General features: G+C 37.9%; 1 protein-coding gene across 1 annotated transcript; it reads left to right on the top strand.

Moving 5' to 3' along the window:
- The first annotated feature begins 25204 nt into the window (after positions 1 to 25204).
- LOC110700067 (aspartic proteinase-like protein 2) lies at positions 25205 to 40958 on the top strand. Its single transcript, XM_021877567.1, has 10 exons — positions 25205 to 25621; positions 26267 to 26396; positions 27698 to 27945; positions 29422 to 29652; positions 32622 to 32784; positions 32860 to 32933; positions 34232 to 34319; positions 37042 to 37117; positions 38047 to 38118; positions 40558 to 40958. The coding sequence occupies exons 1-10, from the start codon at positions 25335 to 25337 to the stop codon at positions 40710 to 40712; spliced, it is 1524 nt and encodes a 507-aa protein (XP_021733259.1). The 5' UTR covers positions 25205 to 25334; the 3' UTR covers positions 40713 to 40958.
- Positions 40959 to 72089: the final 31131 nt, after the last annotated feature.

Below are 72089 nucleotides of genomic sequence, written 5' to 3'. Positions count from 1 at the left end.
CGAGGTAAAGACATCACTTGGATAGCCGGGCTGCATAGTAGCCCGCATGTGGCTGCCAAGGATGGTGCCCCATGCTTGCGCGCAAGCCTATGCGTGGCTGCTGCTTGCTGCCAGCAGCATGGCACGCCAGCAAGCACCAAGAAGCAGCACGGCGCAGCAGCAGCATGGTGCTGTGCACGCTGCCTGGCTTGGCTGGTCACAGCTGGTGCAAGCACGAGCACATTGGTGCATGGCTTGGGACTTAGTGCATGCGTCATGTAATTAGGGATATGCGTTGACGTTGCTTGCGAAGCAATGTAGTGCAATGAGTTCGTACAACATGGCCACCAAGGGCCACGTTATTGATGTGTGAAAGTTCGCTGATGTGGGTGGTGTAATGCTTAGCGACATCGGGCCTACTCCCATGTTCATTGAGCATCAAACGGTTGTGCGAAATGTGAGCACTCCATGTCTTAGTGCTAGCCACTTAGACATTTTGGACTACATAATTTTATCTTAAATTGTCGTTTTAATTATTTTATTAATCTAATTTGTTTTAATTATTTTAATAAATTTTGGAGGCTAGGCCTCAGTTTTGAGCGGCATTGGCAAAATTTAATTTTAACAAATTTTGGGTTTTACCGGCTTAATTAATTGGATTAATTATGTTGGATGCGGAATTTATTGGGAGCTTCAAATGTTAATTGCGCTTATTTACATAACCGGTTAAAACAACTTTGACTAGTTTTAATTAGGCGTGTTAATTGGATTAACCACCTAGATTAGTTACTAGTTCATGCGTGTTTATGCATTGTTACTTGTTTATCATTGTAAAATGTATGGGCCATTCACAAATAGTGAATGGATGATGGAATGTATATTCTCTCACAAGTTTTATGAAATGACAACTAGTGGGGCCCGATTAGGATAGAAAATACGGACTGCGATCTGTGATGTATTTTTGTAAATCTAAATACGGTCTGCGAACCATTGAGTATTTTTGTACCTTAATATTTAGATTAGTCCTAATCGTAGATACTAGTAGTTGCATTTAATTATGGTCAAGTCTTGAAGATGGAGGTTCTTGGAAGACGTAGCCATGAAGTTGCAAATGAAGACCTTTTGAAGATTTGAAGATCTCAAGGGGTCATGCTAGTTGCCAAATGCATCTATATTTATGTTTTTCGATATATATATATGTTTATGTATATGAATTATATGTTAGATGCATGTTTAGGATTTCGAATGTTGTGATGATTAATTAAGTTCACTTAAATCAACCAACATAGAAACCCTAGGTCCCTAAATATTGAGTAAAACTTGTCATTCCAAAACAACACTTACCAACTGAACGAGGGTAGTGGTGGGCTACGCCAAAGAGAGGCATCACTACCTCTCCTAGGAGCGTAAGGCATATCGGGTATGCAAGTTGGTTTTGGTTGTACTCAACGATATGAGTGATGGAGTCCTAACATGTCGTGGCAAAGTGAATAACTTGTTGAGAGAGCATTAGATGCGACGATTTATTCAACCAAGAGTGGCTTGGAGCCATTAGCAAAGCGTTGCTTACCTTAGGAGATTGAGTGTTAAGACAAGCCAAAGCATGCTTAACCACTGTTTGTTTCTTCGGATCTTGGAATCGACTTATTCTCACCCAAAATGGGGAAAACTTTAAATGTGTGAATAAGACGTTTTAAATAAGTTTGATTAAAAATGCATGAATTCAATCTTATTTAAATATCATGAATGGTTTTTCATTTCAAATTCTTTCAATTGTAGAATCATGTCTTCAAATAATTCAAACAGCCAATTCTCGTTACGCTTAATTCTCGACAAGGAGAAGTTGAGTGGGCCAAATTTTCTTGATTGGCAAAGAAATTTGTGAATTGTTCTCATGCAAGAGCAAAAGAAATATGTCCTTGATGAGGAAATGCCCGAGGCTCCCAATGAGGAGGTGACTCAAGCTGCCCTAAATCGATGGCAAAGTGCCAATCGACATGTCAAATGCATCATGTTGGCCACAATGTCTCCAGAGCTTCAAAAGACTTTCTTTGAGAAGGAGACAACTTTTGAGATCATTTCTGAACTACAGAATATGTTTCAAGAGCAGCCCGAACTGAAAGGTTTGAAACCCACAGGCAGATCCTTGAGAGCAAGCTCAAGAAAGGAGAACCAGTCAGCCCACATGTACTCAAAATGATAAAATTGTTTGAGAACATGGGAAGGCTTGATGCGGGGTATTCAACCGAGATGGCAATTGACATCATTCTCCACTCGTTGCACAAAGGCTATGATTAGTTCAAGATGAACTATAACATGCACAGCATGGAGAAAACCCTCACCGAGCTTCATGGTATGTTGAAGCAAGCAGAGAAAACGCTCAAGGATGAGGGGAAGCATGATATGCTCATGATTAAAAAGGGCAAGCCGTTCAAATTCTCGGGCAAGAAGAAGAAAGGCTTTAAGGGGAAGGGCAAGAAGAAAACCTTTCCGCCTAAGCCTAAAGATACCAAGGATAACAAAGAAAAGAAGGTAGCATCTTCTAAATCTGATTCCAAATGTTTCTACTGTAAGAAGAAGGGACATTGGAAGAGAGATTGCCTCAAGTTCAAGGTATATTCGTTATAGACTTTAACTTCACTAGCTTAGCATCATGGGTATTTGATACCGGATGTGGCTCACACCTTTGTTCCAATTATCAGGGACTAAGGAACGCTAGAAGGCTAGAGAAGGGAGAGGTTGAACTCCGGGTCGGCAATGGAGCCAGAATTAGTGCCGTATCCGTAGGAACTCTCAGTTTGTCTTTGCCCACCGGGCTATTTTTGGAACTAGTTAATGTTTATTATGTTCCTAACATTACCAAAAACATCATTTTAATTTCGGCGTTGGACGCCAAGGGTTTTGAATTTCGAGTAAAAGACAATGAATAATCGTTTTATCTCGATAATGTTTTATATGGTATTGCACATTCTGAAAATGGTCTTTATGTGCTTGATCTAGACAAACAAGTTTATAATGTGAATAATACTAACAAAAAGGCTAAGACCATGGAGTCAAACCAAACTTACTTGTGGCATTGTCGTCTTGGCCATATTAACATCAAACGCTTCAAGAGACTTCTATAGGAAGGTGTTCTTGACTCTTTCGATTTAGAATCGTTTGAGAATTGTGAGGGATGTTTATTAGACAAGATGATTAAGCAGCCATTCTCCAAGTTAGGAGAAAGGGCAGGAGACTTATTAGGTCTAATACACACTAATGTATGTGGACCAATGAGCTCCACCACAAGAAATGGACACCGATATTTTATCACCTTCACGGATGACTATAGTAGATATGGTTATACCTACCTAATGTCACATACATCTGAATCGTTTGAAAAGTTCAAAGAATTTAAGAGTGAAGTTGAAAATCAGCTTGGCAAGAAAATCAAAGCCCTTCCATCGGATCGAGGTGGTGAATACTTGAGCCAAGAATTCGATGACCATCTGAAAGAAAAGGGTATACTTTCACAATTGACACCTCCAGGAACTCCACAATGGAATGGAGTATACGAAAGGAGAAATCGGACCTTGTTAGACATGGTACGATCAACAATGGGTCTTAGTGATCTTTCTATCTCTTTCTAGGGACACACACTTCTAACTACGACACTAACACTGAACCGTGCACCATCAAAAGCTGTAGAAAAGGCTCCATATGAATTATGGACAAAGAAACCTCCTAGGTTGTCTTTTCTAAAGATATGGGGATGTGAATTATATGTCAAGAAATTGATTTTTGACAAACTTCATCCCAAATCTGACAAGGTTTACTTTGTGGGCTACCCAAAAGAGACCAAAGGGTATTACTTCTACAACAAATAGGAGAACAAAGTGTTTGTTGCTCGCGATGGTGTCTTTTTGGAGAAGGAAAACCTTTCCAAAATGACAAGTGGGAGGAAAATCGAACTCGACGAAGTTCGTGAGGATGAGAAACAAAATCAGAATGACAGTTAAAGTGCTCAAACAACATATGTTGACGCAGATCAAAATGATCAAAATGTGCAAAGTCAAACCGAGAATGAAAATGATCAATCCATTACCCTACGTAGGTCTCAGAGGCCGAGATCTCAACCTGATAGATATCTTGGTTTAGTATTAACCGAGATCTCAGAGGAAATCTTGATTATGGATGGAGATGAATCGGTAACCTACAAGCAAGCGATGGCAAGCACCGACTCTACTAAATGGCATGAGGCCATGAGATCTAAAATGGATTCCATGTTTGAAAATCAAGTATGTGACTTGGTTGACTTACCCAAAGGTTATACACCTATCAGTTATAAGTGGATTTTCAAGATGAAACCGACAAAGATGGAAATGTATTAATTTACAAAGCTAGATTGGTGGCAAAAGGTTACAGACAAGTTCATGGTATTGATTACGATGAAACCTTTTCACCAGTCGCAATGCTTAAATCCGTTTGGATCCTCCTATTGATTGCTACATATTACAGTTATGAAATATAGCAGATGGACGTCAAAACCGCCTTCCTTAATGGTATTTTGGAAGAAACTGTGTATATGACACAATCTGAAGGTTTTGTCGACCAAAACAATGCTGGAAAGATTTGTAAGCTCAAGAAGTGCATTTATGGACTAAAGCAAGCTAGCAGAAGTTGGAATTTGCGATTCGATGAAGCCATCGGGAAGTTTGGTTTTATCAAGAATCCAGATGAATCTTGTGTTTACAAGAAGGTCAGTGGGAGTGACATCTTCTTCTTAGTCTTATATGTCGATGACATATTGCTCATTGGAAACAACATTCCGTTGTTAGAGTTTGTAAAGGCCTGGCTTGGAAAATGCTTCTCAATGAAAGACTTAGGAGAGGCTCATTACATACTGGGCATGAAGATCTATAGGGATAGATCAAAAAGGATGATTGGATTGAGTTAAAGTACCTATATTGATAAGGTACTTGCTCGATTTGGCATGGAGGAGGCCAAGAGAGGTTACCTGCCAATGTCACATGGCATAACCCTAAGCAAGAAGCAGTGTCCACATACACCTGATGACCAGGAAAGAATGAATCTGATTCCATATGCTTCGCTTATTAGATCGATCATGTATGCCATAATATGTACTAGGCCAGATGTATCGTATGCATTGAGTGCTACGAGCCGTTACCAATCAAATCCAGGAGAGGCCCATTGGACTGCGACCAAGAATATCCTAAAGTACCTGAAAAGGAACAAGGATAAATTCCTGGTGTATGGTGGTTTAGAGGAATTAGTTGTTGAAGGTTATATCGACGCAAGCTTCCAGACAGACAGAGAAGATTTCAAATTGCAATCTAGATATGTGTTCTGTCTAAATGGAGGAGCGTTTAGTTGGAAGAGTGCCAAGAAGAGTACAACTACAGATTCTACAAATGAAGCCGAGTACTTAGCAGCTGCTGAAGCAGTCAAGGAGGTTGTTTGGATTCGTAAGTTCATTGGTGAACTTGATGTTGTACCCTCCATAAAGGGTCCAATAACCCTCTATTGTGACAATAATGGAGCTATTACTCAGGCCAGAGAGCCAAGGGAACATCAGAAAGTCAAACATGTCAAACGGCGGTTTCACATGATTCGAGAATGGAAATCAGAAGGTGAAATCAGAATTTGCAAGGTTGGAACGGATGACAATGTAGCAGATCCACTTACTAAACCTTTTCCTCAAGTGAAGCACAACAAGCACATTGAGGCAATGGGAATCAGCCATGTAGGAGACTGGCTTTGATTTCCTTGTTTAGTGTTTTAGTTAAATTTTGAACATTTAATGTAATATACTAAGAAAAATTATTCAAGTTTTGGAGTAATATAAATTTCATGCAATATTTTATCACTTCGTTTGCTATTTAATTTTGGTTTAGGATTAAGACCAGTCTTGGTAAGGAAACACCTATTAAGTGAACGTTGAATATTATAATAAAAAATTATCCCTAATTGAGGTCATTTAAACGATGAACGATTAATGACCAATTGAGATTAGTGTATAGTCTGATTTATAGCACCGTTTCTTATGCTACGAAGACATGATTGTCATAAATCATTTGCACAAGTATTGGTTTAGAACATACTGGATCGATCTATGAGAATACTTTAAGAAATTAAAACGTCATAAGTATACTTCTCATTATGGCTATCGGAACCTATTTCCTCGACCATGAGTATTGTGAGTTCTCTTGTTTGAGTACTAGTACGCTTTGATGTTGTCAAACGTCTGTCGTAATAGGGGATTATAATGGCAACACTCGGGCGGCTAAGTCCTCTCGGTAGGAAGAACTACATTACAAGACTGGGAATGTCCCCCTACTAAAATAGGGAAGATGTCTTTGTTGTATACAAGGCCTCTCGAAGAGCGAGACTGCAAAAATGCATGGCTGTGCTCGGATGGATTTTAGAAATCAACTGTTTATTGACAGACGGACTCGAAATCAAGAAACACTTCTGGACTAAATAAGGATGACAAAAAAAAATCTTACCTTATAGTTCATGAAGAGACATTAAGTGACATAGGAAAAAGGTTGTACACTAAATGCGCACTTGTCCGGAAGGACAAGTGGGAGATTGAAAGGAATGGTGTCCTTCAAACAAGTGTACTATTCTGTTAGTGGGTTGAGAATTATTAGAAAGCTAATATATTCAGTAAGGTCAAGTGATCGGAATGCCTGGGTGGAGGCCGCTTCCGATCAGTAATATTAATACATAATTAATATTACAACTTAATCTTGACTGAACCCTTCGGGTCACACCTAAGCAACTAACGAACCGAAGTGACTAATTAATTATGAATTAATTAATAAGTTAACCAAGTAATTAATATTTAGATGTCGGGAATTCGAGCTTAGAGCGTCGAAACCGAACGTCGGAAGTCGAATCGAAAAATAGTAAAAGACGAGACATGAAAATAATAATAAATCAACAAAGATCAAAATACCCCTAGCATCGGGATGCCCCGAGCAAACCGAGTGCTAGGGGCATATGACCTAGCATGGTGGCTAGCATGCGCACCAAGTCGAGCCTAGACTGGCTGGTGCGTGCTAGCGCACCAATGCTAGCATCGCAAGGCTAGCCGCGCCAACCGCAACAATGCTGGGCCAAGGCGCAAGGCCAGCAGCAGCCTGCATCGTTGGTGCGTGGCTCGCTGGCTGAGAGCACGAGCAGCCTGCACAAGCTGCTAGGCTTGCTGGCTGGCAGCGCTAGCAGCCCGCACGCTTGTGCTGGGCTTGTTGCGCAGCCGCGGCAAGGCAGCCCACCTTGGGTGTCTTGGTGCCCAAGTGTGGGTGCCATGTGGCGCGAATTGAGAGGAGGTTGAAAGGGTGTGTTGGCCGGTTTTTGGAGAGGGAGTGGGGAGCAAGTTTGGTCCCCCCTCCTCTAAATGGTCCTCACCTAACCTCTCACATGAGCTTGCCACTTGTTGATTTATTACTAGTTTGATTATTAATTTTATTTTAGCTTTAAAATAAAATGGAAAAATCAAATTCTCCCACATTGATGGGAGAGCTTTTCACTTTATTATTTTCCCTATAAATACCCAAGTTGGGGTATTGGGAAAATCACTTGAGTGAGAGTTGAAAAGCCATCACCATTGTGAAAACCTTTGAACTCATTAATCACTCGGGTTTTTGGTCGGGCCTTGCTAACTCCAAAGCATTGGACCATTTTCGATGGTCTGGTTGTGGGTGGACGATCGTAGGAGGTCGTCGTATTTTCGAGGCTTGCTTTCGAAGTAAGAGCCCGTTCCGTTGGGCGAAGCACGCTCCAAAGGTAATTATCTTGTCTTAATCTTGTGATTAATTTATTTATGCTTTATGGTTTTATTAATTGCGAGTAGTTCTTTGGGTCGGGGTTGTTTCCGCAGTAAGTTGGACTTAATAAACCCCAAAATTTCATGCTTGAGGTTTCTCACTCTTTTTTTAGCTCTTTTTTTTGCTTTATTTACTTTATTTTTATAAGTGTGGGCAATCCCGATCATGCGGTCTATCACTCACTTGGCATTCATGTTTGTCAGGCACGGTACCGAGCACTCGATAAGAAACGTAATCTGAGACGTGTTCATATCAAAGACATTTTCATGTTAAAGACATTGGAACACTTACCCTTTTGTACACTTTTATTATTATTTTTTTTGCTTATTTTTTTGTTATTTTAATCTTTTGAATTCACTCAAGCTTTTTATGTAACTGAAAATTGCAAAAGTTGCACACCATCCCATCCCAAGGTTAGGTAGATATGGGTTGAAAAGTAAAAGGTCTATCGTTAGACAAGGCTCAAAGTGGTTTATCAAAAAAGGATTGTATATTTGAAGGGTGAAAGGTAATATATGTGGCTACAAGGGGTGCCTCACTTCATTGGTATACCTCGTGCTTAGTTCAACATGGAATTTTTTATTTTTTTTAAAGCAATGTAATGAAATGATCATATGCAAGAAATAAAAGCTCATTTTTATTAAAGGAGAAGAAATAATGATCCTACAAAATCAATCTAAGAAAAAAAAATGGGTGTCTATGCTAAACTTATTGGGGAAAGGAAGAATAAAATAAATAGAAAAGAGGAGGTCACGAAATCTCGTCGTAGAGGCTCGCCTCTGTCTTGTGTCGTTTGCTTTATCATCACTCGCTCTTCTTGCTAGCTGGAGGCATGGGAAGCTTGTCATTATCGATCAAATGCTGGATAGCTTCCTTTAGCTTCTAACAGCTCTCAGTAGTATGACCCCTACCTTGATGATATTTGCAATGTTCATATGGATTCCAACTAGGCAATCTATTTTCAGGTGCGAGATCTTGAATAGGTCCAATGGGAATAATGAGTCCCTTAGCATGGAGTTTATCGAAGGCGGTATCGTAACTCATCCCAATGGGGGTGAAGTCTTTCCTTAGTTGCTTCTTAGACCCTTGGTTATCCATGGCTAAAACTTCATTGAGATCAAAGGTACTAACATTGTTACTAGAGTGGGCGTTTTCTGAAGAAGAAGGATTTTCGTTCTTCTTTCCTTTCCAGCCACTGTGGTTAGTATTGTTAGTAGCTTTTTGCTTTGCGAGGTCATCTTCGATCTCGATGCCTATGTCATAGACGGTTTTGAAAGTATTCAAGTTGTGTTGATATTTTAAGTGCTTTGAATACTTTTCTTGTAAATTTTTGATGAACATCCTCACAGATTCTTTTTCGGAGGGCACCTCAATCATTTTAGCGGGAGTTTCCCTCCAGTTATTGAAGAAAGAAGTAAAGCCTTCATTCTCTTTTTGTCTTAGCATCTCAATTTGTCTATAATTAGTTTCGACTTGAATATTGCATTTATACCTATCAATGAAAGTGTTTACTATCGATTCCCAGGTAGAGGTTTTCTCTTTGTCAAGGGAGAAGAACCATTGTTGGCAAACGATTTCAAGAGATAAGGAAAAAAAGGAATGAAAGACTTTCCTATCAATCCCTTTAATGTTCATTATAGTTTCAAAGGCTCTTAAGTGAAGATAAGGATTATTTGTTGCCTTGAATTTAGGGATGTCAGTGGCATTGAACTTCTGCGGAAGAAGCTCCTTGTCCACCGAGACCCCTTGTGAGCTAATGCCCCGGAATTTATAGTCATTGGATATCTTGCTCAAGCTCTCTTGCATGAGCTCCATTTGTTGTTGCTTTATAGGGTCATTGATTTGTAGGGTTAAAGCCTTCAACACCTCAGTCACATCAGCCATTTGCTTCTTAAGTTCATTGACTTCTTCTTGGCTTGCCATTATCTTCTTAGCTTTTCTTTTTTGACCAACCGATTTATCAAAAAGTTGTATTTGAATAAAGGTGTTATCCTTGATTAATCGCCCTTCTCTCCTTGACCAAGTGCTGTGGAAAGGGAAATTAGGGATATTCACTGTTAATTAATTGACTCAAACTCTATTCAACAAAGGAGGTTGGAAGAATAAAGGTTGTGATATGGAGAAAGCATGTGGAAAATGGAAAGATGATGTAGATGGAGGAATGTGAAAAAATTAGGAATATAGTGTACCCCCAATTCAAATGACGGAAAAACCGACTCATGCATGAACCTAAGACATGGTCATGGTGACATATACACAAAGTGTGTGCTACGACTAGTGAGTGTAAGTGATATGCTTTGACTCTTGTGTAAGACCATGTGGCTAGACTATGTGACTGGACTCAATTAAGGACTTAACAAAGGTACTGTTATTAACAAAATAATCGAACTGATTAGCAAAACTGTGGAGTTAGACTCGTCGTGTTGACTCGAGTAAAATGTTGAACTGTCGCCAAGGCAACAGGACTGTCGCTGCACTCTGCAGTGCAGCGCCAGACGACAGAGTTGTCGCCAAGCGTTGCACAACATAGTGTGGCGCTGCAGCCCAAATCGTAGCGCCATTACTGGAGCGTTAATCTGGGACTGTTTTCAGTATTTTAACTCTACGGGACATGCCTAAAGTCGTACTAAGTCAATTCTGATTAAATTATTAGACTTTAATTACTCAAATTATTAATCAGGTAAAGTCCTTTTAGTCATTAATCAGTTTATTTTTGTCTTAAACACAAGTCAAACAAACGGTTAGGAAAAACACATAGAGTATGCACAACAAATAATGCACAATTAGTCAAGTAGGCACAATATGATGCAATGAGTTTGCAGCCTAACCATGGCTCTAGTTCTCTAAAGTTCGGGATATGGGTTAGTCAAATAGGGTCCATGGTTACTTGTCCGGATGCACCGTGCGGAAGCCTTACCTTTTGAAGGGTTGGCGCGAGTGGATGGGACACCACGAGTTAAAAAAAACTCGCTTCCATGGTTTAGTGAATTCAACATTCTCGGATGTACCCTTTGTTGCACAGAGCGTTCAATCAGGTAGATGGAGCATGAATTCCCGGAGGGTTATGTCCATATGTAGAACACATATGGGTTTCAAAAAAGTGAGAAAACTCAATCAGGAAGTGGGATCGAGCAAACAGTGCTAAAAACTAGTCAAAATTAGAACGCATATTTCTGGCTCGGTATTGGAAGAACTTGGTGCCAGCGAACAGAGGTTGTCGCCGCAATATGGATCTGTCGCCTAGAGACAGAGTCATATCGTTGGCAACAAACTCTTTTTCTAGACGCCAGTTCCTACATGCCTCAGCAGCTTTCTGTGCTCGATAAAATTTTCCAGTTTCACGCAGCATTATTTCGATCCTAGTTGTGAAAGATATTCCGCAAATTTCCTACGTGTAAAAATCCTATGTTTTTAATTCATTACGAATGGTCTTTCTAATGAGATCTTTTTTATGCATATGACCATAATGTTAATCAAAATTACGCACATGAAATACTTAGAACTTTTCGAGTCTCATCCACTCATTCTAAATCATTGCCAAAATAAATTTTAGGAATTAAATAGAAATCCTCCCTAGTGGAGTCGCCAAAAACTATAGGGAATATTTCAAGCATTACCCCAAACTTGAACCCCACTGTGATCATACACCTAAGCATGGTGGCTTCCAAAGGGAAGGAAGCTAGAGCAAAAGAGTCGCCAACAAGTTTTAGGAACTTGTAAACCGTCCACAGGGTGAAGGTTACACCCCTTAACGATCTAGGAGATCGTTAACTCCAATAGGCCTGGAACCAAGACTGGAAGTTCGGGGATGAAGGTACAAATCCAACCTAAAAGAGATTGAACATGTCCTAATAATAGGCCTCTACTTTATTCTGATCGTATTCATGTGCGCTTTCTAACTAACATGCAATAAATAGGTTTACCCTAAACCTGTTATGTTGGTTGAATATTGATGCACAAATAAATTTATTATTGACGATCACTTGAATTATAATCAAATTAACCCTAAATAAGATTATTAATTATCTTATTAAGCGTGATTACAAGTACTAATTCCCTTTAAACATGCATAAAAGATGTGATCAAGCAATAACAATAAATATAATCAAGCAACATAATAATAACCATAATCATCATAATAAAAATAACCATAATCATAATCATAATCATAATTATAATCAATAATCATCATCATCATGTTAATTAAAGCATAATAATAGCAAGATCCTAGGCATGATACTAACAAGATTAATAACAAATCCTAGCATGTCACTAAACAATAAAAATCAAATATATAGCCCTAACATGATACTAACATGAATATTAAGAAATAAAATAGCAAGCATCGCAGGAATCATAATAAACATATTTGATATTATAACCTTTTCCCTAAACATGATACCGGGAAGATCAAAACACCATAACATGAATCATAATAACAACCTAGACATGATTTTTATATTCATAATAACAATTCAAACAATTAAAACACTTACTTGGATGCTTCGTACCTCTTTCTAATAAAAAAATACACACGTTAGTAAGTTCAAGGAAAATAATAAAATTAAAGAATTAAATTAAATAATTGAAACAGAGATTTGGGACCAAACCCTCATAAATTAAAACCTTTCACGTCTAGGGCGAAGGCAACTTCGAAACTTGGCTAGGTGTGTCTAGATCTTGTGAATGTTGAATTTTGTATGAGAAAAGCTAGTTTAGAATAAAAGAGAGAGTAATAAAGAGATTCTTGATGAGAGTTGGTGATTGAAAACGGAGGTTTTAGGGGGCTATTTATAGAGAAAATCAGTCGGATATGATAAAAAACAAATTAGAGTTTCGAAATGAATTTTTGCAGCGCCAAACACGCGCCTGTCACCAGACAACAGGTCTGTCGCCAGACGCCAGGTCTGTCGCCAGGCGACAGACTTGTCGTATGACGTTGCAAACAATTTTCCACGCATTTTCTTATTTTGATAAAATTTAGGCGTATGAAAGGATAAAACTGTATTTTTCTTAAAAACAATTCTTTTATTCTAATTAAAACTCTTAAAAGTCAATTAAAGTCAATTTATTAATGCTAATTAAATTGAGATTCAAAAGAACCTTCTAGAAGATTCTAGAAGACTATAATCAATCCTAATCGCATTAGGAATGATAAATCAATAATAGGCCCTCCTCTAGATCATTGGGCCACATATAAAGGTCAAATCGGGCCTAGTTTAGTAATTTGGTCATAACTTCCTCATTATTCATTGGAATTTGACTTATAATATATCTTTAGAAAGCTCTGTTTGAACCCGACCCAACTACACTATTATTGGACCATTTCCATGGACCAAACCAAACTGGATTGACTGTTTTCTTAAAATAGGTTTTTAAAAATAGAGAGAAAGAAAAGAAATAAAAACTAACCGCAACACTAGACTTTCCACACTTTCACTTCATTCGATTATGATTCGACGTGAAAGGTACTCATCACTGGTTGGTTTTGGGGAGACACAAATGGGTGTCTACAGATAATAACCTGATTAATAACAAATTCTAGCATGTCACTAGAAAGATTAGAGCTTTAGCCCTAACATGATACTAACATGATATAAGAAATAGGAAGCAAACTAAACATGATTCTAGAAACATGATATTAGACATATTAGTTAATACCCTAAACATGATACTAGGAATCATAAATATATCCCAACATGATACTAAGAATTAAAATAATCTAACCAAGATTCCTAAAGAAATAGAGTAATTAGATTACTCACTTTGTTGCCACGTATCTCTTTCTATCAAAAGAATACATACGTTAGTTAACTTCAATAAAATATTAAATCATACAATTAATTTTAATAATTGAAATAGGGATTTGGGACCAAACTCTTAGAAAATATCAACCTTTTCACGTCTAGGGTGAAGGCAACTTCGAGCTTGGTTAGGTGTCTAAGTCTCGTGAATGAGTTATTATGTATTTTGAAAAGGCTAGGCTTAGAAATCAAGAGAAAAACAAATAATAAGCTTTATCTTAATGAGAGAAGAGGGAAATAATGGTTTTTGGTGATCAAGCTTGTTAATGATTGTTGATGATGTGAAAACGGGGAATAACGACCCTATTTATAAAGAAAATTGACCGAAAACGACTAGAAAAGAGCTAGAATTAGAATCGTAATAAAACTGGTTCTGTTGAAGAAATGTCGCTACGCGAGAGAGCTATCGCGGCGCGATAAGAAAGTTTTTTGCGGATTTGTTTTTATCATATCTTTTGATCCGGGAGTCGAATAGGTCATATGATATGTCGTTGCAAAGCTCTTGAAGTCTACTTTCCAACCCAATTAGAATCAGATTAAAATCTTTATTAGATAATAATATATGGCCTAAATAGTGGAAGGGTATCATTTTTGGATAGAATTCCATATTTATTTCATATCTTTTTTCGTTATAGCTCGGAATTAATATTGTAATATCATTGGAAAGAAAATTTCAAGGGCTATCCAACCATCTAATATTTGAATAAAGATTATGAGGCACAAAAAGAATATCTGACTGTCTTTGAACATATATAAATTCGAATAAAATTAGGACTTAAAAAAGGAAAGTTTTATTCAACTTCAAACTATTTGATCTTTAAGTTTAAAAAATGGATAATTAAGATATTTTAGAAAATTAAAGATACTTCTAATTAATCCTAATTGGTTTAGGAATGAGATCAAGGCTTTGGACCCTCCACATGATCATTGGGTCGTAGCCTCGTAGGTAAGGCTCGGTTTGGGCCCAGTTTAGTATTTTGGCCATAATTTCCCCATTATTCATCGAAATTGGGCTTATAATATATCGTTGGAAATCTCTTTTCAATTTCAAGCCCTATCTAACTACACAATTATTGTATCCATGTCATGGAAAAAACTAAAATAGAATGGACATTTTTCATAAATAAGGTACGAAAAGAAAGAATTTGGAAACAAAAAGAAGTATTTTTTTTATTAAAAATAGAGAAATCACGAGACTCTTTCACATTTCACCTTGTTTGATAATCAATGATGTGAAATATATTCATCACTGGGTGTTGTTTTTGGGGAGACACAATCAGGTGTCTACAGAAGCCCCCACTTTGACTAAGTTTGGAGAAACGTAAGTTTCGATAACAAAAGTCAAAGTAGCGATAGGGACGGGGAATGATTCTGAACATTCGACGATCCTAAATCATTCTTGTAATGCCGATACCTACAAACTAGCGTTAGTTAAATAGATAAAATAGTTAAGAAACGCGTATCTTGCACTATCGAGTACACAACTCAGGGGTAATCCATTTTGTTGCTGCATTTTTTGTGACGGCCTTCCTCAAGGTTTGGGATATCGCTGAAGACTGCTCTTCTTGTAGTTGTCTTCAATTTTTTCTATGAAAATCTTCCACAAGATAGAGAACACCATCGAAGATTTCTCTGCTTGTAGCGATCTTCCGTTTTGTAGTGACAATCATTTGCAAGCTAGGGAACACTGTCGAAGGTGACTCTGCTTATAGTCATCTTCAATTGCGTGAATATCTTCCACATCCTAGGGGAACATCGTCGAAGATCATTCTGCTTGTAATGATCCTCAGTTTGCTGGCACTTTGCTTGAATGCTTGTTGTGTTGATGCTTTGCTATAGTTTTGTTGTGCCAGTACCTCGACGCATTTAGTGTAATGAGCCGATACTTTGGCGGTTGTGCTTGCTTGTGAACCAGTATCTTGGTGCTTGTTCTTGCTTTTGAACTAATATCTTGGTTCTTGCGATGATCTAATGTTTAGGCGCTTAAGTGAAGTGAGACAATCGTCGTCAGGTCAATCACTTACTGCGATTGTAATCGAGTCGACTACTAATCATGTCAATTTTCTTATAGGGGCTAACTAGCATACCAAGGAACCCAAAAATGCTGAACAAGGTCCACATAAACCAATATGGCCCATATAGTTCATCGCCGGCAGTGTATCGCGCAATTTATATCTTCATCGCGTCGCAATGGTTGTATCGCGTATTGATGTGAGCATCGCTTAGCAATAGTTTTGCATTTTACGGGTTTGAATCACTCTTTTTCCTTATTTGAAGCAATTTTTTTCAAATCCTTTTATCTTCGCTCCTTGGAAGCAATAGATTCTCATGCATTGGAATCCTGTTGTAAAACCTTATCCTTTAAGATTTTATCGAGCCCAAATTAATTTCTGTAAAGATCTGCCATCTCAGGAAATTCGTGATTATGACCAATCAATATTCAAATGATGTGCTTGATCAAAACCCAAATGTGTTCAATCAATCAATATGACTGTCGTCAATCAAATGTGATTGCAATTAGGCTGATTCAAGTTGTTTTGCTAAGTTGCTTGCGTCCTTCTGCTTCAAATCCTTTGTAAAGGTTACTCGTCCATTGGGGACTTAGTGAACCTGCATCTATATTTTGGACAATAGGACTTTGTTCATTTTTTTAGGGTTGACCTAAGGTTTGGTGTTCTTGTCTCATTGTGTGATTCAATGTGTTTTGACACGTGTGTATAGGGCGTTGACTTAACTCGACTCAAGGTGAAAACTCAACTCGATGATGACTCAATGTGTGTGACTCGTGTGTGTAGAGTGTTGACTCAACTCAATGTGATGACACGACATGACTCGACGTACATGACTCGTGTGTTCATTTGTATTGCAATGTGCTCGTGTAACTCGAAAATGCAGAAAAATAAAAAATTTCCGTCATTTTTGTGGAGGGTACCGACTTTCTCCCGAAAAAGAATCAAAGAAGTGAAGTGTTGAGTGTTTGCGGTGCATGTTGATTGAGCTTAATTAAATTTATACCTCGATGTTATATCTTAGGGTGCGAGGATTGTAACATCCTATGTTATCTCGATTGATGATTCTAGATTAAAGTATTTAGGTAACTCAAGCAAGGAGGCTAAGTACTTCATACTTTGTGATGTAATGATGATTATGATAATGAGTGATCTTGTTATGATAAGGCATGCTTCAACATTGTGTTAAGATTTCATGACAAAATGTTCCTAAGGTAAGGTTTATTTGGTTATGTATGTGTTGTGTGTGAAAGTGTCACTAAATTTACGCTATAAAGGCTAACAGTGTGGAAATATATATTTTTAGAAGAGTCAAAGTCAAACGATGGTGACTCTTGGGCTAGGTTGGCTAATGATGTAGGGATCAAGCCCCCAAGTCTAGCTCTAAATGGATAGGGATGAGCATTGGAGATCCTTGATATGATCATGTAAGAATGCAAATATAAATGTGAATAAATGCATTTTATTACGGCCGCACCCCAATGTGAGGTTGCCTACGTATCCGTTAGGAATCAGGCCTAACGTAGCACTAGCTGAACCTCGACTAAGTGTGTGTATACCTCAAATAGGTCTTTTAAGGGTTGTAAGGTGGTTAGGCTAAGAGTTGAAGTAGAAGGGGATAAAGGCTCAAGATCCTAGATAAGCTCACAAGGTGTTCAACATTGCTTTTAAAAATATTTGTATTTGTATGCTTGAGGTTTCCTCACTTTTAAACTCTCTTTTGTTTATTTTTTGCTCTCTTTTTGCTTTTACATTTTTCTATATTGATTTTTTTTATAAGTGTGGGCAATCTCGATCATGCGGTCTATCACTCACTTGACATTCATGTTTCTCAGGCACGATACCAAGCACTCGATAAGAGACGTAATCTGAGACGTGTTCATATCAAAGACATTGGAACACTTGCCCTTTAGCACACTTTATTGCTATTTGTTTTCTTGACCTTTTGAAATTTTTGTAATATTACTGAAGCTTTTGCATTTGGAAATTCCATAAGTTGCACACCATCCCATCTCAAGGTTAGTTAAATGCAGGTTGAAAAAAGAAAGGTTAATCGTTAGACGAAGCTCAAAGTGGTTCATCAAGAGAGGATTATAAATTTGAAGGGTGAAGATGATACAATATTGGGGAATGGTTTGAAAAAAGAAGAAGAAAGCATAAAATCTTTGTGAGAAGCTTGCATCGTGCTTTGTCTCATGATTCCTCTTTTTTTATTATTGTCAATCACATGACTCGAACTCGATTCAACATGCGTAGAATAAGGGGAATGATATGGAAGAAATTAGGAATAGAGTGGACCCCAACTTAAATGACGGAAAGGATGACTCATGCATAATGAACCTAACACATGGTCATGGTGTGAAAAGGTATGTACAACGTGCGTGAGGACTTGTGGGTGTAAGTGACATGTTAAGACTTGCATCTGAAAGGAATGGTGTCCTTCGAACAAGTATATTATTCCGGTAGAGGGTTCAGAATTATTAGAAAGCTAATTATTCAGTGAGGTCAAGTGATCGAAATGCCTGGGTGGAGGCCGCTTCCGATCAGTAATATTAATGTATAATTAATATTAAAATACATTAATATTACAGATTAATCTTGATTGAACCCTTCGGGTCACACCCACGCAACTGATGAACCGACGCGACGAATTAATTCGGAAGGAATTAATGAGTCGCCCGAGTAATTAATATTTAGATGTTGGAAAAGTCGAGTAGAAATTAATAAAATACGAGACGAAAAAATTACTAATAAATCAATAAAATTACCAAAATACCCCTAGCATAGGAATGCCCCGAGGAAATCGAGTGCTAGGGGCATATGGCCTAGCAAGGTGGCTAGCAAGCACACCAAGTCGAGCCTAGGCTGGCTGGTGCGTGCTAGCGCACCTTAGCTAGTAAGGCTAGCTAACACCCCGCACAAATGTGCGAGGCATACTAGCAGGCCAAGGCTAGCAACCTGCACAAATGTGCGAGGCATGCTAGCAGGCCACGGCTAGCAGCCCGCACAAATGTGCGAGGCATGCTAGCAAGCTGCAGCTAGCAGCCCACACATGGTGTGGCTTGCTAGCAGCAAACCTCGGCCAAGCAGCCCGCACATAGGTGCGTGGCCTGCTAGGCCGAAGGCATGGCAGTAGAAAGCAGCCCACACTTGGGTGCCTTGGTGCCCAAGTGTGGGGTGCCACGTGGTGCGCATTGATTGGGCTTGAGTGTTTTGTTGGCCAGCTTTGGGAGAGTAGTGGGGAGCAAGTTTGGTCCCCTCTTTTCCAAGTGAATATACTATAACCTAACCTCCCTTATGAATATACTACTTGTTGATTTATTAGTAGCTTGATTATTTATTTTATTTTTGATTCAAAATAAAATGGAAAAATCAATTCTCCCACATTGATGAAAGAGCAAATCTCACTCTTGCCTTTCCCTATAAATACCCAAGTTGAGGTATTGGGAAAGACACTTGATTAAGTGTTGAAAAAGGCATCTGCATTGTGAAAACCTTTTAACACAATTAATTACTCGGGTTTAGGTTGGGCTTAGCTAACTCCTAAGCATTGGACCATTTTCGGTGCTCAGGTTGCGAGTGGACTTCGCTGGAGGTCCTCGTGTGAGCGGGGCTCAAAGCTTTTGAATTAAGAGCTCTTTTAGTGAGCAAAGCATGCGCCTAAGGTATTAATCTCTTTCTTAATCTTGTTGTTTAAGTTAATTATAATTTATGGTTATAATTATTGTGAGTGTGGTCTTGGCTCGGGTTTTCTTCCGCGGTGAGTCGGACTCATCGAAACCCAATAGTATCATGACCATGTGACTAGATTATGTTATTAGACTCGAACAAAGACTAAGTTAAGACCTCATGTATATATAGTAAACTAGACATGAAGTAGTATTTCAGTCATAACTGGACAATCAGTAGTATTTTTTATTGGAATCAGACTAATGCCAAATTAAAGATAAAACTTGGGGCCACAGATCCATAGGTTGTGCGACTCATAATTATTTATAGAATTCCAAATATGATCAAAACAAGTCAATGCTTGTGCTGTACACGGGAATAAAAATCCGGGTTGACTCAAAGGAACTATGACTCGGTTTGAGACATATATATAAGTTCAAATAAATAAATTAATTAATTAAGAAAATTCCTTTAGTCATTAATTAGTTTCTTTAGACTTTAGGAATGAGATTAAGGCTTTGGGCCCTCCCCATGATTGTTGTGTTGTAGGTAAGCCTCGGTTTGGGCCTAATTTAGTATTTTGGCAATAATTTCCTCATTATTCATCGGAATTGAGCTTATAATATATCGTTGGAAATCTCTTTTCAAATCCTATCCAACTACACAATTATTGTTCCCATATCATGGACCAAACTAAACTGGACTGAACATTTTTCATAAATAGGGTACGTAAAGAAAGATTTTTTAAAACAGAAAGAAGTATTTTTTTTTATTAAAAACAGAGGAATCACGAGACTCTTTCACATTTCACCTTGTTTGATAATCAATGACGTGAAAGATATTAATCAATGGGTTTACTGAGAATCCAATATTTCATTTGAAGGCCTTTTCTGCAACCATGGCTCTCAAGAGTTTGGATGTAGCACTCTTCCCTATGATGTTCCCTCTCTCCTTAGAGCATGCTTGAAATTAATGGTTTTATTCTCTCGATGCCAAGCACACTGTAACTTGGAAATATGTTGAAATTTTTAGGAATTGTTACAAGTGTAACATTCAAGCTAGAACTTCTTATCGTGAACCCTCCATTCTCAAACAGAAAGAGAATGAAGGATTCACTTCTTATCTGAACAGGTGGAGGGAAACAGATGTACTCTCGGTAGATCCCCCCAAAGAAAAAGAGATGATTCGTCTCTTCATCCAGAATCAGACTCACAATTACTAGCAACATCTCAAAAATTTTCCATTGAACACTTTCAAAGTTGTATATGATATTGGCATCAATATTGAGGATGAGCTAATAAAGATCGCTGGTAGTAACAATAATAATAACACTTAGAAAAACAAGAAGAAGAACCTTCCTTATTCTTTGTCTTCTAAGCCTGAAAATACTACCAACAATGTAAGGTAAGTGGATCTCAATGAAGTTTTAGCTCTCGATGCTCTATTGCCCAAGAAAAGGAGAACTTATACTCCTTTAGGAATGACGTATGGCATTTCTTTTGATTGCCTCTACAGTAAAGGCTTGATCACACCTATTAGGCCATTTCCAGAGCCAAAATTGGAAGAAAAGAGCGCCAAGTGGAATCCCAATGCCCACTGCAAGTTCCATCAAGGAAGGGGCCACACAATTGAGCAATGCTGAAATTTAAAAGATGTCATTAAAGACTTAGTAGTTTCCAACAAACTTCTCGTCCCTCCAGGTGGTAAGAAGTGACAAGCAATAAGAAGACAAGGCGCATGGTGAGCCCTTCATGCAAGATTTCATGATTTATTTTTATTTTATTTTATTTTTTATACATTAATTTCCCTTTCCCCATTCATGTCTAGCATAGGTTTTCTACCCTAAATTTCTATATGTTTCTTATGTTTTGTTCACCTTTGTCATCAATAAAATGAGCATTCTTTTCCTTTTACATCTTGATCATTCGCAAAAATAATTAAAAAAAAATCAATTGCCGAACTGAACACAAGGTATACCAATGATTTGAGGCACCTTTGCAACCCATTCATTCCCCTTGAACCATTCATTCAATCACATTTCCATTTCATCATTATCCACTTTGAGCCTCGTCTAACGTTTGACCTTCATTTCTTCAACCCACATTCACTTAACCTTGGGATGGGAAGGTGTGCAATTTATGTAACATTCAAAAGCAAGTTAACTAAAATGATAAAAATAAAACAATGTCTAAGGGTAAAAGTTCCAATGTCTTTGATATGAACATGTATCGAATTTCGTCTCTCATTGAGTGCTTGGTATCGTGCCTGAGAAACATGAATGTTAAGTTAGTGATGGACCGCATGATCCGAGATTTCCCATATTGAATCAAAACAAAGAAAAAAAATCAAAGCAAAAAAAAATGTTGATAATAAACTGAAAAATTCAAATTTCAAAACACAATTGCATATCTTTGGGGGGCTTTTCTCGAGTCTTGAGCCCTTACCCTTTTCTTCTTTAAACCATTAGCTTAACCACATTATAACCCTTAAAATACTTTTTAAGGTGTACATAAACTTGTGTTAAGTTCGGTTAGAGCTACGTTCGCTCTGATTCCTAATTGATATGTAGGCAACCTCCGCTCACATCGAGGTGCGGCCACATTCATATGCATGATCGAGTCAAAGAATATCCAATGCTTATCCCTATCCATCTATAGCCAGACTTGGGGGCTTGAACTCACATCACTTAGCCTACCCAGCCTAAAGAGTCACCATCTCGACTCTTCTCACATTTCTTTCCATCACCATAACCTTCGCAGCAAACCTTAGTATCATATTCACACACTTCATTCACACACTCATAGCCATATCCTCCTTCCCTTAGAAACCCCGTATCATGAAATCTTGTTTCAAGACAACATTTATTAAAAGAAACATATTATATTTGCTTAGCTTCCTGACGTGAGCAATTTTCATTGTTTCACGTGTCGTATAATGTGCTTAGCAACATTTATCAAAGATATGTAATCATACAAAATCGTGCTTAGCTCCTTGACCTAAGCACCATTCACTATGCAATACTCAACAATCACATCATCTATATACGTGCTTAGCTTCCAGACCTAAGCAACGTTCATCAAGATTGTTTTACATACATTGTCAACAAAATACCGTGCTTAGCTTCACGGCCTAAGTGCATTCATTGATCGTGTCACATGATGTTATTGTCCTTAGCCTCCCGACCTTCAAACATTCATCATGCATACAATATTTTCAAGATGATCAATTCAATTTGACAAGAAGAAAATCCATGCGATTCATTTCTCTTTGCTCATCGATGGAAGTTCAAAATTTCTTCCCTTTTTCATGTCTTTTCTTTTGAGCAAGTTCAAAAACTTTTTCAAAATTTTCTCAGTGAGGAAGTTCAAAACTCCTTTCCTTTTTTCATCTTTCTTATTTTGGGGCAGTTCAAAAACTTTTTCAAAATCTTTATCGAGGAAAGTTCGAAAACTCTCACTTCATTTTTCACATCTTTCTTTTTTCGGAGAAAGTCAGTACCCTCCACTCATTATGACAAAAAATGACTCCATTTTTAAATTTTTGCTTTTGCTTTTGCCTTTTCATTTGCTTGTGACTGCACACACTCTCAAATCATACACATACACACACAATCACAAGTCATATACATGTCATGTCAATTCAAGCTAGGCCAAGTCAGTTGGTCAAGTCAATCACAGTTTGTGTGAGTCCTTTAGAAAATCCCATTTTGCGGGTCTCAGGTACAACCCATTTTTGGGGATAAGCGAACCATCAACAACCTACATTTGGGGATAAGCAAACCATTTTACAACCTACGTTCGGGGATAAGTGAACCATCTACAACCCACGTTCGGGGATAAACGAATCATCAACAACCCACGTTTGGGGATAAGCGAACCATCCATAGCCCACATTTAGGGATAAGAGAACCATCTATAGCCCACGTTTGGGGATAAGTGAACCATCTACAACCCACATTCGGGGATAAGCGAACCATCTACGGCACACGTTTGAGGATAAGCGAACCATCTACGACCCACGTTCGGGAATACTCAAGCCTTCTATGGCCGACGTTCGGGAATAATCGAACCATCATCATTTTGTAAATACTCAGTGATCATCATTCAGTAGGCTACTCAAGGCGTACGAGTCTACGTAGAAAACTACCAAACATATTTGTCATCGATACATCAGTGTTAGATACGTATTCAATGTAGGAGTTTATAAGTACGATATACGGAAAAAACATGAATCATATTCATAAGAACCTATCCCAAGATTGCATGCATAACACACAAGACACATAATCATACATTTGAACCGTGAATTCCACAAAACTAATCAGTTGGCAAATCAGGGAGAGAATAGAGCCTCAAGCGTTGCTCCTCTACTTAGCCCATGAGATTCGAACGAGCCATCCACCAATAGTAGATTGGTTAAGTAAAAGGGAAAACCACGATCACCACCTTTAATGGACTAAACCGACCACCACGAAACACCACCACCACAAACCACCATAACCGGAGCCGAGGGGAGGAGAGAGCCGTGAAAGAGAGTATGTGAGGGGTTAGGTTTCGTGTTTGCTAATTAGGATTTGATCTTACTAATCATTGAATTGCATCACCAAAACCCTAGGCACCTAGTCTATATATTATCCTATTAAATTAGACTAGGTTACAAAGTCCAAAACCTCCATACTACTTCATATGGCCGACCATCTTAGGGAATAAGGCCCATCATGGGCCTCGCCCTCTCGTGCTCGATCTAGGCCCTTTGTATGACCTTATAGGATCTATCCAATTGGGATTTGGCCTATTTTACTATTACATACTTTACAACCTAGTGATTGACAAACTGACATTAATTCGCTAAACATTTTCGATTCCTAGATTCAACCTGTTTGTAAAATATTTCCTTGACTTTTCATCTTAATACCGGCTACGAGTTCCGGGCCTCTTCACCACCTACTGGAGTGAAAATCCAGGGCCCTTCACTACTTACCCCAATTAATTTCCGGGGCCCTTTGCCACCTACGAGGTTATTTTCCGACGCCTTTACAGCGTATAACTTTCAAAGTTTAATGGCATGAACATCTGATGCTTGATGGTTTTTAGACATTTAACTTTGTTTTTCATCTTTATTATATTGTAGGATGATATGGTTGAATTAATTTAATTGTTTAAAATTTCCAACCTTAAAATCCAACAAAGAACACACACACACACCAATGGGTATTATTTATTCGTCTTCCCTTTCCTCTACCATAAAAAAAGTTTTGTTTTGCCTCTTCTATTTATCAAATTACCAAAAAGATGAAACTTTGAGAAAATGAGCCAGGGGAAGCTTTTAAGTTGTTCTTGGTTGTAGTATATTTTTTGTTTGACAGCTTGGTTATACTGTACTATGTACGATGGAGAGTAGGAGAAGAGGAGCAAACTCCTCGGTGATAGAGGGCGAATGAAATTAATTTGGGTTTATAATAAACGGTAATATAGTCTTTTGAATATTTAAAGGTTATTTTTAAAATCATTAGGTTATTTTATACTGCATTTAGGTCTTGTTCACTTCACCTTACAAAAATAATATTAAGTAAAAATAATTTCAGTTGAGCAAAAATAAGTTCAATTCGGTAAAATTAATTTCAGTTAGTAAAAATAATTTCAGTTCAGTAAAATTCAGTTTTCTTAAAGAAAAATTATAATATAACATCAGTAAAAATAATTTTATTTCAATTTCAACTCAGTAAAATTAATTTAAATTTAGTAAAAATAATTTAAGTTAAGTAAAAATAATTTTGTTTTACTAAAAATAATTTCATTTCAATAAAAATAAGGTATAAACGGAGCCTCAATACTTGCAATTTATATACTCCGTATAAAGGAAGTACATGAGAACAAAGTATAGAGTATTAGAGTATATCCAATTTTTATTTTCGGAAAGAAAGAAAAACAACCTTTCTAAAGGGAGGGAAGAAGGAAAGTAAAATACTTATAACAAGATTCCAAACACCAGGAGAGTCGTCGCACCAATCTCTCTCCTACCTTCCTCGCCTGCTGACAACCATGATCATCTCCAACACCTTCCATCTTCGCGCCGGAGGTACTGGTTCCAGAGGTCGAGGTTCTCCCATCATCATCTCTTTATCGCGCGCAATTCTAATCATTGCAACAATTGTGTTGATTACAATCTCTTCAACTGTATCTTCAAGTGCAATCTTCAGTTTAAAGTTCAGATATGCAGGAACTAATCGGTCTTTGAATTCTCTTAAACTTCATGATACTAATCGTCTTCAAATGCTTTCTAATGTTGACCTTCCTTTGGGTGGTAATGGTCGCCCTGATTCTTCTGGGTATCTTTCTAATCCTTTTCTTTTTGTTGTTCTTGTTTTTGACCTTTCGATTTCGAATTGTGCTGGGTTTTTATTTTATTTTTTATTTTTTATTGTTGTATGCTTTAATATTGATTGGGTTTTTTTTCACTTGATTAGGCATTATTTTTCTGGGGTTGTCTTAATGTTGTAAATATTGTGGTTATTTTAGCTATTTTGTATGATGGGTATTAATTTAATTGAGTATGTTCTAACTGTTATGTAATTTAAGTGATCAATAGGAGATCCAAACTTTCTATCCAGGCTGCCTTTGTATAAATGCTTGTTTTGTTAGACATTTATTGATATATTGTATCATATCGTGAACTTTTGCATCCCCAAATTCTAAGAAGCTCTAAACTCGGCGATTCAGTCGCGCTTGTGTTGGCCTTGACCCGCTCAGCTGTTAGCCCTGAAGGCCCGAACACCCTGGTTCTTGTCACTTAAGGCAAGAGTCCCTTGTCGAATAAGACCCTCATTTGTGTTGTGACATGCGCACAAGCCCCTTCTTCACTAGGCTAGCGCCCTTGCCATTGGATAAACAAGAGCGTGCTGCATGATTGTTAGATTGATTTTGTCTTGTGCTATCTTATTTGGTTTATTGGTTTCCTTTTCCTTGATTTGCAGGTTGTATTATGCAAAGATGGGTATTGGCACACCTCCAAAGAGCTTTTATATGCAAGTGGATACAGGGAGCGATATTACATGGGTGAATTGCATTGAATGTACTGAGTGTCCTAAAAGAGGCTATCATGGTGTAAGACTCATTTGCTCATGTCGTAGTCATACTATTTTTGCATAGCGTTTTTTCATTTTGTTTTTCCCTTTTTTTTTTTCCTACACATTACAGGAGTTTTGTTTTCTCATGCATTAGGACTGAATGGGTCCTTTTGTCCATGGAAGTGAGTTTGTAGATTTTAATTTATATATAATCTAATTGTTAACAACACTCCACCTTGTTTCAGTTGTTATAAAGAGTTCATAGATACTGCTAATTTGCTATGCATTTGATGAAAGCTGTCAACTTGCCATTGACATTTGGGAAATAACATCTGTTAAACCTTTTATCTTCTGGACTAGACTGTGTGTTTTGTTTTGGCCTTTGGGATGTGTTTAGTTTGTGTTATGTAACTTTCCATGCCCTTGATTTAAATTCCCTTCAAGGATGAATACATTGCTTATCCCGATCCATTCAAGAGAAAGAAAAATTTCATTATTTGCAGAAATGGTATAATGGCTGCCAATAATAATTAAAGACTTCTAACCTGTAACTTCCCTGAGTATAAAATGTTTGGGCTTTAGAGGGGTTTAGAGTGCATTAAATACAGTTGGAAGTAACATAATGTAATGGAACCGAATGTACGAGGGAATGGGTAACAATAACCATTGCTTTTATGGATCGTTTGGTATTACGGTTAATGGAATGGAAACAAATGACAGAGGAAAAAGGGACATGAGCAGGGTAAAATGATGTGTTACCATTGGGCAGGGGAGGGTAATCAGTGTGTGGTGTGAATTACCCTCAAGTAAGGGAAAATGTTAAGGCACCATTCAAACCAAACTACTTTCTATGATTAATATTTTTCTGATTCAGTTTCTAGCCAAAAAATGCATTATACTAAAGATGCTTTAATGTGCTGTTAGAAACAAAAAGGTAAAAAGAAAGAAAGAACAAGTGCGAGTCTGGTAATATTATCGAACTATTTTAATCATATCCTTGAGTGGTTGCTCCAAAAGTAAAATTATCTGTTTTGAACCTATAAAGTGGCCTGGTAGGCATACCATTTGAGCAAGAGCTGCTGATGGTATAATGATAGATTTACAAATTAACCTAATAAGACGATAGATCAGTTTGTTATAAATTGTTAGATGAAAATTTTTCAGACCAGGTATGGTGATGATAATTTGATTGCTATTAACATTATAATTGTATTAGATTTTGCTCAATTAAGTAGGTTATGGAAACAACCTCAGTCAAGAAACTTGTTATGCAATTAGGATCATCGTCTAAGCAAAACTAACTTATTGTTACTTTATAATGCTGATTTTTTCTGGCAGATAGAACTCACACTCTATGATCCAAAGGACTCTTCAACTGCTCAAAATGTCTCTTGTGATGAACCATTCTGTTTAGATGTAAATGGTGGTCCTTTTCAAGTATGCAGAGCCAATGAATCATGTTCATTTGCTGAGTTTTATGGGGATGGGAGTTCTAGCACTGGATACTTTATGGAAGATATTGTGCACTATGACCAAGTGTCAGGGGATCTCCAAACTACTACTGCAAATGGAAGTATCAGTTTCGGGTGAGATGTAAATCTATTTCTGGAAATGCAAACATGCAGTAGTTATATCTGGTTTTTACTATGCTTATAGTTTGACAATTGAAATAAAGAATTCTTTATCCTATGTTTCAAATTTGATACAGTTTTGTTTTTATTTTATTATTTTTATTTAAGCGTGACAGTTGTCTTTTATGGAGATTTCACATCAATTGCAACAATTCCCCTTTGGGAAACAATTTAAACCTGTAGAACAAATTTCCCTCAATTTCCATGCTTTTTCTCCTTTTGTATAATCTCATGGGTTGTTTTGACCACCCCATATCTCTTTTCCCTTTTCCTTAATCTTTGTGCCATACCCAATTGTAGCATGAATAAATAACGATACTAAAAGAATTATGTAGTGATGTTATGTTTGAATTGTTAACTGGAAGGACTGTTTAGGTACTACATGGGTTGGAAAACCATGATTACCATTTCATCAATTTAAGAAAGCAAGAGCTTTCTTAGTGTTGGTTTGTCCATCTTAGATTAATAGTCTAATCTCATCAAGGAATGTTACATGGGGAAATATGGTGTATAGCTCTAGGATATTTTGTTTAGATCTCTTAGCTTAGGTACTTGGACGCTTAGTTCCTTTGAATTGTGATATTTGTTTGAGGGTTCAGAAAAACTAGCTTGGATTATTGTCTGTAGGTTTTCATGACATGCCTTTCTTACTTTTGGTTTGTCCATCCCAAAATAATAGTCTAATCCCATCGAAATATGGTGTATAGTTCTAGGATAGTTTTTTTATGTTATTTTAAAAAAATTGTATCTTGTAAGTGAAAGGCATGAGGAAATTCATTTAGTTCATTGTATATGGAAACCAAACTGCAATTTAGGAGACGTGAAACACAGTATTGCCAAATTTTCTTCATTATTAGTCATTACCTCTAGTAGTACTTGCATATATTTTAAAGGATATTTTTTAAGGTAAATGCTATATGCATCCCTAAGAGTTGTATATAAGCAATAAATACACTTTCTAAAATTGTACAAATTTAGGAATTCATGACAAAAACATGCGTAGATCAGTGTAATTAATGCTTATTTTTTCTAGAAACTTGCGTAGATCTACATTGATTTACACATGTTTTTGTCATGGATTCCTAAATTTACACACTATTTTAGGAAGTGTAATTAATGCTTATATTAGCATTACCCTTATTTTAATATAACATTATAGACAGTAAATTATTGTCTCATTAGTGGTATTATGAGAGCAATTCAACATGCTTCATAATCCGGAGAATCTCTTCATTTTTGGATTTTTCAATTTTCTTTAGTGATCAATCATGGATATGACATGTATATGGTCAGTTTTATCTGTTTACCTATTGTTCTGTGACTCTTTTCTCTTTTATGATCAGATGAGAGCTTGCATCTTATAACCAAGAAAGCCTGCATGCATCTTGTTAATAAGGTGGTTCACAGTGTATATGATTCGTCTCTCAACAGGTGTAGCGCTGGACAATATGTGGACCGAGGTTCACCTAATGCTGATGAAGCCCTTGATGGTATTCTTGGATTTGGCAAGTCAAATTCATCTGTAATTGGACAACTAGCTTCATCAGGACAAGTGAAAAAGATGTTTGCCCATTGTCTAGATGGTGTAAATGGTGGGGGCATCTTTGCTATTGGAACTGTTGTGAAGCCGAGGGTTAACACAACTCCATTGATGCAAAATGAGTATGTAGTTCTTCTACCTAAATTTAGATGACTTAAAGATGTTGAACCTAGGATTTTCACATCATTTCAAGCTTTCTTGGCTTTAAATCTGTTAATTTGACATTTCATGCTCTTAGATTTCTGGCTCTCTGTAGTGGTTGCACTCTCTATTTTCTTATTTTTGTATGAAAGTGTGTATGGTACAAGCAGGTTAAAAAATATGCATCATTACGTATGTGAGTGATTTTGTAGACCAATGCCACTTGCAAGTTTCAATTGTCTATAAGGTTATGTTGTATTGTTGCCTGAACACACTTTAGATATTGGTTAGGTTATTAAAATTGAACATGGTGTGAGAATGCTAAAGTTTTTGATAGAAGATACTTGCTAATAAACAAACTGCTAGGTTTGTAGTTTATAGTGAAAGCTATGGTTAGTTTAGGATATCATAATATTAGTATATTTAGATCCTTCATGCTCACCTGCTACTAAGGTATGTGCGCAAAAAAAAAAAAGGGGGGGGGGGGTGTTGGATCAATCTTTCAAGTATGAAGACAAAGAGTTAGAATTTTTACCTAGGGCTGGAAAGATTAAACATTTACTTTTTCAGTGTGTTGGTTCTGCCGTCATGTTCAAATGGTTTTTGTTCTCCATGACTGCAAGGGGAGATATTGGTTGGTGGGTATCACTAGGAATTAATTTTATTGATTAGACCCCAGGAGTGTTTGAACTACTATTGTGTAGGTTTTGGAAATCATAAGAGTTTCTTAAAAAATTCATATTATGGTTATAATCATCATTTAACTGGGGTTTAGTGATAACTATTACAATGAAACTGTAACAGGAAAGTATATAATCTGTTAAAAGCTGGTAAAAGATAATGTGGCCTGTGAATGCCTCTCATGTGCTCCAAACCTCCCTATCAGAGGTGTACAAATAATGATAGATTGGCGTGAATGATTTAGGCAGTCTGGTCAATTTTAATACTAGGAAATTTTTGATAACAATGGAGAGAAAGTAGCATATAGGAGTGTCAAGAGGTGTAGAAGTTACAAAAGAATAGTCTGCAGGGAAAGCATTATTGGTAGACAACTAGCAGTTTCTGATATTGTTATAGGCCTATCGAGAGAAAAAGGCTTTACGAATGAAGCTAAAGGCTCGACCTCATATTGGCTGTTCCAAAGTTTATTAAAACTATCAAGGACTCTGAACCATGCCTAATCATCATACTAGAAAAGCTCCTGGCTCTAGAAAAGCTGTAAGACTGTCCACGTCTCTATCAAGTATCAACACTTCTGAATATCTCTTTTCTAGCGTCACAAGGCCCAAACCAAGGCTTAAAGATTCTCATTTACTTTAAATGAGGTTTGAAAAGGTGGCTTTAAGCTGCTATCATCAACTCACTTACCTACTGGCTATAGCACCCTAGATTAATTTTGTTTTTTATACATTACCTAAGGTGCATCAACAGATCCTATCATATGCTTTCTCAACCTTGAACTTAAAGCCAAACTAAATGAACTACGTATTTGTTATGTTTTCAAGAAGTCTCAACCAACTAATGTTTGGCTAAGTATAGAAGCATACTTGTTACTTTATACACTGTCACTTATTCAGAACAGTTGATCTGAGAGAGTTCTATTATTGATATGATCCTTTGGTTTCCAATATTATGTTTTGAAATATTGGAATAAAGGAAGTCATCAATCTCTTTTTTATTGTTGTTGGAACTTTGATTTAGCTCTTTTGCTGTTCAGCGCCTCAGCCGTTGGTAGTTTGTGTTGATAAATATTATGACTCATTAGCCACACAGTTTTTTCTTACAGCATTCTTTGCCTAGATATCTAAGCTTGGAGGTGAAATCGCTAAAGTGCCATAAGCAAGCCATGCAGTTTTGTTAAGATTCTGGAATGGCCAAGATTTTTCATGGCAGGCCCTTTTTAATTTATTTTATTTGTAGCCAGACTGCTATCTGTGATCAGACCATAATCTATTTGTTGCTTTAGCAATTCCAGTGTAAAGTTTGAGGAGCAGCAATTAGGGGTTGTAAGGTTTCATTTAGGAAAGAGAGAGAGACCTTAAAAGTGTCAACAAGTGGCATCTTCAATGTAATGGATAGTGTCGTTGTCCTATTCCATCAAAATAGTTAACATAAGTAATGAATTGTCACAAGCTATAGGAGCTCAGCAAGTGGCATATTCAACTGATTGGCCATTCTTTCAGAAGTTTATGTGACAAATAAAAAAAAAAGGATGAAAGGGTTGTATGGATGTACTTTGAATATGGCTGTGGTGGCTTTTGATAGTATGCCGCAAAAGAAAAAAAAAAGAAGCAGCTGTGGGTCATGCTTCAACTTAGGTTGTGAGCATAATGTACTCCGTATTTCTCATTCCCTCCTTTGTTCCTGGTTCAGACTGATTATTTATTTATTTATGTTATTACGCATCCCAATAAAAAGATTTCTCAGTAGCATCCCCTGCCTGCTGGATCTTTAGATGCTGCATTATAAGATGTTTTTCTTAATTACTACCTGCCTGCTGGATCTTTAGATGCTGCATTATAAGATGTTTTTCTTAATTACTACTATAAAGTGCTTGCTAAAGCATTTGCATTTTGTTGGCATTGCATTACTTTGTTGGTTCTTGCTATCTACTCTTTAATAAGATTAGATGAATACTCGATATCCTCTATTTGAGCAAAACATAATTACTGATAAAACTGAAGTAATTATCAAATGCGGTGCATTGACCATAGGGCGGGAATGTGGGTCTTTAGTTCTAATTGGCAGATTCCGGTGTAAAAATATTTCATGCTCATATGTAATTGTTAATGCCGGTGTGTTGTGTATTTTTCGTGTGTGTGTATTTTGGGGGTGTGTGGTGAGGAATATGTCTTGACTATCCATTTTGTTTCGTTATGGTCACTGTATTATGTCTCTAATCTTTTATGCAGATTCAGAGCTAATAGTAGTTTCTTACAAACATTTTCAGGCCACACTACAATGTGAACATGACTGGGGTAAAAGTTGGAAATTATACTTTGAATCTTCCATTGAATTTATATGAGTTAGGAGGCAAGAAAGGAGCCATAATTGATATTGGTACTACCCTTGCTTATCTTCCTGAGATTATTTACGAGCCACTTGTTATTCAGGTATTTATTGGCTTGCTCCTGTGAATTCATGTTATGCATTGGTGTTGAATGTTCATATATTTGAGAATGCTACAGATACTCTCGCGACAACCTAACGTGAAATTAGTTACTGTCCAAGACCTTTATACATGCTTCAAGTATTCTGAAAGGTATAATTTTTCTGATCAGATCATTTTAATGCTCTCTTCTTTTTTTCTTTTTCTTTTTCTTTTTTTTTTTTTTTTGCATGGGTGCTGATACCAATGTATAAAAAAGCTCATAGCGCACTAAAACAATAGACGTATTGTTACACCAAGTGCGCCTCATTTAAGTACGGAACACTATATAAACATTTAAAATTTATGATTGATGTGCACTTCAGATATGCCTCTGTATTTGGGGTACCTCACGCACCTTAGGTGCTCCTATATTAGAGCAAAAGAAGCTCTCTATCGTAATACGCCTCAGTGTGCCTCTTGCGCTTCTGGTGTACAACGCGCCTTGCCTAGAGTAAGACAAGTGTTCTGCCCCAATCGCCAAGTACAATGCGCCTTAGGCACTCTCTTTTACACACTTACTGATGTCACTTATGGTAGTAGTGAAATGGGTCGCTGTTTGTGAGAGGCAGTTCCCCTTCAGGCTGTTTGAGTGTTGTGCTGCAGCTGAAGGTAGTCTGTAGATTACTTTTGTAGTCAAGATTGTTTTGCTTTCTTTGTGAAAGATGCTTTTAGAGTGTATGAGGGTTTACAAAACTTTTTGGGTTAGCCACGAGGAAGGTATATATAGAGTGTTTGCTAACTAGTGAAAAACATGAGTTAACAGTGATGAGCATAAGATGTGAAGGGATAAAATTTGATCCTATAGCTTGTTCAAATTATTAGTCGAGAAAGATGATAATATAATGAAGCTTGTCATATCTTCTGATAGAGCTATTCTTACTATGTTGAATATCTTGATTAATTGTGAATATTTAGCTTTTTATAATCCCTGCCTCTGGAGAGTGAGTGGTTTGGTGGACGGTGGACCAAGAGTTCTGTATAACATATAATATACTTCCTCTATCTCATACAAGGGAATAATTGCTTTACCTGCTATATTAATTGTGTGATGCAAGAAGTTAAGCCAATTTCAATCGCATTTTGGGAGAACTCAAAATGTAATTTTACCTACTTTATGGAACAGAGTATTACCTTTCTGTGTCCTGGGTCTACTGAACAGAATGATTTGTCAGAGAATATGTTTGAGGTCTAAGTCATCCTTACTGTGTTTTTAGAAACTTGTTCAACTTGAGATACACTTTCATTTCTTAAGCCAACATCATATGATTTTGCAAGGAATCAACTGCAATGGTAATACTGTCACTTTTGACTTTTTGGTGGGGGGAGGGGTAATCGGAGGAAGAATATTGATATGCAATTTAAATACCTTTGACGGCTCTCTAATGCACTTTTTTTCTTGGTTTCTCCAGTGTTGATGATGGATTTCCACCTGTTACATTTTATTTTGGCGGTGAGCTCACGATGACAGTTTACCCCAATCAGTATTTTTTTCCGGTTGTAAGTATTTTCTTAAGCCATCGTTTATTGATAATCAATTCAATGCTACTCTTGAAGTGTGAATTTTTTTTCCTCATTTGATTTGTTAAATGTTTGCTTTTGTGCTACACTATGCTCACTTCTGAATTCTGTAGCTACTTATTCCAACTAAATTATTTATCGATCTTGATTTTTGTGCTATGTATGCTGCTTTGGAAATTAAAATATATGCCTTTAGTAAAGTATGTTATTCAGACTCTATTTTTCCTTAAGGACTCTGTCCATTACTTAGCACTCCAATAATTTGGACTAAATATGCAAAATTAAGATGTCTGAGTTTGACTTGTCAACATGTAGACATGTCTAACATGAGTACTTGAGTCTCAAAAGTCTGGGTAACATAGCTGGTAACTAGCCATGTTTTTTTCTGGTAGTGTAATTTTCTCTTGATGATGACTTGATTTCTAGATTTCTGTTGCCTGTTCCCAAAGACCTCCTAAGCCTTTTTATTTATTATTCCAAGTTGATTGTAGAAATTATTTTGTTTTTACACCATTGACAATATTAGTGTTCTTGTTTGTCACTGTACCATGCCTTTTGCCTTTTGTACAGCAACTTTGCTGGCTTTTGGCTGTCTTGACTCTTGAGATCTCATAAAAGTTATAAATCTTCTCTCCAGTTCGTTATAGTAAGATAAATTAGACCACACTTCATATTTTTACGTTTCAACTGGAGTTATGCACACGCATATGGAATTGCACCTCGATGATGGTCATTGCTAAATGGACTAATGATTTTTTGAAAACTGTAGAGCACTTCTGACTAAACTTTTTTGGCTTTGTTCTCCACTGGAGTGTGAAAACTTAAATCTATAGCCAGCAGGATATGTTAAGGGATACAATAATTTGAGATGTAGAAGTCAAGTTTCTGAAAGGATATATTTTTTCGAAATATGGGTAAATTAAATTAACAAAAATAGTTCAGCAAAGTGGGATCAGCCGTGGCAGAAACAATCTTATGTATAGTTTCACCGTCTTCCCAGAAATGTAGTGAAGAGGAGATATGAAAAATCATATATGAGGGAAAAAAGAAGAATTGCAGTCCATTTGATGGCATATTGTACTCCAAGCTTTAAGGGTTGTTCGGGTCCACTTTTGTGATGATAAAAAAAAAATAATTAAATGTAGTAGTCTAGTTTCCATTGTTTCCAGTTTGGTTGTTATTATTCATTTTCCTGGGGCATTGTGCAACCCATAGTTTAAATGGACAGCTAAACTATGTAAATTAATAAAATGTGATTATTAAAACAAAAAAAAAAAAGAAAAAAAAAGGGGAAATCACTGATGCAAAGCTATTGTTTATCCAAATTCCAAGTCTTAAGCTTCTCTGTCATCCTTATATTAACAATAGTCGGTCTGTGTGGTCTTGATAAGTAGTCTCTCAGTTGGATCTTATTTCTCTACTTTATTGCTCTTTTTTTCCCCCTCTTTTTTAATAAATTGTGGCCTTGTTGTCATGCCTTATGTGACTTTCAGTTGAATTTATTTCAGCGCTGGACATGTGAGATTGGAGAATTAATCAAAGTTTAGGGCTGTAATTGGAGGCTGAACAACTAATCTATATGCATAAAGTTACTTCCTTTTTTTCCCCGCGGGGGGGGGGGGGGGGAGAGAGATAAAGTTCCTCTTGGGATAATATTATGATATTATACTACCTAAATTTTTTTTGTCCGCCTCACTACTGTAGATATGTAGTTTAAGAAAAACTTAATGAAAAGATGATTTAGTGTAAGATAATAAAGTAAGAGAGTGTAAAAAGATGGGTGGGTGTAAAAAAACTAGTAATGGAGAGACTATGGAAAGTTGTTAATTTATTGGGGTAAGATGGAAAATGGAGCATGCAAAATATGAAATAATATCAAGTGAGTAGAACAACAAATAATAAGACAAACTTTAATGGAAAGTAAGTAGATAGAGAAAAATAGAGGTAGTAATTAAGTTCTTGAAGTACTCCGTATGCTTTTAACTACCCCCCTCCTCTTTTGTGGTCTTATATTTGGTATTCCCCAATATCAATCATTATCTTCCTTACAATGCTATATAACATCTGCATTGTGTAAGATATAGTCTTGTGAGGGAACTAGTGAGAAATTGATGTTAAAGCTTGTTGACAAAAATCTATTTGAAATGTCATGTTGTCATAAAGTTTATTGCTTGATGTGTTTCAAATAGTTTCTTTCCTTTGACTTTCATGCTTGCAATCTTATTTTTTACCATTAATATATATTTTTTAAATAATGATTAATAATTACATTTTTAAAATTTGATATTAATCATAATGCATTTTACATAATCACATTTGTTACTTATATACCTTCTCTGTTCCATATAATTGTCATAAGTTTTTTTTTTTTTTTTTTTTTTTTACGTGAATAATTGTTGCTATTTATATAACGGAGTATGTTCTAACTTTCACCACATTTTTTTTTAGTTTTAAATAAAAGTCTACGTAATTTAAATTTTTGTTTTTTAGATATCAATGATCAAAGTTGTTCATGGCATACGTAAACATCAAATTGTTGCAAATTATATGAAACAGAGGAAGTATTAGCATAAAAAATAAGGTCAAAATTTGCTCATGAATAGTGCAAAAGTCATAGTGTTGTTTTGACTGATAGTTATCTGTTTTGTGTGAAGTTATATCTTCATCATTAACTGTTTTTATTTTCCACAAAATTTTGTAGGATGATTTTTGGTGTATTGGTTGGCAAAATAGCGGAAGGTTGTCAAGGGACAAGAAGAATCTCACTCTTTTAGGAGGTACAGATAAATACTTGTGTTGGTCTGGAAATACTATCTGTGCAGCTTAAGAGGTTTTCTACTTTCATTTATTGATTATATTCAGTTAAGAACTTAAGATGGACTCTGGGTCATGCTCTTGTAGTTGGCTTCATAGGAAAGAATTGCTATATTTCAGTAACAACTCAATTTTTTTTTTTTTTTTGGTATACATTTGAAGTTTTACATATATGCACTTTTCTAGTGAGAGCAACTCATTTATACTTACTGATTTGATAAATTCCTCTATACTCCATCCATTTGTCCTAACTTTTATAATTTTGGGCTTATTACAAAGTACTTTTTCCTCTTCTGCATGGTCAAAAAACCACGACTATTCTTGTGATTTCTTTGAACTTCTCAGAATAATGTCAACATGCTGTCTCCAAAAAAAAAAAAAAAAAAAAAAAAAAACAGAAGACATAAAAGAAAAGAAAAGAGTAGTGTCAAATCTAGTTTTTTGATTGGACGATGTATATCCATTCTTTAATTTGAAGTATATACTACCTTTTGCCTATCTGGAAACATTTTCTTATAAATTACGGTAGTCTTTTTGGCTTTATCTACCACAGATTTCTGAAAATGTTGTAATTATTATATTTTTTCTTTAGCCTGCTAGTTTGAAATCTTTCTAATATAATTTTTTTTGTTATAAAAAAAAAAATTAGAAACAGCTTTCCTTTTCAATTGTACACTCATGCTCAGAGGATTTGGTGCAAGTGGCTTCAGTTTTAGATATGTGTGTGTGTGGTGACACAGTAGTCGAAGGCTATGAAAAGGAATAAGATACAGTAGCATAGATTTTATAATAATTTTTTAGTTTGTACATTTTTATTTTAGAATTTTTTTGACTTTTTCCTTTTCTCACTGTTGATACATGCTTTCTTTTCCCCCTTTTTCCACACTTGCAGATCTAATGCTTTCAAACAAGCTGGTTGTATATGATCTGGAGAACATGGTGATTGGATGGACAGACTATAACTGTGAGTATGATGACATATCATCCTTACCAATTCTTGATATTACTCACAGAGTTTATTGTCAGTGTCCAAATGCATGAGGGTAGCATTTCAGAATTATCTTCATAATTGATTTGAATGTCACGACTAGAGTAAATTGATGTGTGCTGCTCTTGCTTGCTTTAAAAGCTTTTCTTTTCCTTGTTTTTTCAATTTGGAGATGGTACATTGTGTCTTCTGCCCATTCTTAGGTTGAACTGTATCATTAACAGTTTGTTTGGATAGGCATATAGGAAGGAAATTGAGGGCCTGAGGGGTTGGAAGTTAAAGGAAGAGAAAAGAAAGTGAGGAGAGCAAAAAAAAAAAAAAAAAAAAAAAAAAACTATGTTTGGACTTTGGATACAAAGAGCATGAGGCAATTTAAGGGGAGGGAACATCGAATGAGTTTATTTTTCTTTCCATTTTGCTCCTGCTAATTCACACACAGTCAATGGGAAAAGTAGCCATTGTAAATTTGTGATAGAGCTTGAATGAACTGATCAATTTTACTTAGCACTCTAAATTCATCAATTGCTTGAATTTTTTTTTTTTCCTCCCTTCCATTTTTCCCCTGCCAATTCATGCACACCGTCTATGGTAGTCATTGAAATAGAGCTCGACATAGCTGACAAACAGCTTTAGCACTTTTAATGTCTTCAATGCCTTCAAATCTCCTTCCACCCCTCCAATTTCTTGCCATCGGTGATCGTTACAGATGTGAAGGCACCGACCTTTATCACCTCTGAGCACTTTCCAATGTATGGGTGATTGTGATTATTTCATTTAAGATTCCACCTACCTTAGTCGTTCTTGATGTTGGCATCGTGATTTTTTTTCATCAAAGATGAAATTAGAATCCTTATTTTAAATTGAGGAAAATAGTTTGGTATTTTCAGTTGTAGAGCAGAGGAGAGTTGAAGTGGCAGAGCATTTGCAAAAAGACGAAAAATGAGCGGACAAAATAGTGATGGACTGGAATGTGGGAAATGGCTGTAACTCTGTGTTTGGATAACAATAGTGAAGGGAAAAGGAGGGAAAGAAAAAAGAGGGAAGGGGAAGGGAGGTGAGGGTAGGGTAGGGTTGGCAATCCCTAACCGACCCGATAACTCGAACGAACCCGACCCAAAGTTACTGAGAGAAACCCGAACTGATCCGAACCCGAATAACCCGAATTCGACCCGATTTGACCAAAAATTCATATTTCGTAATAATATTAAGTTTTACACTATTTTTGATTGTTTCTAAGCATAACCCGAAATCAACCCGAAATCTGACCTGAACCCGACCCACTTACCCGAATTGCCACCCCTAGGGTAGGGACAAGGTGACCTTCCATTTTCTTTCCAATTCTCTCCAACAATTTGGTTTGTTAAAAGGGTAAGGAAAATGGATCCTCCCAATTCCCTCCCCTTCCCTCCTTGCATGAGGTATCCAAAAAAAGTATGGTGCATGCTTTCTTTTCTCTTCTTTTCCTTTCCCTCCATTCCTCTTTATCTAAACATAGTGTAAAGGAACATTAGAAATAATAAGGGCAAAAAAAAAAAAAGTTCCGTCATTATTGTTTGGCCTAATTTCAATTCATTCCATTTTTGGAGGGATATGTTTCTTAAAAAAATTAAGGTTTATAAATTCTCTACAACAAAGGAGAATGCATTCCTGCCCCTCCAAATATATCTATCCAAACAAGCTGTAGGTGTTAATTTTTTTTATTTTTTTTCTTGTATGTATGCATTTATCCAGGCAACTTTTAATCTGTTCTTTAAAAAAAAAAAAAACAAAAACAAAACAAAACTCCAGCATGAAGCTCTTCTCCTAGCATTAACTGGTGGAGATAATAGTCTTAATCTTTTCTTATGGCTATGTCTTTTCTACCATCTAATATATATGGAGTACACCCTTCACAATTGTAGTCAGTCAGTATTTTATTCCTGCAGGTGGCTATTGAATTATGGGTCTATTAGAAAACAGAAACTATTTATTTCACTTAAATAATTCATATATAGATTATAGATACATAAAACTGCACTATTGTTAAGGGCGTATATGCACTTCTGAGTTAATCAGTATGCTGAGTTTTTATCTCAGCTATGAGAACTCCATGTGTCTTAGACTTTTCATCTTCTTGATCAGCCAATGTTTCAAGTTCTTTGCGGTCTTGTGTAAATAGTCATATTGCAGAAGTAGATCTCAATCTTCGCCTGAAAACCATCAAATAAGATTTACTTTAGAAATAGTTTAGCCCTTTGGATGAAAGATATATTTTTGATTTGCTTGAACATTTCCTACCTAGTTCCTAAAAGTACACAGTGAAGACTTTTAGTTTACTACCTTAAAATTACAGTTGTAAACTTGTCAAACTGGTTATCAGAAACCTTGCATTAAGGTGGTTATTGGAGTCTAATGGGTTTATACTTGATGTCGCAGGCTCTACAAACATTCAGGTCAAGGATGAGCAAACGGGAACAGTTCATCTTGTAGGTCCCCATTTTATATCCTCTGCTCCCATTGTAGATATACAAACACCCTTAATTGTGCTGTGTATAAGCTTAGCTCTTCTATTTGCATCGTCATTAGTCTGAGCTGCTGATGTTGATAAACTGCATATAATATGACACAACATGAGCAGTTTCAGAAAGTTAATACAGATTACAGATATAGGAACTCGGTATAAAAATTCCTATGTAAATATTCCTAGTACTGATGCAAACCATTTTTGCACAAAAAGAATGCAAATCATATTTGCACCAAAAGAGTGCATATTGTAGCCTTCGTCCATTATGCAAATCATAATTTTCACCTCTTAGTTGTATGCGTACTTTTATTAACTTCCTATTTTCTTGTGCCTCTTGCTTGAAAGACGAGCAAATTGTTCTTTTGTCAACTAATTATTCTAGCTTGGCTAGAATTTATTTAATTACTTCCAAAGTATGGAGTAGGGGTGCTAATTGAGTTGAGCAACTCGTGAGCAACTCGTACTCAACTCGGTCAAAACTCGACTCGAATTCGACTCGACTCGAGATGTTAACGAACACGAGTTGAGCAAGCTTAAACTCGACTCGATAAGCTTCTGAGCAACTCGATAATATATTATTAATATAAAATTTACAAACAAAGTTAGTATGTTTAAGCAAATTTGACACTTATTAAGTCTTAATTTATATCATAAGAAAAGAAAGAGTAAATCTTTAATAATATCTGTATATAATAAGGAAAACAAAATAAATTGAACAAAAAATAAATAAAGACATAATAATAGAAGGACAAAAATTTTAACGAGCAGATCGTGAGCTACTCGACTCGATTCGAAACTTTAACGAGCACGAGTTGAGCAGGTTTTATTTGCTTGAAACTTTAGCGAGCACGAGTTGAGTACATGTAAAAAGTTTTCGAGTTGAGTCAAGCACCCTTCAGCTCGTGATTGACTCGCTCGATAAGCACCCCTAGTATGGAGGTTTGTTTTTATGTTAAACTAACAAGTAAAATTGAAATAAATTAATTTAATTATACTGAATTATTTACACTATTACATCTCTATACTAATGAAGCCATATTTTGGAATATTTTATTTTATTTATTTACTTATTTTTTTTGGAAAGGGACTGATTTTTCATGAAATTGAACTTTCTAGGAAATTCTAAAAATTATTTGGTAAACTAAGGGCAGTGGAAATTTTCTGGGAAGTTTCATTTACCTAGGTCCCCCTAGGAAATTAACTTCCCCCATTTTGTGGGAAATGGAAATTCATGGGAACTTCTACTTCCCATGAATTTGTTAACCAAACAACTTCAAAAAAATTTAATTCCTAGGATTTTCAAATTCCCATGTTTTTCTTTGGCAACTAAACAACCCCTTAATGTATTGTAGATTTACCATTTACATGACAAGGAAAATAAATAAATTAATGTAAGTTGGAATTTGCCATAACTTCTGCATGGAAAAGAGTTATGATTAAAATTATAGCTCAACAAAGTGGGAATTGAAGTTAAATAATCATTTTAACCACTTTTTACAACCTTTCAAAATCTATGCATTTTATGAAGATTGTTATTCTTCCAACAAAAAAAAAATAATCATGTTTTGACTTTTTTTTTTTTCTTTTTTTAAGGGTAAATTACAAGGAGAGTCCCATCCTATCACGGGAACGGGGGACTGTGACTCTGTGCGGAATCGAACCTCCATCACATGGAGGGAGAAAGAGGGACTACTATTCTTCATGACTCCATCCATTCATTCCTAAAAAGAAAATAGTGTATTAGTACGAGTACATGGCTACATTCTAGTTTTATGAGACTGGAAAAAAATAAAAGTTGTTAGTAAAAAAAAATAAAAAAAATTTGAAAACACCATTAAATTTTTATGATAAAACCATAAGAAAAATAGTTTATAATACCCCACCTTTTGTTTTTTGGTCAAAGTTCATCATTGGAAAGGTGCTGGAATTATAGTTTGTGTCTGCTCCCCATGTGACGAGCAGCAGTACCATTAGTGTTTTTCTTTTTTTTTTTTTTTTTTTAAAAACATTTAGTTTTTATTTAATTTTTTTTGATATTCTGGAGAGTAACATGTTACTCCATCCGTTTTTAAATACTTATTCAACTTTTCGTTTGACGTCGTTGTTAAATATTTGCTCCACTTTCCGTTTGCGGCCCTCTTTAAATATCTGCTTTATTTGGAAACTTTTATACGGAGTAATATTTAATTTATTTTTCTCAACTAATGAAGCCCAATTTTATTACTTTTAAATTCTCTCTCCTCCTATTTACCTTCCACTAACTTTATTATTTCTATATTTTATTACTTTTTCTAATTTTTTCTAAACTCCGCGATAAAGAAATAAAACTAGTATTTAAAAATGGAGGGATTATCGTATAAAATAAGACAGAACCATATATAAAGTTCACAAGGCAGCAAAAAAATACTTTATTTTCTGACATCCAATATTTTTATTTTGTTTTCATCTATAGAAGATCAACTATAAAATCTTGAAATATTTTCAAATTTTGAAGTCAACTGAATAATCTCGGTGCTATTTTTGCTTCTTTTGTATATTTATAAAATGACTTCTTCCATTGAATTAATTACCATAAGAATAATTAAAAATTCTACAATGTCATTCTTTAAAAATAACACCATAATTTGTAGATGTGGCAAAATATAATTGGCTTATATTTTGTATTTTTATTTTCATTTTGAATTATTTTTAATGTCCACAGTGTATTAAAATTGAATTATTTTTTGTATTATTTTTAATACATGTATGTTTTTAATGCATAATTATAAATTATTAAAATGTATTTTTATAATATAAATTAATTTTCAAATTTATAATTATAATTAGAAATCATCGTGATAAAATTGTTCATCATCATTATTGTTCGATCATCATCCTTCATCATTCATCATTGTTCTATCATCATCGTTCATCATCATTCGATCATATGGTTCATCATTGTTCGATCTTTGTTGGTCTGCGTTCATCATCATGGTTCATCAGTGTTCGATCGTCATCGTTCATCAATCATGTCATAGATTAGCCCCTATTCCCAAATTTAATGTTAGTTTGTTGATAAATTCGCAAATCCGAGCTAAAATCGTGATAAAAATTTGAAAATAAATTGTGTGTTTGCATTTACCTTTTGCAACTTTTGATTTTAAGTTTTCGTTCGTAAAAAAATCTCAATAACAATCTCATTTATAAGTATTTGCAAATGACAAATTCCGCTTTAAATGGTTTGAAAATATGATTCATGTGGACTCAAATTGTGCAATTTTGTCAAAGAACAAAGAGTATCAAGTTTGTAGAAGATGAAGTGGGTCGAATTTTTTTTACCTACCGCAACCTCTGTTTAATCTTATAAATGTAGTTAAGTTTTCTAGAATTTGTTTGAGGGTTAGGTAATGACTTAAACTATCTTTGGTCATTACATAGGATTTGATAAAGAACAATACTCCTTATATAGCTAATACGAAAAAAAGGTGAATAAAAGCTAATTAGGAATATCCCAATATTATAACCACTAATTTATATGCCCAAGATTTCAAAAATATTTTTTTTCCTAAAATATAATAAGATAATTATCCTATAAATATTTTTTACGTGATAAAAATTTCAAAAATATTTTTTTCCAAAATTTAATAAGATAATGATCCCCAAAACATTTTTTGCTAAAATTATATGACAAAATTTCATATATATATATATATATATATATATTATACGATTAGCGTACAAGTAGATTCCAACTACAAAATTAAAACTAACTTTTTTAAGGTAATGACCTAACTAAATAAAGGTGATTACCTAACCATAAACAAATTACAAAAATCGCAAAACAAGATTTCGGATCAAAGAGCAAACCCTCATTATCCATTCATTGTTTAAAAAAAATGAAAAATCTGCATTTTATATCATCATAATACAAGTTCCTAATGTTTTTTTCATTCTCAAAATCATCAAATAATGTGATTTTTACATTAATCAAAATTATCAATCGAAACCTAAAGCAAAATTTGTAAACGAATATGACGGGATTTTTGACGGAATTTTGGTTGGAATTTTGGTCGGAATGTTGGTATGCGTTGCGAATAGATTATACAAGATTATGAGGGTGGTTAATTACTACTCCATCCGTTTTTAAATACTTGCTCTATTTCTCTATGCGCTGAGTTCTAGGAGAAATTGGAGAAAGTAATAAAATATAGAGGTAGTAGGGTAGTTGAGAAAATAAAAAATTGTAAAAAGCAAAAGTAGTGGAAGAATAGGAGGAAAGAGAGTATTATGTTGGGTCCACTAAGTGTGAGAAATGAATTAAATATTGTAAAAGCTTTCCAAAAAAGGAAATGGAGCAAGTACTTAAAAACGACCGGAAAAGAAAAGTGGAACAAGTATTTAAAAACGGAGGGAGTATCATGAATGATTCTTCAAAAAAAAAAAATACTATCATGAATGAAAACCGATAATGAACAATGATGAATTTTTTATTTCTTAAATTTTAATTATTATTTAATTTTCGAAAATGATTTTAATAAGAAAAAAAATAGATTTTAAAAAGCTATAATTATGTATTCTTTAAAAAATACATGTATTTACAATTATACATACATGTATAGTATATTTAGGCTTTTAAAAATAAATAAAAAATAGACCAATCATAACATGACACACCATCATGTTATGGTGTCATTTTAGGAAGAATGACACAGTAGAAACATCCTACGAATAATGCATTATTATAATAAAAACAACGTAAACAAAAGCAAATTAATTTAGACAACAGGATTTCTCGGTTGACAAAATTACAAGCCGTTGAGTCTATGTTACTCGAACTCTTCATTTTATCTTGTGTATCTTTGTCGGACTCTCGAAACTCGAAAATGAGTATGATACTTGGACAATTCATTTTAGTTTTCACAAAATAATCGAGTCGAACACATACCCATGTTAGACATGGGTATTCGAGTCCGAGTCACATAATAGGTTAGAGCTTTGAATTACTTAGTAACTAATAATACAATTCTTCAATATGTCAGAAACAGCATAAACTTACAATTTGATAAATCAAATTACAATAATACACTCATATTTCAATATTTCATCATCATCTAAAAAACAATAAAGCAACATAATCATAAAATTCGCGGTCTTCGGATCAATCACTCACACTGAAAGTACCAAGTGTTGGGGTGCAAGGGATATTTAGTAGGATGAGAGTAATTAAAAGAGATAATCTGAAGTGGAAGCACTGGCATGCCATAATTAACAACACAATCATCAAACTTCAACACCTTAAAAAGCTTTGGATCAACTTGATTTTGTGAAAAATTGCCACATTTGATATGAACATCGATCACCGGACACGTTCCACAGTTGTTCTTCACATCGACTTGATACTTTCCTTTCCCTACTTGTGTCTGTTTGATACTTGGTACGTTTTTCTCGCACCTACTTATCGTGTCATCTTTACCTGTTACATAAAATCAAGATAGTTAAATTAGTTTTAACTCGACTCAAAGTTACAGAGAAACTCAAACTTGACCTAACAGAATTTAAAATAACAAATTGAAAATTGACCAATTGTATTATTTCACATCATATATATAATGTATGTTTCGGGTGAAAACAATGGGACCTTGTCGAAGGTCCGATGAAGTGGAGAAGACTGGATTCGGTCCAAGTGATGTTGGGCCGAAGGTTTCCTGCACAGTAAACACACGTAAACTAGCCTCGGGGGTGTTGCCGAGGAAGGCCCCTCCGATGCTAAAGTCAGTACAGTGTGTAGAAAGAGAATACTATGCAAGAGAATTAATTGGTTGAGGCTTTGCTTGAATGAATGTACAAATGTAATATTGATGGTTTTTATACCTTTGCATATATGGAGAAGTTGGGCCTTAGCCCAATTGGCTTGCCTTGAGGACTGATCTTTGACTTTAGCACAATTGGAGAGATGAACCTTGACCTTGGGCTTTTAATTGGATCATTTAATGCCTAGGCCCAATTGGACTAAATTGGACCCAAACAACTTGCCTCCCAGACCCGATTTGGAAGGATGACGGGTCGGGTTTGATTTAATCAGAAAAGGAGGGAAGTGAATGATTTAATAAACCAAAAATTTGAATTTAAACCGTAATTAATCCGTAATTAATGAGATAACAACAGTTAAGGCGGATAATTGTGGAAGTTGGACGGATAATGGGCAGTTTAATCGCAAGGTCGTGTGTTTAACGGCTACTTAGTGGGGTATTTAAGAGAAATTGAAACGCGGACTCCCCGTATTCCCATTTCTGGAGATATAATTAGAGGCGCGTCATCTCTCCTCACTTATTCACCAACACAAACCCAGAATTCTCGAGAGAACCCAAGAACCCGCATCAAAACTTCGCAAATTCCCCGAGCATTAAGCTTAGAAACTGAGACTCGCCGCTACCAATTCGTAAATCGGCAACTTTCACTTCAGATTAAGGTAAATTCCTTTGATTTTAGTTTATTTTTCTTCGAATTTGAACTCCTTCCCCTTTTTTTCGACTTTTTTCTTCAAAATTATCAATGGCGAGAGGAGTTAGGGGTAGAGCCCGTGCTCCAAGAAGAGCAAGGCCAATTCCCGATCCCAGGAACAGGATCGGGACCTGGAATGGACAAAGAGCAGAGTCTGACCCTGCTGAAGGGATTAGGGCGACTCCAATTTCCTCAGCTCCTCCTCAGAGAACGGAGGGGCCGAGCGCTTCTGGGCGGGACGATGAAGTTCCCGCTGTCCTTTGGGATATCCTTCCCGGGTTTTCAGAGTGGGAGAATGCCAAAGTAGCTTCGGCCATGATAAAGAACCGCCCCTACTCATGGTGGGTGGAGAATGCCGAACAGTATCGGTTTGCCGAACAAATTGAGTTGCATTACGGCATCCTTGAAGCTGATGGGTATTGGTGCCGAATGCCCGTGGCATCCGATAGAATCCATCGTCCACCCCCGGGGTATGTGGGGGTGTACACAAGACAACTTCAGTACGGGCTGAGGTTCCCTTTGGACGTATTCGTCCGAGACTTGCTGATCCATTACAATATTTCCCTATGTCAGCTAACTCCTATTAGCATCCGAAGGGTGATGACATACTTATGGGTCTGCAAGTTCTTCAGGTATGTGCCGAACCTGCACTGCTTCAAAAATCTTCATTGGCTAGTGCCAAATATTCAAAGTGGGCACGGAAGTCATGGTTCTGGGTGGTACCGGATTGAGTCTCGGTCCCAGTACCTAACCATGTGGCCGAACGACTCTTCAGACAAGGACTGGAGAGGTCAATGGATTTGGGTTAGGGCACCCACGGACCCGGGCCACCCTTGCGTCTTCAGCGCTCCCCGGTACCTTGCTGAGCCTGATCCCGACATGGGAAGTTTAGGTCCCCCTGCAGATAACGGCCCAGATCCGAACCTTAATCAACAGAATATCTTCGGCAAGCTGCCGAACCGGGGGGGCAGCGACCGAATGCAGCATATCCCGGAGACTTGGCTCCCCGATACGCATTATGTTTTCCAAGAGAACATGCTAGCAGCTGTCGGCCTCAGCCGAAAGTTTAAGGATGGTAAGCTTCTTCGGCTGGGGCCGAGGCCTTTTAATTATCTCTTTTTCTCCTCTTTCACTTCGCTTTTTTTATGCTGTGCCAACCTAACTGAACTGACCTTTCCCCTTTTCTTTTTCAGAGCGGGACGAGACCAACGTCGGCATTAACTACGCTCGTCTTGGCGTCAACCGAGAACGAGTTGTAACTGATCGGGCCCCCTCTATCACTGAACCGAGGCATAGAGAAGTCCATCTAGACTCTTCCCACTTCCAAATTGAGGTTGTTGCTCTGTATCAGAGGCAAAAGCCTTGGTGGAAGAAGAGAGATCCCTGGTTACAGCTGCTGGACGAAGAAGCTGAAGCTGCCCATACGGCCGAAGAGGTTGCACGGGTTATTGAAGCTGGTGAAGGAGGAGAAGGGTCCTCCAGGGCTGCTGAAGAAGAAGCTGCAGCTAGGGAAGCTGAAGAAGACGAGGCTTTGCTGAAGACCTCGGTGAGCTTTCAGACTTAATTTTGTCTGTTTCTTGTTTGTTGTTTTGTTGTTGTTTTTTTTTTACTCATATTCTTCCTCCCCCCTGTCTTTTACAGTCTGAAGAGAGTAATAGACACAGAGAAGGGAAAGCCCCTGTTCGTCCCGAAGACTAGATACAAGAAGAGTCCTCAAACTCAGACATGGACGAGCAGCCGCTTCAGAAAAGGCGCCGAAGAATGGCCATCATCGGCCCCCATGACTTTCAGCGGAGGCCGATGACCATCGGCGTCGAAATAAGGGAACCCAAGGAAGGCAATGGATCGCCGAGGGTTCCCCGGCCACCACCTCAATCACCTCCAAAGACCCCTCCGCCACCTCCCGAGATGGAGGTGGATCAGAAGACTCCCGAACCTAAGGGAGGGGTCCAAGAAGAAGTTCAAGAGAGTGCTGCTGAGCACAAGAATGAGGATGCCGTGATGCCTAGTGCTGAGGGTTTCACGGCAGACATTGCAAGAGAGGTTGAGGCCTTCGTCCTCACCCCTGAAGAAGAAGAAGTCATAATAATTGACTCTTCTGAGAAGGAGGATGCTGAGCCATCCAAAGTTAAAGAAGCTCCATCGTCATCCTTTCCTTCCTTCCAGACTCTGCAATATGGAGAAATGGGTTTCTCGGCCCCCCGAATTCCAATCCCAGATCACATCTGGGACCTCATATGGGGTCAGAACCGAGAAGGTGCTGCAGCCTACTTCGGCGATTTTGCTGGCATGTCCGAAGTAGATAGGGCAAGAATCTGGTCGCTGAAGGCCACTGCTGGGATGGGTGAATCCAGCAGATCAGTTCCTGACCCATCCAGGTCTAACCAACTGCTGATGATGCAGGTGATTTTCCTTGCCTTTATCTCCTTTAAAATTCAGCTCTTTAATTATCATTATTATTATTATTTTTTATTTTAACTTGTGCTCCTGTTTTCAGTTCGTGCACAATCAGACTCTCACTGTAGAGCTGATAGATACCCTACAAGATAGGGTGGACGCTGCCGAGCACGACAAAAAGGTAGCCGAAGAGGAGTTAAAGCTTGCTAAGCTGAAGCAAGCAGCAGCTGAAGAGAAGCAGCAGAAGGGTGAAGAATATGAGAAAAAAGCTGCTGAAGCCCTCAAAACCTTCTGCGATGCTATGGAGAAGGAAGTTTTTCCCCCACTGATGGAAGGGGAAAAATTCCTCCAAGAGCACATGGGAGTGGACATCTCTAAATTCAAGGCTACCTTTGAGAGCCGAATCCAGGAAGGAGCTGCTGTACAAGCTGAAGTGCAGCAACAACTATAAGCTCTTGAAGCCAGGAGAATGGTTGCTGAAGAGATGCTCCAAGCCAGGGATGTCCAACTCTCAGAGGCTGCTGCTGCTGCTGAAGCTCAGAGAGCTAAGCTCCAAGAAGCTGAGGATCAGCTGATGGCCAAAAAGGAAGAAGTGGCCTAGGCTCAGACAGAGGCTTCCCAAGTTCAGCAGGAGCTGAATGAGCTGAAAGGTTCTTCCTCCAAGCTCGCCGATGAGCTGAAGAAATCCAAGGAAGACTTGGAGGAGACAAAGAAGAAGTTGGTTGATGCTGAGGCTCTACTCAAAGTCCGTGTCTATACCCAGGAAGAATATGAAATGGGTTTCAGAAACGGGTTCAGAGTGTGCCGAAGAGTCTGCCTTCATGCTGAGCCGAAGTTGGACTGGTCCAAATGTGCTGAATGGGTCGAGGACCACGAAGACCCTCATATGAAGTATGCAACTCCAGTCGAAGCTGAAATCCTTAAGGCTGAGGAAGCCGAAGAAGAAGCTGAGAGAATGGAGTTGGAGGCTGAACAGAGGGAAAGGGAGGCTCGGCAGAGTGCAAAGCCTGCTTTTTCTGCTGCTGGGGCTGAGACCACCATGGGGCCCAACAATGCTGACCAGTCTGATCCTCGGGCTGAAGCATAGGAACTCAGGCAGTCGTCTTCAGAATCTTGCGGTTCATCATGCGCTCAACTTTAGACTTGCCGCTTTCTGAATTTTTGCCTTGTTTGTTTTTTGCTTCAGCTTGCCTTGTCGTACAAAACAGTTTATTTTTTTGCTTCTATACGTATTTCGGCAGCTGTTATTTTCCGCTTGTGAGCGGCTGCCGATATAGTTTTTTAACTTATCTGAACTTGTAGCTCAATTTCTGAGCATGAATTATTAATTTGATGTTTTTTACTTTAGCTGCTTTGTCTTTGAATGCTTTACTGTTTCTTCAATTCTGCTGAACATAAACTTGCACTAGTAGTGCTTCTTGCCCCCCCCCCAGAAATTGAAGTATGGCTTCAGCTGAATAAACAATTTCTTTATTTCTTAAAAATGGGTATTCGAAACACAGGGCCAACTGAAGGCAATGCTTCGGATAATGGCTTTTTGGGATACAAGGCTCAGTTAAGGCAATATCCCAGAATTGTCCATGGACTCATGCCTTTGGAGAACAAATCTTACTGAAGCTTGACTTCAGCTGAAAGACTAGAGTTCTTTAAAAAGACGAGTTTGTCAGCAATCTGAAACCCAGTTACCCGAAGGCGAAGGTTTCAGACGAGGCTGAATAAACAATTTCCAACAGTTGCTGTTATCCTTGATTTTCTGTCTATCATTGAAAAATGGATATCCGAAACACAGGGCCAACTGAAGGCAATGTTTCGGATAATGGCTTTTTGGGATACAAGGCTCAGTTAAGGCAATATCCCAGAATTGTCCATGGACTCATGTCTTTGGAGAACAAGTCTTACTAAAGTTTGACTTCAGCTGAAAGACCAGTGTTCTTTAAAAAGACGAGTTTTGTCAGCAATCTGAAACCCAGTTACCCGAAGGTGAAGGTTTCAGACGAGGCTGAATAAAAAACCCTTAAAGAGTAGATAAAACCAGGAAAACTTTGAAAGGATAAAAAGTTGCAAATATTTATATAAATGACGGCTCCAAGGCCTTTCATTAGTTCAAAATGTACTTACAAAGATTGTTCTGCCCCGAAGGGTTTACACATGATATTTTTTCAGTACATCAGCGTTCCAGTGATTTTTCAACTCAGTTCCATCCAACTGCCGAAGTCGGTATGTCCCTGGCTGAAGCTCATCACAGATTTCATAAGGCCCTTCCCATGCAGCTGAAAGTTTCCCATGGATTCGGCCTTTCTGAACTGCAGCAGCATTCCGAAGGACAAGGTCTCCAATTTTAAGAGGCCTTGCATGGATCCTTCGGTTATAAAATTTGCTGATTCTCTGCTTATAAGCAGCCATTCTGTCTCGGGCTGAGTCTCTTACTTCGTCGAGGAAATCGAGAGATTCCCTCATCAGTCGCTCATTCTCAGCCGAGAAGTGGTGCACTCGTAGGCTCTCAGAGCCAATTTCCACTGGAAGAACGGCTTCGGCACCATACACCAGTTCAAAAGGTGAATAGCCCGTTGCCTCTTTTTCAGTTGTCCGAAGGGACCAAAGGATTCCAGGGAGCTCCTCCAGCCACTTGGACTTTTGATCCTCCACCCTCTTTTTGAGGGCATTTAGGATCTGCTTATTTGCAGGTTCGGCTTGTCCGTTACTTTGCGGGTGGCATACCGCTGAATATGCCAGTTTGATGCCGAACTGATCTGTATACCGCTTCAGTGGTAAGTTATCAAATTGCCTCCCATGATCGAAGACAAATATTCTCGGGATGTCAAAACGAGTGATGATATTCTGCCAGATAAATTTTCTGACAGTTTGCTCTGTAATGTTCGAGGCTGCTTCGGCCTCGATCCATTTACTGAAGTAGTCAACGCCAACTATCAACCATTTTTTCTGGTACACAACCTCTGGAAATGGTCCTAGTATATCCAGTCCCAATTGGGCAAACGCGAGTGGATTAAGGATCGGCTGAAGATCCCTTGCTGGCTGGTGGATAACTGGAGCGTATTTTTGACATTTTTCGCATTTCCGGACCAGCTCCTTAGCATCTGCGATCATGGTGGGCCAGTAATATCCAGCCCTCAATGCCTTGTGGGCTAAGGTCCTTCCCCCAATGTGGTTCCCACAGATGCCGAGGTGAATCTCCCGTAGGACTTAATCTGCATCTGTTGGTCCCACGCATTTCAGCAATGGGGCTGAGAAGGACTTTTTCAGAAGTTCCCCCCTGAAGACAATGAACCTTGAGCTGGTTCTCTTCATCTTGGAGGCCAAAGCTTTATCTTCGGGAGTTTCTCCCCGAAGTTTGAAAGCTAGGATGGGGTCCATCCAACTAGGCTCTGGATCAGCGCAGCACACTTCAGGTGCTTCGTCGACACTTCTCTCTCGACGCACTTCCATATATACAGATCTGTTCAGCTCGGTAAGAGTTAAACTAGCAAGTTTGGAGAGTGCATCGGCTTGAGTATTCTGACCCCTTGGGATCAGCTGAACCTCAAAAGTTTTCAGCTTTGCAATGACTGATTTGGTCTTGGCAAGATAAGCTATCATGGAGGGCTCTTTGGCCTCGTAGCCGCCGCTAATCTGATATGCAACTAGCTGAGAGTCTGTTTTCAGGCAGACATGATCGGCTTCCAAGGAGATGCACAATTCTAGGCTGGCGATTGCTGCCTCATATTCGGCTTCGTTGTTCGAGGCCTTAAAAGAAAATTTTAGTGCATACTCGAAGGATTTGCCTTCGGGAGAAGTTATCACTACTCCTGCCCCCGAACCGTTTTCGGTGGAAGATCCATCCGTAAACACGGTCCAGACTTTCTTTTCATTGTCTAGCGCTTCTTGGTATGAGCATTCGGCCAAGAAATCCGCTAGAGCTTGAGCCTTAATGGCAGCCCTCGGACGGTAGCTGATGCTGAATTCGGTGAGCTCAAATGCCCACTTGGCTAGCCTACCAGATTTTTCAACTTTGCCGAGAACTTTTTCCAACGGCTGATCAGTTAAGACCACTATCTGATGGCAATCAAAATAGGGACTCAGCTTCCGAGCAGCTACTACTACCGCGAAAGCGACTTTCTCGAGTAGAGGGTAGCGAGTCTCGGCATCCGTCAGTGTATGACTGACAAAGTAGATCGGTTGCTGACTTTTGCTTTCTTCCTTCAGCAGTACTGCACTGATGGTGGCTGGGCTAACGGCCACATACAGGTACAAAGTTTCTCCTTCTGCTGGGCTAGCCAGCGTTGGGAGTTGAGCCAGATGCTCCCGAAGCTGTTTAAAGGCGTCTTTTTGCTCTTCCTCCCAAACGAGCTCTTTTGTTTTCAGGAGTTTCAGGGCTTTGAAGAAAGGTAACCCCTTATCCGAAGCTCTGGAAATGAACCTCGAGAGGGTTGCCATTCTTCCGGTGAGCCGCTGAACATCCCGCTTTGTTTTCGGCTCAGGAAGGTCGAGCGCTGCTTTGACTTTGGAGGGATTGGCATCAATCCCCCTCTTGCTGACTATGAACCCAAGGAATTTCCCTGACTTCACGCCGAAGACACACTTCTTCGGATTCAGCTTCATTTGATGCTTTCTTAAGGTGGCGAAAGTTTCAGCCAGGTCCTTAACATGGTCCTCAGATTTTTTTTCTTTTGACGATCGAATCTTCGACATAGACTTCCATGTTTCGGCCCTTTTGATCGGCAAAAACTTGATCCACCAGCCTTTGATAGGTTGCCCCCGCATTTTTCAATCCGAAGGGCATCATTTTGTAATTGTACACCCCAGCGTTCGTGACGAATGCCGTCTTTGCTCGATCGTCGGGGTGCATGAAGATCTGATGATACCCCGAGAATGCGTCCATGAAACTAAGCAAGGCATGGCCACTTGTCGAATCGACTAGCTGATCGATCCTCGGCAAGGGATAGAAATCCTTCGGACAAGCCTTATTTAGGTCCGTGAAGTCAACGCACATCCTCCAGGTACCATTGGCCTTCTGAACCATCACCACATTTGCCAGCCATTCTGGATATTGGCAAGGCTCGATGAAGCCTGCCTCCAGCAATTTTTTGACCTCGGCTGCGATGTCTCGGTTCTTATTAGCGGAGTAATTCCGCTTCTTTTGCTTAATTGGTCGACACGTTGGGTCAACATTAAGCTTATGGGAGATGAGGTCTGGACTTATCCCGGGCATATCAGCTGCCGAGAAAGCAAACACATCTTTGTTGTCCCGAAGGAGCTGAATAAGTTCACAACGGGTGTTCGGATCAAGGTTCATCCCGATTGTTACACATTTCTCAACGCCTCCTTCGGCCAACTCAACTGTTTCAGTCTGTTGGTCCATGTCCATTGCTGATGGACTGGACTCTTCAGAATCTGGCCTGCTGCCTATGTCAGCAGGTGTCCCAGTCTTTTTGTTCTTCGGCTGGCTCTCTGAGTCTTGCTGTTCAGCTGAAGAGCTAGCCTTTTCCCTTTCGGGCCCTTTACCTCTGGGTACAGATCCTTGGGCCGAAGCATTTAGGCCTTTCGGCTTTTTTGTGCTTGGCTCTCTTTCTTTTTCTTTCTCCTCCTCATCCTTGTCGTCATCTGGGCGACTACTGGATGGCTTGAGGTAGTTGCACCTTCGGGCGTCCTTTTGGTTGCCCTGTATCCTTTCGGGGAAGCCAGCGTCTGAGACGTAAATCATCAGCTGATGATAAGTTGAGACGACCCCTTGGATCTCATGAATTATGGGTCTCCCCAAAATCACGTTGTACACTAAAGGAGCGTCAATGACCAAAAATTCAGTCATGACGTTCCTGGCTGCCTCATCGCAGCCGATGGTAATAGGAAGTGTCACCTTCCCATCTGGATAAGTTGAAGCCCCGTTGAACCCGGATACCGGGTAGGGTACCGGCGTAAGGTGCTTGGGCTTCAGATTGATTTGATTGTAGGCCTTTCGGAACAGAATGTTTGCTCCGTTGCCACCGTCAACAAGGACCTTACTGACGTCGTGGTTGGCCACCGTGGTGATGATCACCAACGGATCCTCGTGAGGGAACGTTACCCCCCGGCAGTCGGCGGCTGTGAACGTCATGTTCGGCACCGGCGATTGGGGAGACTGAATGTCAGTGTTGTTCACCTGGTGAGTCAAAGCCCTAAGGTGTCGCTTGTGCTCCCTCCGAGAGCATATTCCTCCCGAGATAACATTGATCGGAGAGAATTTCGCCTCTGGTTTTTTACTGTTCTTCCGGGGGAAGTCGAGGTCTTGCCGAGAGTCCTTTGCTGACTTCTCGGACTCTTTTTTCTCGCGGTGATCCGCGATGTATTTTTTCAAGTATCCCTTCCGGACCATGTCCTCTATCTGGTCCTTCAGTTGGATACACTCCTCAGTTTTGTGTCCCGGAGATTCGTGGAACTCGCACCACTGATATTTATTTTTTCGCTGATACCACTCTGGGAGTGGTCTCGGCTTTCGGTAACTCTGCTCCTCCTTCGTCACGCTGTAAATTTTGGCGCGTGGAAGAGAGAGCGGAGTGTAGGACTCGTATCTGCCTGTGTATGAGGCAGATTTTTCCTTTTTTGGGTCGCTGACCGAAGATTGCTCCGAGGTCTTTGACTTTCCCTTTGCCTTATGGCCTTGGCCTTCAGACAAGGGTATTTGTTTTTGTTTCCCTCCCCCGAATTGAGGTTGGGTTTTCGCTTTGTTCCATTCTTCGGCTCGGATGAACTTATCCGAGGCATTCAAAGCTTCCTCCAAGGTCTGCGGGGTATGCATGACCATGAAGTCTAGGAACCTCCCGGGCTGAAGGCCATTCTGCATTGCAAAAACGGCTAGCCCCTGGTCCAGCTGAGAGACGCTGGATGACTCGTTACTGAAACGGGTCAGATAGTCTCGGAGGCTTTCGGTTTCCCCCTGTTGCAGACTCATGAGTTCTGCAGTAGTCTTCTCTCGGCGGTTTGCCGTGGAAAACTTGCTCCTAAATTTGGAGGACAGATCATCCCACCCTGTTATGGAGCCTTGCTTTACTCCCTTGGAGATCCACGCTTGCGCGACCCCCTTGAGAGTGGTTGGGAAATATTTGCACCAAGTCGCTTCGGATTTGGGGCAAAGATGCATATGAGCTCATACGAGGGCACGTGGTCCTTCGGATCCGAGGTCCCGTCATATGTGATGTGCGACGGTATTTTAACCGTGGGCACGCGCTCTTCCAATATCCATTGCTCGAATGGCGAACTGGCGGGTAGCATAACGGCCTTGCCCTTGTTCCTGGCCGAAGGGACCGCGCTCCGCCCTCTTAGAGAGGTAGGAGTGGTTTTCGTCCCTGGCTAGGAAGTCTGGGCCTCGGCCGCAGGGAACGAGAGGCGATTGTGCACGCTCGGTTCCTTTCCTCCGAGTCGATCGAGGACGCTTCGGCGAACAGTCTCAGGTTGTTCTCGATGAGTAGATTCTGGCCGAGAAGCTGAGCTGCTGCTCTTATGCGTTTCTGGTCGGGAGGATGAGGATCCTTTGAAAAATTGAGGGTTCATTTTCCTCTCTTTTTCAGTTTTCCAGGTATCCTCTTCCCACTCTTCCAGCTCCCGGAAGGAAGGAAACTTCCCACCATCATGGTCTAGCTTCCTCCGTTGATGCCGGGTATGCGGAGGAGTTCGATCACGAGGTGGTGGAATATTTTGTGCTCTCATTGCCTCCATGAGCACTGCCAGCGCTCTTGCAACCTCCTCCGAGCTGGGCCCCGTCAAAGGGGTCCTCGGCCGAGTATGGGAATGAGGGCGCACAGTCGATGGTTAGCTTTGGGGCACTGAATGTGTCCTATGATCGGACTCACCCCTGCTAGACCGAGAGTGACTCGGCCTATGATGAGAGTTATGAATTACGGGAGAAAGGGAATCCTCCCTGTATGATCCTCCCCCCGAGCTGGCACCCTTGGGAGAGTTCCGGTCCGGCGAGGGTGATGGTGTAGGGGTTTTAGGATTTTCGCCTGCTACTTGACGGAGGCCTTTGCTCTTGTGGTTCTTAGCCATTGCTACTAAGATAATTGCAAGATGATCTTGGTTAGAAATTTGGCTTAAAGATTTTTGAAAGTCTTCCCCACAGACGGCGCCAAATTGTTTCGGGTGAAAACAATGGGACCTTGTCGAAGGTCCGATGAAGTGGAGAAGACTGGATTCGGTCCAAGTGATGTTGGGCCGAAGGTTTCCTGCACAGTAAACACACGTAAACTAGCCTCGGGGGTGTTGCCGAGGAAGGCCCCTCCGATGCTAAAGTCAGTACAGTGTGTAGAAAGAGAATACTATGCAAGAGAATTAATTGGTTGAGGCTTTGCTTGAATGAATGTACAAATGTAATATTGATGGTTTTTATACCTTTGCATATATGGAGAAGTTGGGCCTTAGCCCAATTGGCTTGCCTTGAGGACTGATCTTTGACTTTAGCACAATTGGAGAGATGAACCTTGACCTTGGGCTTTTAATTGGATCATTTAATGCCTAGGCCCAATTGGACTAAATTGGACCCAAACAATGTATATAACGTATTTTGACCATAAAAGCAGACACGAACACGACACGTTTACTCGAATGAGCAAGGAGGGAGGGAGAGACCATGTGAATGTGTGACGATAAAGGCGAGGAAAACAAGAGAAGAACATAGGAGGAGCTTGAACAAGTTTGAAGAAGATAGTTGTTTCATTTTGTTGGTTTTTTGCAAATGTAAGAGTGATGAGTAGAGTGATTGAGGTCCAATTATAGGTTTGTTGGGGAGGTAAGGTATTTGGTATTGGTGATTAATATTTTGCAGTTGGATTGTGTAGATGGAAATGAGAAAGGGGTCAGGTCACGTGCAATTTGCATGGATAAATGCAGGAGTTGGGTCAGATAAAATCGGGGAAAACTAAATTTGTACGTAAACATATAAATCTGTTAGTTGCCAGGTTTGGCCTACTTTCACTTACTCACATGAGTTAAGTCAGAGAATACTAACGTATGGAGTTTGGATTGCTTCACAACGGGTTGGGTTTGTTCACGTTGGGTATGTTTGAGTCAAGATTATCCTTCTAACCTGCTTTGGGTTAAAGTCGGGTTAACTTTAGGTCGATTTGGGTTTAAATCGGGTTTGACCGGATTAATTTCGGGTTGGATGACTTTAGGTTGGGTTCAAGTCGATTCGGTTAAGTTCAGTTTGATTATAATAAGGTTAATTCAGGTATTGGGTCAATTCCGATTCAGATCTTTTTCAAGTTTGGCTGAATTTTGGGTCGATTTGACTAAATTCAGTTTTCGAATAAGGTCATTTTTAAACCGGAGTAATTATTGACTTATTACCTTAATATTGGGTTCATATCATATCATTCATGTGTTATTTTCATATGACGAAGTAATTAGTTTTCTCATTTGACGAAGTTTGTAGTTCCACCACCACTAGTAATTTAGTGATTTAGCCGCCACCGCGATGACCGTTGTCGACTTATTTGTTCTCTGCTTCCTCCTAAACCACCAGCTGAACTCCAACAAACATGAGCTTCTTTCGTTAAACTGAAACTGCAATTACATCAAATCAAATCAAATCAATATCAAACAAAAATCCAAATTAATTCAACAATTAAAAAAATCTCCAAATCCCAATGAGTCTAACCAGAACAAGATTTTCGTGGGATATAATGAGAATTATTATTGGGAAATTTTGTGTAGAACTATCAGATAGAGTCATTTGTAAATAACTACCCAATTTTTTTATTTGTTTAGAACTACCCGCAAGTTTAGAAAAGTTTGGGTAGCATTACCCACTAACGTTTTTCGTCCCATTAAAACGTTATTTTGGCCCAATATTTTTACTTTTTTCAATACAATGGTCAATTAATGCTAAAATAAGCAAAAACCCCAATTTAAATAAACCCCTATTCAATTAAACCCCTAAACCTAAGAAATTATAATCCCCAAATAATACTACACTCATGAACCCTAAAATAAATTATGATTAAAACCTTAATTAGGTTAATTAAGGTAAATTAAAACCTTTATACAAACTAGGAGAGTTAATTGGGTGACAAAAGTGAAAAAACTGAGCTCCGATAACGTCTTAATTGGACGAAAAATGTTAATGGGTAGTGCTACCCAAATATTTTCAAACTTGTGGGTAGTTCTAAACAAATAAAAAAAATGGATAGTTGTTCACAAATGACCCTATCTTTAGGGTATTTCTACACAAAATTTCCTTATTATTGTGATGAGGATGTTAGCAATAGCAAGGTTGACGTCAATTCCGCCAGAAAGTTCACCTCCGCCTTCGCCGGATTTTTTGTCTAGATATTTTCCATAGGGAGGTGGGGGTCGGGCTGGTGATAATTTCTATTTCTTTTGTTTTTTTCCCTTAATGTTTTTGACCAATTAAACTAAAACAAGTGTCATTTGAGAAAAAAAATAATAAAAAAGTACTCCCCCGTCCTAAAACTTCGACCCTTTCGGGTTGATTTTGCAGTTATTAAGAAAATTAAATACTACATCCGGTTCAACTTAGTTGCAACAAATTCCATTTTGGGGTGGTTCAATTTACTCGCAACAAATTTATTTCTTTCCTTATTTAGTAACTTTTAGCTTGTAAATTGACATTTATGCCCTTACTATTTTTTAACCAATCATATTAGTACTCCTAATTTTATTTGCTTGATTAATTAGTTTTAATTAACTATCCTAACTATTCCAACCAAAATTACCCCAACCCCTTTAAACTAACCCATCTCCCAACCACCTTCATTAAATCTCCCAACCCCTTTAATCGAGCGAACAATGCTAAAAACTGGTCAAAATTAGAACGCATATTTCTGAGTCGGTATTGGAAGAATTTGGCGCCATCAAACAGAGGTTGGCACCAACTTTTGGCTTTAGCGCCTGGCGATAGAGCTGTTGTCTGGCGCTACAGTCAAAATTTTGGCGCTAACTTCTGTTCGCTGACGCTAATTCCTACATGCCTCATCAGCTTTCTGTGCTCGACAAAATTTTTCAGTTTCGCGCAGTGTTATTTCGGTCCTAGTTGTGAAAGATATTCCTCAAATTTCCTACGTGTAAAAAATCCTATGTTTTAACTCATTACGGATGGTCTTTCTAATGAGATCTTTTTTATGCATATGACAATAATGTTAATCAAAATTACGCACATGAAATACTTAGAACTTTTCGAGTCTCATCCACTCATTCTAAATAATTGCCAAAATAAATTTTAGGAATTGAAATAGAAATCCTCCCCAGTGGAGTCGCCAAAAACTGTAGGGAATATTTCAAGCGTTATCCCTAGTTTGAACCCCACTGTGATCATACACTAAAGTACGGTGGTGTCCAAAGGGAAAGAAGATAGAGCAAAAGAGTCGCCAACAAGTTTTTTTAGGAACTTGTAAACCGTTCACGAGGTGAAGGTTACACCCCTTAACGATCCATGAGATCTTCAACTCCAATAGGTCTTGAACCGTGACTGGTAGAGGTGGCCAGTGGGCCGGGTTGGACCCAGCCCACCCTAACTCGCACGGCTGGTGGGTCACGTGGGTCCGACCCGGTTTCAATCCGGCACAGCTCGGATTTAATCCGGGTTGTGTCGTGGGTCCAAAATTTTCGACACAACCCATTTCAACCCAGCTCAGTTTAACCCGTTTGATTCGACCCAAATCGCACAACCCGTTTTGACTCATTTAATTCGACACACCTAGCCCGTGAACCCACCTAACCCGACCCACCTGGCACAACCCAGCCCGCACGGCCCACCCGCACGAATGACCCACCCAACCCGCACGAGCCAACCCACCTAACCCGCACGCATGACCCACCCAACCCGCACGGCCGGCACAACCCGCACGGCCCGCATAACCCGCACGGCCCGCACAGCCCGCACAATTCGCACGACCCGCACGGCCCGCACGGCCTAACATCCATTTTAAAAAAAAACGGCTAGTTTTTTGTATCTAACGGCTAGTTTTTTGTATCTAACGGCTAGTTTTTTAAGTGTATGATCATCCATTCTATTTTTCCTATAAATACCAATTCCATTTCACTCAAATTTCCACACAAATTCAAGCTTTCTTTCTCTCTTACTTAAAAATTCTTATTGTTCTCAAATTCTCAAGTGTTATATAGAGTTATATTTTTGTTAAAAAAAATCTCCTTAATATTATTATTAGTATTCTTAAGATTCTAAAAAAAAAAAGTTCTTCTCCATATTATAATTAGTAATCATACAAAAAAAAAATGAGCTCAAGAGGAGGAATGGGAAGGAGTCAAAGTGGTGGTCGAAGTGGTAGCCAAAGGAGTGGTGGTGCAAATTTTTCGTATGAAATTAATACGGAAAATTTAAACCAATTTGTCAATGAATATGGAGATTATGGTTTAGGAGATGGGCAAAATATTCAAACATCTCCACCACAACATTTCTCCCACCAATCATCAAGTTCAACTATGCCACCTCCATCGCAACCAACATCTCAACCTTCATCTCAAGGTAATTTCTAATTAAATTTTTATTGTTATGAATATTTAAAAAAACTATTATTAATGATTATAAAGTTAGTTTAGTTTCCAATTTTCTATGATTTACAATTAGTTAATTACCATGAAAAATGCGTTTAAATAAGTATAATTAAAATATTTAAAATTTAAAAGCTTATTTTCATGAATAGCATTTAAAAATTAATTTTAATAATTTGATTTATGAAAGGTGGTGGCGGTGAAAGTAGAGGTCGAGCACATTTTTCTTGGGTGTGGAAACATTTTGAACGAGTTGAGGTCACACCCCCGGGATGGCAACCTGGTCAACCAAAGAGGTTCACGTGTACATGCCTAGTTTGCAAGGCGCTAGGTGCAAATGTCAAGTCATATAATTGGAAAACGGGAGATGGAACCGGAACCTTGAGTCGGCATTTGCAAAATAAACACGACTTGTTCGAAAATGGCCCCCGTCCTTCGGGGGGTGGCGTCCAAACACAATTGGGTGGATACATGAACCAACCCGGCGGAGGTACACCTTTCATTTATAATAAAGATAGAATGATTGATGAAATGAGTACTTTAGTTATTGCTAATGAATACCCTTTTAGTTACGGTGAAAATGCAAACGTTGAGCATTTTAATAAAGTTGCATTACAACCTGCATTTACTCGTGTCCCCCGAAATACCCTAAGACGTTATACACAAACTTCTTATTATAAGTATAGGAGTGGTTTGATTGAATTATTTCGTACTTTTGATGGTCGTGTTAGTTTTACAAGTGATACATGGACTTCTAGTTTTGGCGAACCTTTTCTTTGCATTACTGCTCATTGGGTGGATGATGATTGGTTTATTAAAAAACGTATACTATGTTTTCAAGCTATGGAAGAAAGGCATACCGGTTTTAACATCAAAGTTCGTATTTTGGATTGTTTAAAAGAATTTCACTTGAATAATAAAGTTTTTTCTTTGTCTCTTGATAATGCAACTGCAAACACAAAGTGTATTGACTATTTGAAAAATGACTCCGAGTTGAATTTGTTGTTGGGTGGTAGTCTCTTGCATGTTAGATGTTGTGCTCATATTTTGAATTTGTCTGTTCAAGAGGGTCTCGCTGAGTTGCAACCATTGCTAAACCCAATTAGAACAGTTATAAAATGGATTAGGATTACTCAGTCAGTTAGAAGAAAGTACATAGCTATGTGTAAAGAGAGAGGTCTTAAGAAAAGACAATGGTCTATTGATACCCCTACCCGTTGGAATTCTACTTTCAAGTTGTTGAGTGATGCTATAAAGTATCGTGATATTTTGACCCAACTTTACAATGAGACTCGTGTTGATCCTACTGAGTTAATAACCGAAAGTCATTGGACTAATGCTTCTTTTGTTCGTGATGTTTTAAATGCTTTTGATAGTGCAACTCATATTTTCTCTTATATTTATGAGCCTAACGTTCATTTAGTCATAATTGAGTGTGTTAAAGTTGTTCACACCATCGAAGAGCATATGAAGATTGATGGACTTCGTCCCGTTCTTGATAGCATGAAACGTAAGTGGCATACTTATTTTAGTGAATTTCCAATCATTTATGGAATTGCTGCTATTCTTGACCCCGGTGTCAAAGCTGAAGGTTTGGAAAATCTTTTAGAATTTTATTATACAAGTTTAAGTATCGATTATGATGTTAGTGAATATATTAACAAATGCAAATCTGTTTTGGGAGACCTTTATGATCATTATGCATCTATTTATGGTTTTGATTTGGCAACACCAACTACTACTAGCACTTCCGATTCTAGATTTGGTTTTCTTGATAAAGTTATGAAAAAAAAAAACACAAAGCATCTACATCATTCTCATCATCATCTTCTTCAACACTTGCTATTAATGATTATTTGTCATATCAACATGAGACCAACAACAACTTTCAAATTATAAAATGGTGGCAAGAACATAAAAAAAGTTTTCCTATATTGGCGAGAATTGCAAAAGATATACTTGCAGTTCCCGCTTCATCTGTTGCTTCCGAGTCTGCTTTTAGTGCAGGTAGAAGAGTGTTAGATGAAAAAAGATCTCGCTTAACTCCGGAAAGCATTCAAATTTGTGTTTGTAAGAAAGATTGGGATCAAGCTGAAAGAAGAACTCAAGGTTTAAAGGAAGACGAAGACGATGAAGATGATCCTGTGATGATATTGGAGTCGTCAACGGATGATGCAGCTTCCGGGGATGATGATGCAACAAACATGGGTGGCTAGAAAAGTCTAAATCAGGTACGCTAAGAACTACGTGGGCTTTGATTCTTTCGGGATACGTAGGCAACTTATTTTTCGAAAATTACAATTTAATTGCAAAATTAAATTTTAGTTTTCTAAAGATAGGTCCAAGCCCCCCCCCCCCAAATTTCAAAAGAAGTACAATATAAGAACTACGCTGGCTTTGATTCCTTATTTTATAATATAAGGATACGTAGGCATCTTAATTAAGAGCAAGCCATCAAATTGTTAATTTTGTAAAAATTAAAACACCACACAACCCACCCGACCCTAACCCACGAACCCACCCGACCCTAACCCACAAACCCACCCGACCCTAACCCACCTAACCCACAAACCCACCCGACCCTAACCCACTAACCCACCCGACCCTAACCCACCTAACCCACAAACCCACCCGACCCTAACCCACTAACCCACCCTTCGACCCACCCTAACTCACTAACCCACCTTGACCCGTCTAACCCACGAACCTAGCTCGACCCACCCATGACCCGTCTAACCCACAAACCCAGCTCGACCCACCCACGATCCGTCTAACCCACAAACCCAGCTCGACCCACCCACGACTCGTCTAACCCACGAACCTAACCCTGGTGTGTCCAACTTCTCCGACCCAACCCACGACCCGGCCCACCCTACCCTACGTGTGTCGTGCCGTGTGTCATGAAACCCCAACCCGCGACCCACCTAACCCTAACCCAGCTCGCACGACTCGCACGGTGGACACCTCTAGTGACTGGTAGTTCGGGGATGAAGATACAAATCCTACCTAAAAGAGATTGAACCTGCCCTAATAATAGGCCTGTACTTTATTCTGATCGTATTCATGTGCGCTTTTGACTAACATGCAATCAATAGGATTAACCCTAAACCTATTTAATCTATGTTGGTTGAATATTAATGCACAAATAAATCTATTATTGGCGATCACTTGAATTATAATCATATTAACCCTAAATAAGATTATTAATTATCTTATTAAGCGTGATTACAAGTACTAATTCCCTTTAAACATGCATAAAAGGCGTGATCAAGCAATAACAATAAATATCAAGCAACATAATAATAATCATAATAATAATATATAATAATAATAATAATAATTAAAATAATCATAATATTCATTATAAACATGTTAAAGCATAATAATAATAGCAAGATCCTAGGCATGATACTAACAAGATTAATAACAAACCCTAGCATGTCACTAAACAATAAAGATCAAATATGTAGCCCTAACATGATACTAACAATCATAAATATTAGGAAGAACATAAAAGGCATCATACTTTTAATCATACTTGATATTAAAGTTACCCTAGACATGATACTAGGAATCAAAATAACAATCTAAGCATGATCTCTATATCATAATATCAATTAAACCATTAAAGTACTTACTTGGATGCCTCGTACCTCTTTCTAATAAAAAAATACACACGTTAGTAACTTCAAGGAAAATAATAAACAAAGAATTAAATTAAATAATTGAAAGAGAGATTTGGGACCAAACCCTTAGAAATTAAAACCTTTCACGTCTAGGGCGAAGGCAACTTCGAATATGGCTAGGTGTATCTAAGTCTTGCGAATGCGGAATTTTGTATTTGAGAAAAGGATAGTCTAGAAGAGAGAGAGAGAGAGAGAGAGAGAGAGAGAGAGAGAGAGAGAGAGAGAGAGAGAGAGTAATCAAGAAAATCTTGATAAGAGTTGGTTAGAATTGGTGAATGAAAACGCAGTTTTTAGGAAACTATTTATAGTGAAAATCAGCCAAAAAAATAAAAAAATCAAAACGGAGTTCTGATGCGTAAAACAAGGTTAGCGCCAGACGTTGACATTAGCGCCAGGCGCTAACACTAGCGCCAGACGCCAAGCTTAGCGTCAGGCGCTAATGCTGGCGTTTGGCGCTGACTAAAATATTGACGCATTTTCTTAAATCAGATAGAAATTGCCGTACAGGAGGATAAAATTGTATTTTCCTCAAAAAATTCTTTTATTCTGATTAAAACTCTAAAAGGTCAACAAAAGTCAATTTATCAATGCTAATTGAATTAGGAATGAAAAGAACCTTCTAGAAGAATATAGAAGACTGAAATCATTTCTAATTGCATTAGGAATGATAAATCTATATTAGGCCCTCCTCTATATCATTGGGCCGCATATAAGGCTCAAACCGGGCCTTGTTCAATAATTTGGCCATAACTTCCTCAATATTCATCGGAATTGGGCTTATAATATATCGTTGGAAAGCTCTTTTCAAGCCCTATCCAACTACACTACTATTGGACCCATATCATGGACCAACCGAACTGGATTGGCTGTTTTCTTAAAATAGTTTTTCAAAAATAGAGAGAAGAGAAAAGAAATTAAAACTATTCGTAACATAAACTTTCCACACTTTCACTTCATTCGATAATGATTCGACGTGAAAGTTACTCATCAGTGGGTTTGGTTTTGGGGAGACACAAATGGGTTTCCACAGTTAGTTTATGCTGTAGTCCTGTATGCTGGTTGTTATGTTACCTTGTACTTATAGTCCCTTGATAGATGATAATGCTTGTGTTGTTGAGATGCCTTGTCCCTTGATATATGATGATGCTTGTATTGTTGAGATGCCTTGTTGTATCTTACCCTGTAGTCTTGTATGACGCCTTGGTGTATGTCACCCTGTACTTAGAGTCCCTTGATATATGATGATGCTTGTGTTGTTGAGATGCCTAGTTGTATCTTACCCTGTAGTCCTCTATGATGGCTTGGTGTATTATTGAAAACACATCATGTATACTTGAAGGTTGTTTTTTGATTCTTTGTTGATGGTTGTGGTACTGGTTGTTATGTTATGATAAGAGGATTACTTTATTCAGTGTTGCATTGAGTCCCCTCTCCCATCTTGCACCACATTGTCTGACATCCAAATGATGAAGGGACTCATCAGATAGCTATTTGAGTTACATGGATGCTCTGGATACCTCTGTTTGAGGTTTCTATTGAGGTACCATTACTCATTGATGTCTTAAATGATAAATAAAACCCTGTCTGATGGATAATTAGTACCAAAATATTTTGTGTTTTCATTAATATCAAAAGGTCCCATTTTTACAACACACTTCCTATGTTGCATACATGACTGCCTAAGAATATGTGCTTTGAATATTTACCAAAATACACCTAACCAATGCAAACACAAAAACCAAAAAGATGTTTAAAGTGTATTGGTTATGTGTGGTGGTCAATGCCTTAACCAAAAAATGTCTTCCTAGCTTATTATCTTCAATCTACATCAACTTCCATTTGTGCTTCATCTTCTGCATTAGTAGGATTGTGATAGAGTTCAACTACTTAACCACATCTGCAATGAGTCCCCTGTCAACCTCTACTTTCTAGAAGTATGCCTAGTCTGTCTAGACTCCTTTTTTTCATGTGTGGTGGTGTGTAATTATTTCCCCTTCTCCTTGTAAGTACTTCCACCATGCATGATTGAAGAGTAATCCATGTATACTTGTTTAAATTTATATTAAACTCTTGAAATACTGTTTCCACTTCCTTGATTAGTTCATCTAAGTTATGAGGAAATGATTGATACTGAATTGATTGAATAACATTGAAGAGTCCTAAGTCTAGAACATTCATGTCTGGTGATTGAGTTGGTTGAAACACAAACTTTATGTTGAATCCATATGCTTGTATTACTGCTTGGAATTCTGGATCTTGTGTTACATGATGTGGCCTAGCATTTTCCTACTTGATAGTTATATCCTTAGGCAGCTATGGGGGCCATTGCTCATATATTGTTGGAAAAACATGGTTCAGTAGCATGTCCTTAATTGCTTTCTTGTTTATACTCTGGACAGCCTTAGCCTCTATAGTTCCCTTCTCTCTATTTTTATTCTTTTTCTTTGCTACCTTATGCTTAAAAAAGGGAAATAACCCATACTTCCCAGTATGCAATAGATTCTTATTTTCATCATACAATGGTTTTCCTATCATGCCCATAAACATGGCTTTTACCTTAAACATCCTGGACTATTGTGCTCTATATGGATCATCTTCTATAGAAGAAGATAGAAGGTCCTTGTTTCTGGGTTTATGTAAAACCATTTTTCATCAATGAGTATTTGCTGTTGCATATCTACAAATGTAGGGTCCCCTAAAGCATGAATTGGGTTGATGTGACTAAGAACCCACTTGAGTCTTGCTATTTTGTGGTTTTCAATTAGTGTTGACCTGTTTGTGCTTGTGTGTGTTTTTAGTCTACCCCTTTTCCTTAACCTACGCAAAGCAGCCTTAGAAATATGGAGGGCTGCACCATACCCTCTTTCAGTTTGCCTATTGTACAAGGGGGCTAAAGTTAGAAACTCATCAGTGTACTCTTTTTGTTTTCTACCAACAATACCTAACTTTTTTTGTCCTAATATCTATAGCAATTCCTTGATCTATGTGTTTCTTAATTACCTGAAAACATCTTATTGTTGTTAATCTATGCACATGATGCTTTCTTGCCAATTTGGATACAAAACCTCTTTGTAATGAGCCCCCCTCCTCCATGTATCAGCATGATATTTTCAACAAGTTGTCGTTTTTCTTCCACTGTCATTTCCCTACTGTTTCTTCCATACATAAGAAATGCGTCATTTTGCTCTGCATCATCATCTGCATCGTAACCAGCTTCTTCTTCCGAGTTGCTGGTGTTTTCATCTGTCTCTGGTTCATGATAAATTGGGTCTTGGTATTGGAAATTTACTTCATTTGTGCACTACTAAAATGCTGCCATTATTTGTTCCTCATTGTACAGTTGATGTTCACTAAAAAAAGAGTTCTTCAAAGAACTATGTCATGGCTAGCAGAAGGTGATAAAGTGGTGGATGGAACTTTTTGGATGGTCTTCAATAGAGCCTAGATGAAGTCAAGATTGATGCTGCTTTTGATTGACTTAGTTAATTGGATTTAGGCTAATTTAAAACTAACAATAGGCTTATGTGATTTGTAGGGTTATCATCTTTTGTAAAACATTGAATTATCTATCCCACCCCCTCCTTATTCACCCATCAAATAGAAAACCAAAATGTTTATGTGAGTTGGGAAGTCCTGTATTTATAAGCGAGTTTTTATTGGAAAGTAATGAAATTTAAAAATTTGGGGGTATTTACCGAATTTTTTGAATTTGGCATGAAAATTTGGAGGGGAAGTGCATGGGAACCTACAAAAAGAAATCCATCCATAATTTGGGTGAAAATTTGGGAAGGAAAAATTCCACCCAAGTAAAATTGGTCCCCACCTGATAAAAATCATAAATTTTGGGTGGGAAAAGTACACCTCACCAAATTTTCCCACTTGTTTAACTTTATTAAAAAAGGGACCACAACATTTTCCTCCTTTTTTAGTCACTAAATTACATACTCCACACATGCTTAAAGCCCCTTGAAAGTTTTGTCTTGGTATCCGTAAAGTTGTACTTTTTTGTAACTAAATTGAACCGGAGGTAGTAAAAAGAAATAAATACATATTGGAAAGATAAATTTAAATGGGGTTGGTAAAAAGTAGAGAGATAAAGTATTAAAAATAAATGAAAAAATAAAATTTTATATGGGGAATCTAATTTTGCACAAATATTGTTGTAAATTGGTGGGTATTTTAATAAAAAAAAGGTTCAATCATTTTGGAACTAAAATTAGGCCAAAAGGATCGAAGTTTTGGAGACGGAGGGAGTAACTTTTTAATCAGATTGCTGACCATTTAACCTGTTAAAAGAAAACGCCCCCAAAAGTTTGGATCATATAATCAATAGTTGGGATTCATAAAAGTAAATGACTACCAATTGGATGTTAGTGTAGAGGTGATTGGGACTACACTGGTAGGGAGGACCTGTGTTCGATCCCCCGCAACAACAATTGGGAGAGGAATGGAACATAATCAGCTAAAACTGATCCCCGAATCCGGATTAGCCCAAAGGGGTGAATCGGGTGGAACACTAAAAAAAAAGTAAATGACTCAAATTTGGATTAATAATACCAATTTTTATTTTTTAATTTATTTAATTTTATTAATTTATAAAAATTATTTAGGAAATTTTGACTTTTACCAACACAACAAAATTATTTTTTTACCACAAAAATATGTTTTATACCACATGCCGTCAAAAAACAATTAATAATAAAATTTAAAAAAATTCCTCAATTTTCTTGCCAAAAACACATTTTCTAGATTTTTTGGGGGTCATTTTGTCCCCTTGGATCTGATTTGTAATGAAGACAGAATCATTAAAAAAAAGTATCATAAATGTCTCGTTTTGCCACTAGAAAATACCTCGATTTGCATAAACATGTAAAAAGAGGCAGTTACTATATGGTTTTGTCAATTTTGACGTTTTTGTTATGGGGGCTATTGTTATGGGACTTTTTTGTTCGACCGTCATTGACAGTCAAGACCAAGATATACAAGAGTACAATACCATGTCAAGATAGTTACTAATGGTCCCTAAAATCAAGGAGATAATCTCTCATGCTAAGAAAAAGTCTATTGAAGACGTTGACCATATGAACAATCCATAATGTCAATATTCAACAGAAGACCAAGTAAAGGGTGAATAATTACTTCCTACTTCCAAGGAGGTCATCCTCAAAATCCTCCAACCACCTACCAAATTCCTTATAAATAAAGAAGCCTTACCCTCATAAAATCCACTCCAATCTCACATACATAACCTCTCCGAAACTACACTACTCCTTTATCTATGTAGACATTCCAATACAAAGAATATAGCCAAGCTACTTTATTTTAATCCTACTACTCCTATGAGTTATCTCCAAGAAATACATATGACTCCTCTCAAACCATAAGTTATTCAATGTCCCTTTCTACCTAGACTTTCCATTAGTATAGCTCTTAATCAACTACTATATATTAATCACATCTTCCTCTGCAAATACACCTACAAGTATATGTTCCTATAAACCACGTTACGCCGTATACTTATGCCTAAATGTTAACTTACAATGTCCTATCTTATAAGCACATGTATTCTTTTATACTATGCTCTTTTATCTTTACATTAAATACACATTGTACGTTTAATTATTGGCTTTATGCCCATACTATAATGGATTGGTGGACTCATTGCCACCTGCGGTTTTTATCCACCTTCATTGGGGTTTTCCGCGTCACTATATCGTGTCTCCCCTCTTTTTTTTTCCGTCATTTACTTTCTACATTCAACATTCCTTATTTTAATTTAGTTGATCCGTAGCCCGTATCCCACATCAAAGCCTGGGTACGAAATTTAGCATAAACAATTTGGCGCCGTCTGTGGGGATGCAGCTTGATTAAAATCTTAACCCTACAAAAATCTTTCCAAACACAGTCCCATCATCAAAATGTATCCAATCCCGTTAAGTGACTTTGTCCGCATAAAAATTGTTCGTGGTCCCGGTGACGAGATGGTGACGTCAACAACGGGACGATGACATCGTGACGGGGTGGTGATGACACGATGGAGTAACTGAAGGAGTTCTGTTTTCGATAAGTGTAATTACTAAATATATCAAGGATCTTTATTATGGAGATAATAAGATTGTTCTTTTTGGTCGTCATTATCTATTGCTAGACTATGATCAATGACCTTTGGGTTTGTTAAATAGTCTAAAGCCCGCTAGAATGGATCCTATGAGCGAGGTCACACACAAGGATATTGGGTTAAGGAAGTTAGAGGCCCATTAATGGGCCTCATGAGCAATTAACTAATCATGAAATGGATTGGGCTAGCATAGTTAGGTTGAAATTAGGTTTTGGGATTTTGACATGGGCTCTTATTTAGAGATGAGATCTATAAAAAAGATCTA

This window comes from Chenopodium quinoa, unplaced genomic scaffold, assembly GCF_001683475.1.
Source record: "Chenopodium quinoa cultivar QQ74 unplaced genomic scaffold, ASM168347v1, whole genome shotgun sequence".
Lineage (NCBI taxonomy): Eukaryota > Viridiplantae > Streptophyta > Magnoliopsida > Caryophyllales > Amaranthaceae > Chenopodium > Chenopodium quinoa.
The sequence above is the reverse complement of the archived record's forward strand: the minus strand, read 5'-3'. Positions and strand labels throughout refer to the sequence as shown.

Coding starts and splice junctions, on each gene's coding strand:
- LOC110700067 (XM_021877567.1), top strand. CDS start 25,335: ATGATCATCTCCAACACCTTCCATCTTCGCGCCGGAGGTACTGGTTCC. Junction 32,785..32,859: donor ACGAGCCACTTGTTATTCAG/GTATTTATTGGC, acceptor AGAATGCTACAG/ATACTCTCGCGACAACCTAA. Junction 34,320..37,041: donor ATCAGTATTTTTTTCCGGTT/GTAAGTATTTTC, acceptor AAAATTTTGTAG/GATGATTTTTGGTGTATTGG.